Here is a 72089-nt window from a genome sequence, read left to right as displayed (position 1 = left end):
GGAGAGCTGGCTGTTGGGACTCAGGCAAGCAGGGGTAGGGGAAGCAGGCAGGACACCAATTTCCCCAAAGACGTTGGGCTGGGATAAAACAACTGGTGGTGAGTTGAGGAGGCAGCCAATGAGTAGATTTTTAGGGTGATTTAATTGTTTGTTTGTTTGTTTTTAAATAAAGAAAGTATTCCACAGCATGCCATCTTCTTCAAAGTAGCACTCTGAGGGGCTCATGCAGTTGTCCAGGTCATTCCTGACACTCCACTTTGGGGATCCTCAGTAGATACTGTAGTACAGCTCTGAACAGCCTCACTAAAGACCAATTTTTATCCTTTAGGGTGGATCTAATTTTTTGAAAAGATTTTATTCATTGATTTGAGAAAGAGAGAGAGAGCTAAAGGTGGGGGTGGGGTGGGGAGGAGCAGGAAGTATCAACTTACAGTTGCCTCTCCTTTGTGGCTTGATGGGGCAAGCCCAGGGCCTTGAACCAGAGACCTCAGAGCTCCAGGTCGACACCTTATCCACTGCACCACCATAGGTCAGGCAGGGTGGATCTAATTTTTGAGAACAGTCAAGTTTTCTCCTGGACAATAAGGTGAGGGCCCAGTCAGGAAGCAGTACTTCTAGTTAAGAGTAAGGTGAATACAGTGGAGGGTGTGCCCTCCCAAAGTGGCTCTGAAAGGCCGTTTTGAAGGGGAAACTTGCAGGATGTGACTGACAGAAGGAGACTTTCCTAGTGGCTGTTTGAGGCCCAGTTTCGTTTTTCCATCTGTTTGTTAAAACTAGGTAGTAGTGCTCCCAGGAGCATCACAGCCTGGTGCTGGAAGGGTGAGAAATTTTACAGAAATAACTCTATCAAGTGGGCCTGCCCTTGGGGAGTTTAGTCCCTCTCTCTGCCAATGTAATATGCAAAGTAACCTGGTGACACTCACCACAGCACAGATCAACAAGTGCAAATTCAGAATCAGAGCCAGTTAGTTCACCAGGGAAGGCTGGCTGGAGGAAGGGAGTTATGAGTGGGCTGTGGAAGTAGAAACCCCACAGGGCATAGAATGGAGAAGAGGAAGAGTACCTTCTTTGATGGTTCTGAGGCAGGATAAGCAAACCACAATTGAGGCAAAGGATAGTTTTGCTGGACTGGAATAAAGAGTTGGACTGGGGACCGTAATAAAGAGTAATGGAGAGGGGCAAATTTTGAAGGCCAGTCTGGGTAATCTGAACTTGCTACCACTGGAATTGGGGCCCACACTTGTCTGGATAAGTGTGTACCCAAGTTTGCATGTCTGTGTGTGTGTAGGGACATGTACATCCACATGGCATTGCGCCATGTGGCTTTGTGCCCCAGGCTCTTGTCCTTCCATCTGTGTGATTGGCATGTCTCTATAAGCGCATTTGCTCATTTGTGTGTTTCTATGTGGTCATGTGTGAATGTTATCTTGATTGCTTTTTGTTTATTTTATTTGTCTACATGTGGTGGAGGGCAGCGTGTGTGTATGTGTGTGTGTGTGTGTGTGTGTGCACGCCTATGTCTGCAGAAGTGGGGCCAGCGGGGATCCCTGGCTGCCCAAGCATCACCGTCTGTCTCTCTCCCTCCACTGGCTCCATCTGCCCTCATTGAGGACCTGACAAGGAGGCAAACAGCAAACCGACAAATTGCTACGCCCAGAGAGACTGAAAACATTGTAAGCCAAGCTCAGACTCCCCCTGCGGGAGAGAAACTGGCATGAAACATCTCAGGGGCTCACCAACAGACAGTCTTGTGCACACAGGCCACTCTTGGGACGCGCTTCCTGGAGCAGGTGCACTCACATGCACATACACTCTCAGGCACACACAGGCCTACCACGCACAGAAGGACACACACCATCGCTCAGGAACTCCCTCTCCTCACCCTTCCTCCGAGCCCTGCGGCCCTGCACTCCCTCACCTCCAAAGGCTTGTGAGAGTTTGGGGCTATGGGGCTGGGAGCGATCACTTGGTTCTCGATGCCAATCACCGGATGTCTAATTTGCTTCTAGGGCGGTGAAAGAGGTGGTGGTTGTGGTTGTGCCCCCCATCCTTCACTCCGTGTGTGTGCCCCCCTTTCCTTTACATCTTCGCTCGCGCGCGCGCGCGCGCGCGCGCATACCCCTTCCCTCACTCCTTCCTCACTCTTGCCACCTCCCACCCCCCTTCCGGCCCGCAGCTTCCGAAATCGCCCGGCGGCCAAGAATTCATTAGCGGGGGGCGGATGTAAACGCAGCGCGGTGGAACGTTTTAATTAGGCCTGAACAATAAACAAGCTAAACGAGGCGCGCAGGGCTCCCTGGCGGGCCGTCAGCCTCCTCCGCGCAACGCGGACTCATTACGGCTGCAGCCAATTTCATGCCAGCGCCCGGAGCGGGCCGGACTGGGGAGGGTGGGGGGCGCTCGGGGCTGCGGGGCGCCGGTGGGGGCGTCCCGGGCGAGGGCAGCGCCCCGGGCGCGGCACGGTTGGGCTGGTGCCCGGGGTCGCCGCTCCCCCGTTTTCTACTATCCATCTGCCTTTCTCAGAGTCCTTGAGATGAAGGCCCCTCCCCACACACCAGACAACCAGTGTGAGTGTCTGGCTTTCTTCTTCGGCTCTCTCTCACTTGAGCTCCCTCCTCCCCTCCCTCCCGCTCTCCCTGCGGCGGATTCCAGCTCCCTCTCTCCGTCTCTGTCTCTAACCCTTGCTTTTTCTTTGCCGCAGTCTCCATATCTCTTGCAGCGGGTTTCGCTGCCGCTTTTCACACTTTCGCCTGGACTACAATTTCCTCCCTGGGCCGCCGCCATCATAGACTCCTCCACGTGGTTGCCCTTCAGCTCTGACCTTCCTCTCCCCCTTCTCCCCAGCTATCCCGCGTTCTGCCCGCACATGCCGCAGCCCCCCAGTCTCCGTCCATCTGTGTTTCTGTCTGAATTCTTTCTCTGACTGGCCCTTCTACCGCTAGGTTTCAGGTGTGGTCGCTGGGTTTTGCCCCCGCACCCTACCACACGGGCCTCTCCTGACCCCATTTTTGTGAAGCTGAAGGCATTGCTTTCTTCTCCCAGCCTCTGCTAGGACTTCCCTGGTTGTGGGTGATAGTGATTAAGCAGTGGGTTGTGGGCTGAGTTTGAGTCCCAGCCCTGTCCTCACCATGCAGCCTCTTAACCTAGGCTTGCTCACCTGTAAAATGTGGGAAATAATTTTAGGTGTTTCTGGAGACTTGTGAGAATTAGCAATGTGATTACCAATCTAACGTAATTGGCACATGGTATGCAGTCAATATATATTAGCTCATGTTGTTATTATTATTCGCCCTTCCTCACTCTGCTCCCCTGTCTCTTTAGCCTGGAATTTAAAAAAGAAATGTTTTGAGGAGAGAAGAACCAAAGCTATAGACTTTATAGGGCAAAACCAATTGAAGGTCAAGAGTTTCATATGTAACAAATGCTTTAAGCTCTGAGCACCTGAGATGCCCCTGAATATGGACAAGAAGGATGAGGATTGGATTGAACCACAGAACACAAAACCATGTGGACTAGTGCACTGGACTGAGCAAATGCAAACCAGAGAGTGTGGAGGCATGTCAAAAGTCCAACCTGTGGCCCTGGCCAGTTGGCTCAGCAGTAGAGAGTTGGCCCGGTGTATGGAAGTCCCAGGTTTAATTCACAGCCAGGGCACACAGGAGAAGCGCCCATCTGCTTCTCCACCCTTCCCCCTCTCCTTCCTCTCTGTCTCTCTCTTCCCTTCCCGCAGCCAAGGCTCCATTGGAGCAAAGTTGACCCGGATGCTGAGGATGATTCAATAGCGTCAGTATCACTCTCTGGTGGGCATGCAGGGTGGATCCCTGTCCTGCACATGCGGGAGTCTGTTTGCCTCTCTGCTTCTAACTTAGGGGGTGTGTGGAAAGAAGTCCAACCTGCGGTAGTCCTGTTGCAGCAACAACCTCTAGCATGTGTCTGCTTGGAGGCTGCAGTGAGTCTGGGAGTTTAGCTCCCCCAGAAATCACATCCCCAGACAGGAACTGGACTAGAGCCTCTCAACATGTTTCTCACCCTGCCCCTTCCCATGAAAAGAGGCCCTGGATTCCTAAAGGAAAGCAGTACCAAACTGGAGATAGTTCCCTCCAGCTGCCTGTCTCCTTGACACTAAATCTTACAAGGCAAAGTGCGGGCTCAGAATTCTATTCCTCCTTGGGTTTCTTTCTCAGTTTCCTCTCTCCTCAAGAGCAGAATCAGCCCTGGCCGGTTGGCTCAGCGGTAGAGCGTCGGCCTAGCATGCAGAGGACCCGGGTTCGATTCCCGGCCAGGGCACACAGGAGAAGCGCCCATTTGCTTCTCCACCCCCCCCTTCCTCTCTGTCTCTCTCTTCCCCTCCCGCAGCCAAGGCTCCATTGGAGCAAAGATGGCCCGGGCGCTGGGGATGGCTCTGTGGCCTCTGCCTCAGGCGCTAGAGTGGCTCTGGTCACAACATGGCGACGCCCAGGATGGGCAGAGCATCGCCCCCTGGTGGGCAGAGCATCGCCCCTGGTGGGCGTGCCGGGTGGATCCCGGTGGGGCGCATGCGGGAGTCTGTCTGACTGTCTCTCCCTGTTTCCAGCTTCAGAAAAATGAAAAAAAAAAGAAAAAAAAAAAAAAGAAAAAAAAAGAGCAGAATTAGTGAGTTACACACTCTACCCTAGTAGAGTAAAGGGAGATCCAGAGGAAGGAACACAGGCACTGCCCAGCCTTGTCCTGCTCTGCCCTAGACCGATGGTAAGATGAGGCAGATAGCCAAGACCCAGAGGTACAGTGCTGGGCACTCCTTCAGCAAATGCTTGTGAGTTGAGTTGGTCAAGGCTACTGGACCAAGCCCCATGACTTTGATGATGGGAGACTAGAAACGACCAAAGGAGGGAAGATGGAGGAAGACATAGAAAATACTTCTAGACATAGAAGAAGGCTTTCTAGGAGACAAGGAAAATGGTTAGCAGGAGCAGTAAAATTGAGAGTTAGAGCTCTCAGTAAGTGCATTATCTTGGGATAAGGAATGTAAACCTTGGAGGTAGATGAGGAGAAATGTGTAGGTGTGCATGTGTATGTGCACTGGGGAATGCGTGTTGGAAAAGCAGAGAGATGGAGGAGGCAAGGTAGGGCAGGTTTACTGGAGGGAGTGGGTAGAAAGCTTGGGCTGAGATGTCCTGGTGGGCCATCCCTGGGAGGGGATGGGATATGAAAGGGTGGCAGTAGTGGTGGGGATGTGGGGCAGCAATGTAAAATGTCCCATAATGTAGTGCTGTCATAATGTAGTGCTGTCATCACTCTGGGCTGGATGGGCAGGATGCTGGGGAGCCAGGCTGACTTCCCCAGATGTATGCTCATATGGTGTGAGGATGAATGAGCCCAGATTTCATGGGCAACTGAGCTATAGCTGGGTGGAGACAGCTGCTTAGGCTGTGAAATGTGGGGAGGAGGCCTCCGGGCGTCAGTAGACAGAAAGAGAGAGGAGATAGCAATGGGGACGGGGAGGGGTAACGAGGAGACTGAAGGCTTTGAGAACTTCACCCTCTGCTATCCCCTTTATTCACCTTTTTCTTTTTCTTTTTAAATTTTATTCATTTTAGAGAGGGAGAGAGAGAGGAGAGAGAGACAGAGAGAGAAGGTGGGGAGGAGCAGGAAGCATCAACTCCCATATGTGCCTTGACCAGGCAAGCCCAGGGTTTCGAACCTGCAACCTCAGCATTTCCAGGCTGACGCTTTATCCACTGCGCCACCACAGGTCAGGCCTTTATTCACCTTTTTCATGGATTGAATTATGTATTCTAAAGGTAAAAAACATCTTTGAGTTGATGGATATAGCCTTTCATTTTCACAAGGTAAAGTATTACTTTCCCATTTCATGGATGAGATTTAGACAAGTTAACTAACTTGCCAGAGGTTTCCTGGGCAGAATATGCTGAAAAGGGTACGAGAGTCAGGTCTTTTGTCCTTTGGGGGTGCAGTCTCTCTCTCACACAACTAGGCTCCAAGCCTGGCTGATTCCCAGGGCAAAACCTTCAGGAGCTGACACCAGAATGCAGCAATTTGATTCCTTGCTCTGCCACTCACCAGCTCTGTGACCTGAAGCAAGTTACTTAACCTCTCTCTGTGTTAGTTTCATTATCTATAAAATGGCAATACCAGTACCTGCTTCTGTGGCTTGTTATTCATCATAAAATGAGGTTTATGCAAAAGAACTGTATACAGTTTTAAGATTTATAAATGTAAATGCATTAAGCATTTTAAATCATCTTTTTTATTTTTAAGAAGCACCTGGTTTTACCATTGATTTAAAAAAATTGTGTTTATTGATTTTAGAGAGAGAAGAAGGGGAACAGAGAGAGAGAGAGAGAGAGAGAGAGAGAGAGACATCGATCCATTTGTGTCTGTGCCCTGACCAGGGACTGAACTGGCAACTTTTGTGTACCAGGAGGACGCTGTAACTAACGGAGCTATACAGCCAGGGCCTCATCCTTGTCTTCCTAACTTATTTCCTCCTTACCTGCTGAGCACATCAGCCTTCTGCCTCCTAAGCCTTTTTCACTCTCAAGCCTCTAAACTTGACATTTACTTCCCTCTGATCTTGCTTTATATTCTCAATCTCTATTCCCACTCTCCTTTCCATTGGTCCCTCAGCACTTGAGGGATTGGGCTACACTCTATTAACTTAATATGCATTTTTTTTTTGCTCTGCCTAGGTTTCTTGTCTGGTATATCTCTCTTCTCACATCAGAGAATAGGCCCCTGTCTTCTCCTCCCTTTGCCTTTCCCTCCCCCCAGGACTGGGTTCACAGGGTGAGTCCAAAGAACAGACACGGAGAGGTGCAGAGAGGCTGAGATAAAACAGGAGAGGGAGGGCTGGGGGACAGGATATCAGGCGAGGCTTCTGCACGTGGGTTCTTCGGACAGACTGTGTAATCCTTCTGCAGAGTGTTTGCCATGACCTGGGGAAGGAAATAGTCACCTCCCTCCTGGAGCTAAGGTTTAGAGGGGAATTATTTTCCTAATGTTTAGAGAGACTGTATTTTGCCCTGTGATGTGGGAGATATATTTGGAGGTCAGTCCCACATGAAAAGAAATAGTAGTCACAGGAGAGCTTTCCTGTTCCTGTTTGGTGTGTGTGTGTGTGTGTGTGTGTGTGTATGCTTCTCATTTGTTCTAGCATTTACCAACTCTAACTCTAAGGAAATCTTTTCCAAAGTGTATTCCAAATTCATCTCTTTAGTGGAGGTATTTTCTAAAGTTCAGGATCTGGTTCAATGTCTTTGATAAAAGATGTGTGTATGTATGTGGGGGAGGGGGAGGTGAAGGGTAGCACATGGAGAAGAAGTGTAATTACCCAGTTCCTGGCTTTAATTACACGTAAGTCCTGAACATTCTGAATGTTATTAAACTCCTAGGTGTCCATGGGGGTGGGATGGGCCTGGTGGGTTTTTCTCCCTGATCTTCTCTGCAGGGCTTCTCTGGAGGGTTCCCCCTCCAACCTCCCTTCCCATCCCAGCCTTTGGCTACATACCATTTCTCTGAGCTACAGGTGGCGCTATAAATCAGCTCTGCCAGAAAGGATGCGATCAACTGTCCAGTTCAGGTGTCCCACTGGCTTTACTGTTCCCAAGATCCTCTGGTTTCTTCTCTCCAAACCCAAATGCTCTCTCCTAACACCACTTTTTTGGGATAACTCACTTAGCTGTTTTGGAGTGAGGGGCTCTTGTGCAAGGAGTCCCCTCTCCTCCTAAGTGGCTTACTAATTACAAACAGAGAAAGCCTGGTGTGTGAGTTTAGTCTGTCCCCATTTCCCTGGCTTGATGGAGGGAGCCAGGAGCTGGGGGATTTAAAGTGCAATTTCCTGTACCTTTTTCATTTCCTGCTGGGGGTTGTGGAGAGCAATAAGCAAGGTGGGTGGCAAGGGCCAGCAAGCCTGGGCAGGTGGGGGATGGGCTACGGGAAGCATCCCTCTATCCACTCTTCTGCCATCTCCCGTCTTTCAGGTCTCAAGGTAAGTTCGTTGGGGCTGGAGCACTTGATAAATCAGTACTTGGCACTCCTTCCAACCCCCCTCTTACCTTTTTGAGGTAAAGAAGCTGAGTAGAGAGGACTGGGAGACTGATGCAGTTCGAATTATTAGAATAAGAGTTGAAGGGCCTGACCTGTGGTGGTGCAGTGGATAAAGCTTCGACCTGGAACGGGGAGGTCACTGGTTTGAAACCCGGGCTTGCCTGGTCCAGGCACATATGGGAGTTGATGCTTCCTGCTCCTCCCCCCTTTTCTCTCTCTATCTTGCCTATCTTGCCCCTTTCTCTAAAATGAATAAATAAAATATTTTTAAAAAAGAGTTGAAGGGACAGGGAAGAATCTTAGAAGTCCTTTGGATCCCCTCAGGTTACAGATGGGGAAGGACACTGAGGCCTTGGAGAGAGCATAACTGCCGAGGTCACATGCCCAGTGGTGGCCAGTGTGGCTGGGATTTACTGACTCTTACGACTTGCTCTTCAGTGCTCTCCTCAGTCAGTGTGGGCTGTGGGTTGGTGTTGGCAAATTGTGTGTGTGTGTGTGTGTGTGTGTGTGTCTATGTGTGTGTGTTGAAGGAGGAGGTGAGGGTGGTGGTGGGATGAGATGGGAGGAGGTGGGATAAGGGACAGTGGTGAATGGGAAAGTATCTGACAGCTAGGGGTTCAGGTCCTGAAATAGTCACCCGTTGGTTGGTCTTATAGAAGAGCACAGGGAAGTCCAGCCTTGGAGAAATCTTTGTGTGTTGGTCCAAGAAATAGACTTGTGGGTAAAAAGTAGGAGAGAGGGAGGCATCGTGACTCTTGGAAATGATTAGCCCCACATCTCTTCTTGCCCTCGCCACAGTCAGAGGTAGTTGGGGTGGGGGAGGGGGCATGGTTAGAGGACAAAGGAGCCAATTATTGAGTGAGTGGATTAATTGATTAATTGTTCAGAAGCTTCCAGTGCTCCCCCAACAATGACATGCCCTCCCCTCGGACTCCAATCAGGCATGGCCTCAGTTGGCCCAGATTATTAATTAAGGCTTGAAGTCATTTAACAATGATTTCATTATCGACGTGCTGTCTGTCTGGGGCTCAGCCCCGTTGCCAAGGAGACTCTGATCGATTGCTTTCTGGTCTCCACATCTGCTGGTTCCTGCCTTTCCCCGAGCCTGGCTGTTGGTGAGCACTTCCTGGTGGCCTCCTCTGGTACTGCAGAACTTCCCAGTTCTCGTGTGTGAACCAGCCAAAAAATTAGAGCTGCCTTGGAGTATCTAGGACCCTGGGGGGATTGGGCCCTCCTTTTCCCTGGTTTATAAAGTTCCCCTGACCCTGGCCCTGATGGGCATTCACCCAGACCCCTTTGGGGTGGGTATAGGAAGATAGGGTATAGGAAGTTGTTGCCTGGCCACCTCTGAATTTAGCTCTGGGAGGCCCAAATCAACTGTGATAAGGTTCTCCTTGTTTCTAAAGAGACAACTTGGGCTCTAGTGATTACCTCTGGCCTTGGGAACCTTAAATGTGGCTGGCAGGGAAGGGGGTGGGGAGAACAATTCCCCTTTAGATTGCTTCAGTTAATATTACTAGGGTTTCCCCTGGCCCTGAGGGTTGCTGGGGGAGTTAGTCTTTGTACAGCTGAACTACTCCCTCAGTCTCAAGAAAGCCGGGGGGGTGGGGAAGGCAGGGTCCACCTTGCTGTGCTATCTTAGGTCTTTAGAAGCTTTCCTGGTTACTCGATCACTAATTCCTTAAAACCTAAACTCATACATGTACACTGGCCTCAGTTTCTCCTTTTATAGGTTTTATGTGTATATTTGTAGGGGCCTGTGTTCTTGAGTTATTAGTGGAGAGTTGCTTGAAGACATTGATCATGACTTCTCAGAAGATGACTAAATTGTTGACTTCAAAGTAATAGATAGTCACTAGTATCTTATTTTGGGTATTTTCTGCATGCTGCTTATTTAGCTCTCGAACCCAGACATCTTCCCAATCTTTATCTTTTCTCATTCTTCTCCATGCTCCTGAACCAAAATCTTTCCCCAATACTCCCTCCAGAATTTGCCTCCCTTGCTTGCCTGCCTACCTCTATTCCTCTTTCTCCTTGACCCCAATTCCTCCCTGCAAGTGTTGTGCCAGGCTGCGTCATCTCTGAAAAACTTAGGGTTGAGCCTGGCCTGTGGTGGTGCAGTGGATAAAGCGTCGACCTGGAAATGCTGAGGTCGCCGGTTCGAAACCCTGGGCTTGCCTGGTCAAGGCACATATGGGAGTTGATGCTTCCAGCTCCTCCCCTTCTCCTCTCTCTCTCTCTCTCTCTCTCTCTCTCTCTCTCTCTCTCTCTCTCTTTCTCTCCCTCTCCTCTCTAAAATGAATAAATAAATAAAATAAAAACACACACACACAAAAAACTTAGGGTTGAGCTTCACGCCTCTTTTGATTGTAGCATTTTGGGGAGCAGAGGAACAGGAGGCAGGTTAGGTTTTTATATCCATGGAAGGAGTCTCTGGGATCCCCCAGATTGGCCCCGGGAGGGAGCCTGGGAGCAGCTATGGCAGCAGCTTCTCCCTATCAGCTTTCTGGGCACATCCACCACCGCGCAGCACCTGAGAGGGGAGCAGGCTCAGCAGTGAGCTGAGTGAGATTGAAGAGGATCATAAAGAAAATATATATCCCCCTCCCCAGCCTTGCTCCCTCCTCCTGCTCTACACTTGCCTCCTTCTCTCTCTTTGTCTTGCTCCCTCCCCCCTCCTCACTGCATCCCTGTTTTCTTTGTCCTTTTTTTTTGCCTTGTTCACCTTCATCTTTGTCAGGCAGATATCTGTCTGTCAGTCTATCTATCTATCTCTCTGACTCCAGATATTTTTTGGTCTGAGTTTTTCTAGAACTGTATCTGCTGTCCGTTACTTTCTCTCCCTCCTTTCTTCCCTTCCTCAGCCTCTGAGGGTCTCATACCGTCACATCTTGGTGAGTTTCATCTTGTGTGCCTTTTAGTCTCTCCACACCAATCTCCTCGTGTCCATCTCCTTTGCTGCCTTCCCGGCACTGTTCCCACAGCTTGCCTTCCTTTCCATCTCTCTTTATTTTATTTTTTCTAAGAAAGGCAGACTGCCACATGCAGTGCCTCATTTGGATGTATCTGGAGTCTTGGAAGCTTGACTACCCTACATTCTCCTACAAATGGAGCTTGAGACTTGTTTGGAGGTTCTAGCAGGGGAGCGCAGCTACTCATATACCCTTGACCAAAGAATGGTCCTCTCCTCTAGTGGGGAAGGTCGTCCTCTTCAACCGAGCGCGCAGCTTCGGGACGGACGCACATGGAGCGGTGAGGGAGGAAGGGGACACCCGCCTAGCCAGCCAGATCAGCTGAATCAACCCTGGCGATCAATGGGGTGACAGATGTCACAGCCAGATCGCCCTCACATCCTTTTTTGCCTCTCTTATCTCTGTCTCTTTCAGCCTCTTCCCCTGTGTCTGGCTCACACCCCTGCCAGCCTCTCTTCATCCCTCCTCCCACCCCTCAAGGTTCAGATACTTCATATGAAATCACCTGGATGGGCTCCAGCTGTCAGGCCCCCCCATTTTGTACCCCCTCCTCCGAGAGAGATTTATGGCACCAACACTGCATCCTCTGCATCGCTCCACCCCCTGCCCTAGACCAGTTCTTTTCATTACCTGGTGATTATCTGGGGGCCCTGGCATGTCTCCGGAGAAAGGGGAAGGGGTTGCTCTTGGGACCAGATGCAAGGACATGGAGACCTTCCCCCTACACCTGCCCTTCTTTCCTTCAAGCAGATGCACATCTGGGAAAATCCCAGCTTGAGGCAGGGGAAGACAGCCTAGGACTGAACATAAATCAAACACCCAGATGTGCCTCCCCTGCTGTTCTGTCATTACAGCCATCATTTCAATTCCTGCCTGTCTCCTTTGCCTCTAGGAATTTTGGCTCTGTAGTCTTGGCTGGGGCTGCTCATCTACTACCCAGCACAGTGCCTGGGAAAAAGAAGGTGTTCAATTAATGCCCCATATGTAATGGAGATGCATTAGGTCAGGGTCAGTGTAATTTTTAGGTTTTCCTCAGTTACTGATTCTTTCAGCTCTAATTTCAATGCTCTGTCTTATATAGTCTATATAGACTTTATCTCTTCGGGGTCCTGTCCCTACCCTTTTCTTTCCCACTCCCTCAGTCCTGTCTGCACCTAACTTAGAGTTTATTTTTATTTTATTTTATTTTATTTTATTTTTTTTGTATTTTTCTGAAGCTGGAAATGGGGAGAGACAGTCAGACAGACTCCCGCATGCGCCCGACCGGGATCCACCCGGCATGCCCACCAGGGGCGATGCTCTGCCCACCAGGGGGCGATGCTCTGCCCTCCGGGGCGTAGCTCTGCCGCGACCAGAGCCACTCTAGTGCCTGGGGCAGAGGCCAAGGAGCCATCCCCAGCGCCCGGGCCATCCTTGCTCCAATGGAGCCTTGGCTGCGGGAGGGGAAGAGAGAGACAGAGAGGAAGGAGGAGGGGGGTGGAGAAGCAAATGGGCGCTTCTCCTATGTGCCCTGGCCGGGAATCGAACCCGGGTCCCCTGCACGCCAGGCCGATGCTCCACCGCTGAGCCAACCGGCCAGGGCCCTAACTTAGAGTTTAGAGGAACAGTGACGTTATCAAGTAAAGGCGGCGGTGCCCCCTTTCCTTGAGACCAGAGGCTTTTTGGGCTGATCATTCTTCCATTCAGCACTCCGTCTCTAAGTAGGCCCCATCTTCCCTGTAGCTGACAATCCACAGCCTTTCTTCTGAAGATGAACATTCTGAATGGAGGCACCTTCTTTTAGTCACTTTTTCAGGGTCTTGGAAGGTCTACTTTTTGAATGTCTAGAACAGAAAGCTCTCTAGGTAGGGACTATATCTTTTTCATCTTTATTTTCTTCAGCACAGTGCATATTCCGTTAGAATATGATATGAATGCTGAATAAATGTCTCAGGAAATCCTTTGTGGTGAAGTTTAAACTAGTTCCCTTTTAGTTTTATCTTTAGAGTGATGGAAACATGGGTGAGGGGTCCAGGATGGGTAGAGGAATCTAGTAGGAGTATTTTGGGAGAGGCTGAGAGGTGCTTCTATCTTTATTTAAAGGACTTCTAAGTGGAGAGCTTTTTTTTTTTTTTTTTTTTTTTTAATTGATTTGAGAAAGAGAGAAAGAGAGAAACATTCATTTGTTGTTCTAGTTAGTTGTGCATTCACTGGTTGCTTCCTGTATGTGACTGGGGATCAAACTCACAACCTTATCATTTAGGGCGACACTTTAACCCACTGAGCTAACCTGCCAGGGCTGAAATGGAGATTGTTTAGCTGGATCTGGAGTTGATTCCCAAATCACCACAGGCAGGGCTTCACCCCACCCCAGACTCTCCTCAGCCAGTTGAGACTCTGGAAAGCGAGTTTACTTCTAAATCCACACCCTAAAGCCAGTCTTCAACCCAGCTGCATTTAAATGCCTCTTTACTCAGACAGGACCCTTACTCTGCTTCCATTGCCCACATCCAGCTGTTCACCTGGATTCAGTCTAAGTCATCTAGTTCACACCTTTCTATTCTTTCCCAGAGTCCTGCCTCCCAGGAGTTCCACCTCCCCTTGGTTCTCCCTCCCCTTAGTTCTCCCTCCCCAGGTTCCGCCTCCCAGGAGTCCTGCCTCCTCAGGCCACCTCACTGGGACCCTGCCCCAATTGCTTGGCCAAGTCCCCTACCTGTCCCTGGGTTTGGCTTGCACTTTTCTCCTCAGGTCTTTCTCATGCGTAAGTTATATACTTGGTAAGAAAACAGAACCAGAGAGGAAGACTGGGCCAGAGTGCTCCTGGCACAGGAGTCCTGTGGGGATTGAAGGGTGCAGGCCAGAGTGATTTGGAGGCCTGCACTCCATTCTCCTACAAACCAGAGAAGTCCTCAGCAGAGCAGATCTAGGAAGTATGAGTTAAGGGTGGTCATTCGTAGGCCCCTTGCCTCCAGCGCCTCCTTCCTGGCCTTTCCTTTCTGGCCTGGTGCAGAGCTTGCTTTGTTAATTGTTTTTCCCACAGTGCCTACTGCATTGTATGCTTAGACATGTACTTTGAATATATGAAGATTCTTCCACCTGAGCCTGCCGCCTCCTTTATGTTTGCCTCTCTTCCTCACTTATGATTCCGAAACTATCTGTATCTTATCTTCTTTGGGAGAGCCTATATACTCAAGAGACTAGATTTGCATTTTTACAGTTGGTGAAAGGTAGTCTTCCTGCCTTTTTTACCAAGTTTTATTAAATAGCTGTGGTGGGGATAATACCCAGGTCAGGCGATTGGAGGAAAGATGACAAACTTCCATTGGGTGTGTGGCTGCCTAGAGGTCTTTAAAATACTGTATGGAGGCTTGTCTGAGGGCCCAAGTATGTTGTGTATGAGCCAGTGCTAAATCTTGAAACTGGATGGCTCAGTCCTTTCTTGGAATCTATCAATTTTATATACATGATAGGCATATTTATCGATTAATAAAGGCTTGGAGAAGAAACCTGAAATAGGACTGGCTTCCTGGGTCTCCAAGAGGCAATTTGCTGCTATCACAAAACATTTTTGCAACTATTTAATTTCTAAAGCCTGTGGAGTCTTAAACTGCTCCCCCTCCCCCACTTTGGAAGCTTAGACAACACTTATCCATGCATGACACCTGTTTCATTGATCATATGTGACAAGTGTTCAGTTCTGGGTGGTCTTTCTCTTGCTCTCCAGTAGCTCTTGGGCAACTTCTCTCTGTCATCAATTAACATGTGATGTGTGTCTTCAGAGGAAGATTCCTTTTAACCTTAGTTTAGGCAAAAATAATTTTCTTTAAAAAGTATATTCCAAATTACTAATAAAATATTTTTTTGGATTATATTCTTTGGTTTATCCTTGTCCCTTTCTTTTCTTTTACTATTGAAGAAATCAGGAGGCAGATTGGGGATTAGAAAGAACTAGTAATTAACAATAATAAGAGTGTCCCTTAAAAATCATGGTGCCAGGCCCTGGCTGGTTGGCTCAGTGATAGAGCATCGGACTGGTGTGCAGGAGTTGCAGGTTCGATTCCCGGCCAGGGCACACAGGAGAAGCGCCCATCTGCTTCTCCACCCCTCCCCCTCTCCTTCCTCTCTCGCAGCCAAGGCTCCACTGGAGCAAAGTTTGCCCGGGTGCTGAGGATGGCTCTGTGGCCTCTGCCTCAGGTGCTAGAATGGTTCTGATTGCGGCAGAGCGACACCCCCTGGTGGGCATGCCGGGTGGATCCCGGTCAGGCGCATGCGGGAGTCTGTCTGACTGCCTACCCGTTTCCAGCTTCGGAAAAATACAAAAAGAAAAAAAAATCATGGTGCCAGAGGCTCTTCAGTGTAGATTATGATACATGAGCTAGGGCTGAGACAAGTGGTCTTGGTGGTGAAGTAATACTGATCTATTTTTGGATAAGGACTCAGGACATTGAGGCATGATACAACTTTTATATGATGCAGATAATCTGGTGTCTTTTCTAAGACAAAACAAAACAAGAACTAATTTTTTAAGGGAGATGGTGGGGGTGTGGAGCAGCTACCTAGGTCTATGAGAGGAACCAAGCAAAGTCTGGTGAGAGAGAACAGAGAGAAAGAGATAGCCAACTACTTACATGGGAGGACAGAAAGACACAATTAAGGATATAAAGAGAGATATCCAGAGAGATAATTGGCATTTCCTAAGCCACCTTGTGCACAGTGCATTATTGGGGGTGTTGGAGGCGGTACATGGAAGAAGGGGCCACAAGGCTCTGACCACTCACAGCTGCTAGTCTAAAAGTAGAGATAAGATATAACGACAGAAGAGACCACTAGTGGATTTCTAGATTCTATATTTACAAAGAAAGGAAGGATTTGGAAGTTATAAAACAACCAAAGCCATTTAGCAAGACTTCTTGGAAAAAAGAAAGAAGAAGCACTCATTGTAGACTAAAGCTATCCTATGGTACAATTATAGTTTAAAAAATAAAGTGGACAAAATAAGTGGACAGGCAAATGGATTTCTTCTACTGTTTTCTCCTGAGGTATTTTATTAGTTCTGGGTTGATAGGATGTGGGGTTGAGAAAAGTGGAATAGAAGATCAAAGGGGAGAGAAAGAGAGAAGAAATGAACTTTCACTGTTGACATCAATGTATTACATCACTTTCTAATCCCTTAATTTTATACCTTTCCTGGATTTTCCCAGCTCTCTTTCCAATTCCTGATTGGAAAATCTATTTTTGGGTTTTCCTGGTAGCCTATCTAGTTTCTGAAGAGCTCTAGAAGCAGAGCTCTTTCTGATTTGTCAAGTTGATAATCTTATTTTGGTGTGATAGAAATGTTAAGAATTTCCAAAGCTGAATTCTGACTGAAATTAACCCATGAATGTGTCAATTTAGCTCTACTGTCTTCTCAGAAGTTATCCTTGAGGGATTAAGAAAAGCTGCTTTGTACACAACCATCCCAGAATGATGCTTGATATAATATGGACTATATGTAACCTCTAGAGATGCTCTGGCTATCTGATTGTTTACCCAAATAAGGGTGTAATGATACTAAGTGTAGTGTCTGGAGTCCATAAATATTGAGAGAATGAAGCAAAAAATGTTCTGGTTCACACCTATATGGATTTTAGTCTACTTTTGGGTGGGTGGATTTTATCTACATCATTTTGGTACATTGGTCTGGAGTGTTTTAGTCTACATGGGTCGGGTTTTCACTGATTTGGAAATTGAGCCTCTGCCAGACTGGGTTGGGATTTGAGAGGTGTAACACTGGGGGTGGCAGGGCAGGTAGATGAGTTGGAGGACATGGCTGTTTCTTTTTGGTCTAATGAGTAGACAGTTTAGGGGCTACCGTAGCTTTCAAGTTGAATTCTTGGCTGCAGTTAGTAACATTTACTTGCAGAATTATGGTTTCTAGCTTCAGTGAGAGACTACAAAGCAGCTTCTACCCTAAGGAGTTTTTCTTTTAGAAAAGGAGACAAAGTGTCCTCTTAAGTAACATTTGCACTACAAAGTAAGAGCATAAGTGGAGGAGGATGCCCGTTAGCAATCAGTTTGGTGAGGTCTTCTAGGAGGAGTCCTGGGAGATAGCTTTAGTATTTATTTTCTTTGGTATGAGCTGAATTCGGTGACTTCAGCTTTTTCCCAACCTTTCAGGGAAGCTATCCGAGCTTCAATTCTCTTTCCCCAGGGGAGAAGTAACACACTTATCTACTGAAATAGTTTCTCTCTGATTCTTTTTCTTTTCTGCACAGACCCAAGACAAAATTATTTTTTTTTATATTTTAGTACCTAGATCTGTATTTGTATTGGTATAAATATTTACTTGGATCTGTATATTTGGGCAAACTGGATTTATGGGTTTAGAGTGTGGTAGAGTTTGTTTTGTTTTGTGTTTTGGTGGGGGACATAGAAGGGAGGTCTAAATGAGGCTCTGTTTATTGGAACATAATCTAACCTTCACACCATCATGAAGATGTGGTTTAAACTGGTGTCTCCCTGGGAGACACTTAGACAAAATGCCAAGATAAGATAATTCCTCCTTCTTCCCTGCGGTCTTCTCAGACTGAGCCAAGGTGCACAGAATACACTTTTTATTTATTTATTTTTGTATTTTTCCAAAGTTGGAAACGGGGAGGCAGTCAGACAGACTCCCGCATGCGCCCGACCGGGATCCACCCGGCATGCCCACCAGGGGCGATGCTCTGCCCATCTTGGGGTATTACTCTGCCGCAATCAGAGCCATTCTAGCACCTGAGACAGAGGCCACAGAGCCATCCTCAGTGCCCCGGCAAACTTTGCTCCAGTGGAGCCTTGGCTACGGGAGGGGAAGAGAGAGACAGAGAGGAGGGGGAGGGGTGGAGAAGCAGATTGGCGCCTCTCCTGTGTGCCCTGGCTGGGAATCGAACCCGGGACTCCTGCACGCCAGGCCGACACTCTACCACTGAGCCAACCGACCAGGGCCCAGAATACACTTTTTAATCTTGCCAACATTGTAAAATGAAGTCCTTACTACTCTTACCTTCCATCAACTATGAAGTTATTTGGGATCTTTTTTTAAAAAACATTTATTTTATTTTACTTTTTATTGATTAGAGAGAGAGGAGAACATTGATTTGTTGTTCCACTTAATCATGCATTCATTGTTTGATTCTTATATGTGCCTTGACAGGGAATCAAACCTGCAACCTTGCTGTATAGTGACGATGCTCTAACCAGTTAAGTTAACCTTCTAGGGCCTCATCTGGGATCTTGACATGCTTTTGCCTCTGATGTAAATACCATATCATTAATTTCTGATTTAGGAATTCCCTTTCCAGTCTATGGTTTATATATGCTTTACTTATTTGGGAGTGGGGAAGAATTTACAAAGTGCCCTTAATTGTAAGTTTCTTGAAAGAGGAGTTCTGCATTTGCCACTATTGTCTTGCACTGTGTAAATGAGTCTGTGGTGATGGTGGTGGTATTAATAATTTGGGAGGAGGAAACGTTGCTTCTGTTTGAATTCTTTTACACAAAGAATCATTTTGGTGCCTGGATAGTCTAATTTTGAATTTACATTTGTATGGCAAGATTAGGGAGTGTCTTCTATGCGGCTTGGATCAGTCTGAAAAAACTGTAGGGAAGAGGGAGGAATTATTCCATTTTGGCATTTTGTCTAAGTGTCTCCCAGAGAGACATTAGTTTAAGCTACATCGTCACGATGGTGTGAAAGTTAGATTATGACCCAATAAATAAAGTCTTATTTAGACCTCCCTTCTATGTCCCCCACCAAAACACAAAAGAAAACAAAAGATTAGTCCTGTTCAAGCAGAAGGCCACAGAAAAGGTTAATATGTAGTAGGAGTAAGTGGTAGAAGAGCAGTGAAAAGAAATCCCTGGAAGTATAATCTTAGAAGTTTGGATTTAACAGAGAGCAGGAAACTGCAGGTCTACTTGGGAAAGAGGGGTGTGTGTGTGTGTGTGTGTGTGTGTGTGTGTGTGTATGTGTGTGTGTGTGTCTTTTTAAGGCTTTGAGGAAAGTGTCATTTTCTAGAAGAAGGGTAGAGGGCACTCATACTTCAGTTATCTGCTGCAATCAATGCCGCTTTCGGGTGAATGTGATTTAGATCTGTAGCCTGCTTCAAGAAAGCACAGCCCTCTCGGATGGCTGCTAGGTGAATCTGAGTGGGATCTGAGAGGATCTCATTGTTTAGAGCTGCCTCTTTAATGGACCAGGAGGGTTGACGAAGGAGTTTGGCAGGAGGCTGGCTCCAAATACACAGTATTTGCAAATTATAGTAACCTATTTAGATAGAGGTCTAGTGGGGACAAGATGCTAAATGACTTCCTGTTAGCTGAATTGAATTGAGGTCTAGGGTAGTGATCCCCAAATACCTTAAACCAATGATTTCAGTTGGAGTTCCTTAGATTTAATCCAAAAATTTATGCAGTTTCCCTGAATAAAATTAGAATTCTTAGAGGCAGCTTTGTCAATTCTCTAGTCTTTGGGCATATCTGGACCTTCTTTTCTTTTTAAACTAAAATGGAAAAGTAATTCTTTATCTTCTCTGTTGATCATCATCTACTGACAGCATGTTCAGAATACCCATTATTCCTTATCTCAAGTTTATATTTCTTAATAACTCCTGTTTTAATAATGAGGGCATCAAAAACTAGAAAGACTAAGAGGTCTGTGCTGATGCCTGATGTCCATTGGTCTTTGTTTCCATGGATGATTAATAAATACTAAGAATGCTCTAGATGTTATGAGCTCAAACTTGGTCACAGACATGGGCCACAATGGGGAACACTAATGCTCATTTTGATATTCTACTAAGTCAAGTCTCTGGTCATCAATAATGACCAAACCAGAATGATCAACCTGATGCAGCTTCAGTCCTTTTCCCCAGCATCACCATGGATGTTAGCTGTGGAATGGAATGAATTATGTTTTAGAAGACTGAGAAGCTGACATTTTTCTGGTACTGGGTTCTTCTGAATTAAAGGTAAGGCGTAAGTTGCTATTCTCTGGCAAACATTTCCAGTTTGCCTGATTGGCAGCCATGTCTAGGGATCAAATGGCTACATGAATTAGGAAGCTTAAAAAATGTTTTGTTAAACCATCCTCATTAAATGGGCACCGTCTGTCTTCCTATTCTCCTTTGTTCCATTTGAGGCTGTCCCCTGTGACAGATGTTTTCTAATGATGTGTGCTGGCAGCATCTGGATGTCTTGGGTGATGGCTAAAGAATTGGGAAGGCCAAATCTGGAGATATTTAGGTTGTCAGGGAAATTGCAACCATTGTCCTGCCTTTGTGCTCTCATCTTTAAAAATGTCTGCTTCTCGCACTTGCTGACTAGCTCAGTTGGTTAGAGTGTTGCCCAAAACACCAAAGTTGTGGGTTGGATCCTCGTCAGGGTGCATATGGGAAGCAACCAATGAATGCATAACTAAGGGGAAAAACAAATGAATGCTTCTTTCTCTTTCTCTCTTCCTCTCTCTTTTTCCTTAAAATCAGTTAAAAAAAAAGTCTGCTCCCTTCACCATACTTTGGCAAACAAGAATCAAGTTTTCATTTCCTTCTCTGACACTTCCAACTTGCAATTAAGATGGCTTTTTTAGCTTGATCAGTGGTGGTGCAGTGGATAGAGCAACCCAGAATGCTGAAGTCCCTGATTTGAAACCCTGAGCTCGCTGGCTTGAGCCTGAGCTCTGGCTTGAATGGGGGGCTTGATTGAGTGCTGGATCATTGACATGATCCCAAGGTTGCTGGCTTGAGTCCAAAGGTCACTGGCTTGAAGCCAAGGTCACTTGAGCCCAAGGTCGCTGGCTTGAGCAAGGGGTCACTGGTTTGGCTTGAGCCCTCCTTCAAACAATCAATGAACAACTAAAGTGAAATAACTACTAGTGGATGATTGTCACTTTCTCTCCCCCTTCTGGTCTATCTCTCTCTAAGAAATTTTTTTGGCTTTCTTCTTCTTCTCCCTCTTCTCCTTTTTCTCCTTCTTCTCCTCCTTCCCCTCCCCTCCCCTTCCCTCTCTCTCTTCCTCCTCTTCCTCCTCTTCCTCCTCTTTTTCCTCCTCCTCCTCCTCTTCCTCCTCCTCCTCCTCCTTCTTCTTCCTCTCCTTCCTTCTTCTCAAGAATGAGTTATTTAGCCCTGGTTGGTTGGCTCAGTGGTAGAGCGTTGGCCTGGTGTGCAGGAGTCTGGGTTCGATTCCCAGCCAGGGCACACAGGAGAAGCGCCCATCTGCTTCTCCATCCCTACCCCTCTCCTTCCTCTCTGTCTCTCTCTTCCCCTCCCGCAGCCAAGGCTCCATTGGAGCAAAGTTGGCCTGGGCGCTGAGGATGGCTCTATGGCCTCTGCCTCAGGCACTAGAATGGCTCTGGATGCAACAGAGCAACGCCCCAGATGGGCAGAGCATCGCCCCCTGGTGGGTGTGCCCAGTGGATCCCAGTCGGGTGCATGCAGAAGTCTGTCTGACTGCCTCCCTGTTTCCAACTTCAGAAAAATACCAAAAAAAAAAGAAAAAAAAAGAAAAAAAGAATGAGTTATTGAAAAGATTTGGAATACAATAATAATAGCATAATGAAAAAAAATCTATTATCCTATATTTACACTAAAAACCAAGCAAAAGGAGATGGGTGAAAGTTGTGCGAGTAGGAATTATAATTAGATGTAAAATCATAACTGGGAACTATTGGAATAACTATTGGAATAGCTTGAGGTCTCCTTTCTTGAATCTAAAAGGATAGTCTAGAGACATTTTAGTCCTAGATTAGATTAGGATTTTAGCAAGACATGGGTAAGATGGAGCTTTCAGATTTAATGATCCCACTACTTCCAACCCTGGCCCATCAGTATCTGGGAGGAAAAGGAAGAGATTGGCAAAGGATGGCCTAGGCACAAGGTAGGAACTGGCTTAAATTCTCCTTTAATAACCATATCCTAGAATCTTTACTCTTTGTGGAATCATGGTGCTATAGTAGAAAGAACAGGGGCTTTGAAGTCATGAAGAACCAAGTTTAAGTTTCAACCTTTTTTTTTTTTTTTGGGCAGAGACAGAGAGAGTCAGAGAGAGGAACAGATAGGGACAGACAGACAGGAAGGGAGAGATGAGAAACATCAATTCTTCGTTGTGGCTCCTTAGTTGTTCATTGATTGATTTCTTATATGTGCCTTGACTAGGGGGCTACAGCAGACTGAGTGACCCCTTGCTCGAGCCAGTGACCTTGGGCTCAAGCTGGTGAGCCGTGCTCAAACCAGATGAGTTCGCACTCAAGCTGGTGACCTCGGGATCTCGAACCTGAGTCCTCTACATCCCAGTCTGATGCTCTATCCACTGTGCCACTGCCTGGTCAGGCTCAACCCTTCTTTTTATTGGCTAGTTATTTAATTTCTCAATCTGTAAAGTGGAATTATCATACTTATTTCATTGGGTTGTTATGGAGGTTAAATGAAATAAGTGCATGACTTGCAGCTCAACAAATTCTGGTTCTATTTCCCCCCTCTTTTAAGGTATTTCTAATTCTTGTACATATTCCTGGTACCCTATTTGTCAGGAACTGTTTTTCTCCTTTTGAAACGTTCTCATGTCTTTCCTAATGCCTCTTAGAGTTCCAGTCTAGGGCCCTGATTTTTTAATTTGTGTTAATTCCACAAAATGACAATAACAGTGTGTATTTTTTTTTTTTTAATAACCAGACTAACATGAGCCAAAGTTTGGTTTCTTTCCAGGCATTTTCTTGCTGACAATTTTGGTTGTAAATCAGTGACAAAGGAGTTCTGTCCTCCCACCCACCCCTCTGATCTAAAGTTCCTGATTTGAAGATAGATAATTCTGGATGGGATTTTGTTTTAACTAAAAGTGATGGCAAACTTGTTTATGAAAGTCATTCAGGGTAGGAAAATCTATAACCTTTACCATTGAGACATTCTTGTTTTCTTCCCAACTTCTTTTTTTTTTCATCCTTCTCTTTCAAGTGAGAGAAGGGGAGATAGAGAGACAGACTCCCACATGTGACCCAACTGGTATCCACCTGGCAACCCCCGTTTGGGGCCGATGTTCTGCCCACCTGGGCCCATGCTCACAAACGAGCTATTTTTAGCACCTGAGGTGGAGGCTCCACAGAGCTATCCTCAGCACCCAGGGCCAATAGGCTCAAACCAATAGAGCCATGGCTGTGGGAAGGGAAGAGAGAGAGAGAGAGAAAGAGAGAGAGAGAAGGCAGAGGGGTAGAGAAACAGATAGTTACTTCTCCTGTGTGTCCTGACCAGGAGTTGAATCTGGGATATCCATATTCTGGGCTGATGCTCTACCATTGAGCCAACCAGCCAGGGCCTCTTTCCAACTTTTTAGTCTGAAAAATATCAAATCTACAGAAAAGTTGTAAGAATAGTACAATTAACACCAATATATTTTTCATTAGGATTCACAAATTGTTAATATTTTGTCATACTTGTATTTATGTTATATATATATAAAGCTATATATATATATTCCATTTTCAAATTTTGCTAGTTTTCCAGCATTTTTTTTTTACAGGGACAGAGAGAGAGAGTCAGAGAGAGGGATAGATAGGGACAGTCAGGAACAGAGAGAGATGAGAAGCATCAATCATCAGTTTTTTGTTGCGACACCTTAGTTGTTCATTGATTGCTTTCTCATATGTACCTTGACCGTGGGCCTTCAGCAGAGCGAGTAACCCCTTGCTCGAGCCAGCAACCTTGCGTCCAAGCTGGTGAGCTTTTTGCTCAAGCCAGATGAACCCACTCTCAACCTGGTGACCTTGGGGTCTTGAACCTGGGTCCTTCACATCCCAGTCTGATGCTCTATCCACTGCGCCACTGCCTGGTCAGGCCCAGTAATATTTTTTATAGTAAAATATTTCTCCCTGATTTGGGTCCAATCCATGGTTACGCATTGCATTTCATTGTCACATCTCTTTATTCTCCTTTAATCTAGATCAGGGGTAGTCAACTTTTTTATACCTACCGCCCACTTTTGTATCTCTGTTAGTAGTAAAAATTTCTAACTACCCACCGGTTCCACAGTAATGGTGATTTATAAAGCAGGGAAGTAACTTTACTTTATAAAGTTTATAAAGCAGAGTTACAGCAAGTTAAAGCATATAATAATAATTACTTACCAAGTACTTTATGTTGGATTTTCGCTAAGTTTGGCAGAATAAATCTTTATAAAACAACTTACTATAGTTAAATCTATTTTTTTATTTATACTTTGGTTGCTCTGCTACCGCCCACCGTGAAAGCTGGAGTGCCCACTAGTGGGTGGTAGGGACTAGGTTGACTACCACTGATCTAGATAGTTCCTCAGTCTGTCATTCCTGACATTGACAGTTTTGGTGAGTACAAGTCCGTTGTTTTGTAGAAAGTCAACTTTCTATAGAGAGTTGTCTTGTAGATTGATTGTTTTTATCAATCTTTTCAGAAATATTATATAAGAACATTCTTAGAGAGAGTGAGTGTCGTGGAGGCAGGGAATATGTCTTTTTCTTCCCTGTTGGCAGCACCAAGCACAATGACTGGCATTTAATGTGCTTCGTATTTATTGAATGACTCAATTAACGACTTAAAATGTTCAGGGCCACCTAGTCTATTATTTTTCTACTTGAGGAGAGAAGGAAGAGCAGCCTTCTCCTGTACCCCAGTCCCATTTTTATTATAAATATTTAGAGGCTTAAAAAAGGTAACCTAAGACCTCTGTAATGAGACCACAGAGAAGAGAAATGAGACTGAGATTGTGATATGAGAGGTAAATTGTAGAGTCTGTTTACCGTGGGTAAGGTGGTGGTGATCATACCATGCTGAGATTGGAGGACAAATAAGGTGATCCTCAAACGGAAAGAAAACAGCACACTGAGACTAAGAGTACATGGCCTGTTTTCTTGCTGAGAGAAATTAGTTATTTAGGTTTCCAGATTTTTCCTTCTCGAACCCTCGTTTGAATCCTAAGAATGCTATAGTGAAAACTGATTTCTGTTCCTTCCCCTTTCCCAGAGGAGACAACCCCATAATTCTCTCCTTCTCTACCCCCCACCCCCACTCACACACAAGTGTATATTTTCTAACATTTATAAACAGTGGCTGGGCGGCCATTCTCTGTTGATTATTTATTGTTGAGAAAATCTATAACTCCTTGGACTTCTCATTTTGATGTAGAAGCTTTCATCCCTGTTGCCTGGGGGAAGTGAGGTTATGAGAGGTACTCTTTGCCTTTCAAAAATGTGTTTTTAGGCTTCCCTATGGGGCCTTTTCTTTCCCCAGCTCTGATCATCTCAGACATTTCTGACAATCCTTTCTAAGGCATATGGGGCTTGGGACTGAATTCATCTATTTAATTCTACAAGGTTTGAGTGGCTGGTTCACATTGTTTCTGCCCCTTTTCTAAGAAGAGTCTGTCTATCCCTGTCTTTGCAGTCCTTAATTTCAACAGTTTCTGGCAAAAATGCCCTTTATCTTCATGTCAGCTTTTGATTATTCACAATAATGGAGGGGATAAACTAAAATTGTGAATGATACCGTGATTACTTGTGTTTGATTTTTAAGTGATTGAATTCTGGCTAAAGATAATCCATAAGTGAGCAACTTCTATGAAAGCAATCCATCATGTTCATCTCCCATGGGTGGGTGTATGGTGTCTGTTCTTTGGTGTCTAGAGAAGGAGGCAGATGGAAGAATGAATGCCTCAGCTTGTTCAGCCCTCATTTTGTTGTCAGAAGTACCAGACATCTATTGAGAGCTCTACAGAACTTGTCTCCATGCTTTATTTTCAGACTCTGGAGGAGCCTATTCCTTAGTTTGTGAACCAACTACTTAGGTAAAAGAACATGAAAAATCAGTAGATCAGTAGCCATCATATAAAACTATCACTTTATCTAGGATTTCTATCACACCCAGAATAAAAGCCAAAGCTCTCACAGTGACCCTGTGTGAATGATCTGGCCTCCTGTTTTCTCTCTGATTTCTGCTTCTCCCTCACTCAGACTGTATTACTCCACAGCATTCCTTGTTATTCCTCAAAAATGGTCAGGTACCCATTAGAATGGCTGTTATTAAAAACCAGAAAATAACATGTGTTGTTTGACGGTGTGCAGAAATAGGAACCCTTGTGCACTGCTGGTGGGAGTGTAAAATGCTACATACAGCCAATGTGGAAAATGGTATAGTGATTTCTCAAAAAATTAAGTATACAACTACCATATGATCCAGCAATCCCAGTTCTGGGAATATATCCAAAAGAATTGAAAGCAGGGTCTTAAAATAATATTTGTACACCAGTGTTCAGAGGAGCATTAGTCACAACAGCCAAAAGGTGAAACAACCCATATGTCAATCAATAGATGAATGGAAAAACACAATGGGGTCTATATCTACAATAGAATTCAGCCTTAAAAAAGATGGACATTCTGATACATGCTACAACATGGATAAACCTAAAAGACATTATGCTAAGTGAAAAGAGTCAGTCATAAAAGATGATATTGCTGGTTTAGATCCCAGTTGGGGCACATATAAGAACAGACTGATGTTGCTATCTTTCTCTCCCTTCCTCTCTTGCTAAAATTAATAATAATAATAATAATAATAATAATAATAAAAGATGGCATTGTATGAGTCTACTTATGTGCTGGACTACACTACCTATAGTAGTCAAATTCATAGAGACAGAAAGTAGAATGGTAGTTACTAGAGGCTGAGGTGGGGGGAGGAAATGAGAGTTACTGTCTAATAGGTACAAAGTTTCAGTTGAGGAAGATGAAAAGTTCTAGAGCTGGACGGTGGTGATGGTTGCATAACAATGTGAATGTACTTAATGCCGCAGAACTGTAGACTTAAAAATGGCTTAAATGGCCTGACCAGGCGGTGGCGCAGTGGATAGAGTGTCAGACTGGGATGTGGAGGACCCAGGTTCGAGACCCCGAGGTCGCCAGCTTGAGCGTGGGCTCATCTGGTTTGAGCAAAAGCTCACCAGCTTGAGCTCAAGGTCGCTGGTTTGAGCAAGGGGTCACTCGGTTTGCTGAAGGCCCACGGTCAAGGCACATATGAGAAAGCAATCAATGAACAACTAAGGTGTTGCAACGCACAACAAAAAACTAATGATTGATGCTTCTCATCACTCCATTCCTGTCTGTCTGTCTGTCCCTGTCTATCCCTCCGACTCTCTCTTTCTGTCTCTGTTAAAAAAAAAAAAAAAGAAAAAAGAAAAAAAGAAAAAAAATGGCTTAAATGGTAAGTTTTATGTTATGCATATTTTACTACAATAAAAAAATTAATTGGCCCTGGCCGGTTGGCTCAAGTGGTAGAGCGTCGGCCTGGCGTGCAGAAGTCCCGGGTTCGATTCCCGGCCAGGGCACACAGGAGAAGCACCCATCTGCTTCTCCACCCCTCCCCCTCTCCTTCCTCTCTGTCTCTCTCTTCCCTTCCCGCAGCCGAGGCTCCATTGGAGCAAAGATGGCCTGGGCGCTGGGGATGGCTCCTTGGCTTCTGCCCCAGGTGCTAGAGTGGCTCTGGTCGCAACAGCGACGCCCCGGAGGGGCAGAGCATCGCCCCCTGGTAGGCAGAATGTCGCCCCCTGGTGGGTGTGCCGGGTGGATCCCGGTTGGGCACATGCGGGAGTCTGTCTGACTGTCTCTCCTCGTTTCCAGCTTCAGAAAAATACAAAAAAAACAAAACAAAACCAAAATTAATTAAAAAACTGGCTAGAGTCTTTGTACTTGCTTTTCTCAGAGATTTGTATCATAGTTTGTTCTCTCCCATGCTTTTGATTGTTGGTGAAATGCTAGCTTGTCAATGAGTCCTCTTGGACTACCCATTTTAAAATGGCAACTTCTAGCCCAGACCATCTTAACCTTCTCTTGTCTTATTATTCTCCACAGTACTGATCACAATCCAACACGATATATATATATATAAAATCTATCTATCTATCTATCTATCTATCTATCTATCTATCTATCTATCTATCTATCTATTTTTTCCAAAGTGAGAAGCAGGGGGAGGCAGACAGGCAGACTCTCACATGCGCCCTACTGGGATCTACCTGGCATGCTCACTAGGGGGCGATGCTCTGCCCATCTGGGGTGTCGCTCTGCTGCAACCAGAGCCATATCTAGCACCTGAGGCAGAGGCCATGGAGCCATCCTCAGCGCCCGGGCCAACTTTGCTCCAATGGAGCCTTGGCTGCAGGAGGGGAAGAGAGAAATAGAGAGAAAGGAGAACGGGAAGGGTGGAGAAGTAGATGGGTGCTTCTCCTGTGTGCCCTGGCTGGAAATTGAACCAGGGACTTCCACACACTGGGATGATGCTCTACCACTGAGCCAACTGGCCAGGGCCACGATATATATTCTTATTATTTATTTATCATCTTCTTCCTCCTGTAGAAATGTAAACAACTTGAGTGGAGGGATTTTTGTGTTTCTTCTTTGCTGTGTTGAACAATTGTGTTGAACCTGTGGTTTTGAATAGTTGGGGACCAGTAAGTATTTGTTGAATGAATGACCATGACTGGACACAGACAGATTCTAGAGAAGGCACTCACAAAAAAAGAAAATGAGAAAATTCCATTTTTCATTTGGCTTTGGTAACTACTTTCTTCTAGACCTTGTATATATGACTCAGACCCAGTTTTTATGGTGGCTTTTGCTCTATTTACTTTTTCTTATGTATTTTGAACTGCTTCCAATTTGGAAATGTTGATGTACTACATACCCACACTTATTATTTAAAGTTCTCACCCTGAACTCAACTCTGCTCCCTACCAGAGTTGCAAGGGTGCTTGAGTTAGAAGTTTCAGAAATTTGGGGAAGCTCAGAGCCAGAAAACTTTATATTTGTTTGTTTAGGAGACATTGGTTTGATTGGCTCCTGAATTTTCATTTTCTGGAAAGTTTAAGGATAAGAGAATTTACATAATTTGGGATTAGAAAAAGAGTAGTACTTTCATGCGAAGGGATTGGTATAATCTCTGGAGATGTTGCATTTAAAGTCCACTTCTCTGTAAATTTGAGACCTGAAAATAATTATTTAACAGCCTCATTGGCCTTCCTCTCTCAAGTCTTTATCAAACTTTTAGCAAAGCAACTCTTATCCAAACTGTATTAGAAGATACTCAGCAGAAGGCACGAGACCAAGTTTCCTGACTGGCAGGATTGGTAACACCAGACCAAGGGAACCAGTGGAATTTATTTTCTTGGAAAAATGTTTTGAAAAGGAAAGGTCCTGAGTGAGGGCAGTACTCTTCTTAGAGACAGAGGAGTGAACACAATGACCTTTAGGATGAAGGAAGTAGGGTTGTCTGGGAAAGCAAGACTGCTTGTAATTTAGTGGGCGGATTGTTGGGTTTGACAGGAGTTCTTCTTGGCTACTTGGGATGGAACTTTTGTTGTGGAGTTTGGAATGAGCTTAGAGATGAAGAGAAAAACGGGGGATGGGGTGGGGTGGGGAAGAAGGGAGAGAAGGAGGGAGCCAGGGGTATTATGAAATTCACAGAAGCTGGAAAGTTCCCTGGTCTCTCTCTGCATTTCTTTAAGCACCTCCCCTGTGCCAAGCACCTCCTTTGGGAGAGACTGTTTCCTAATTAAACTGAGATTCACAGACCTAGGGCCCTCATTGGGAAATGTCCTTATGAAATGTTCTTGAAGTAGGTGGTTGTGCGTGTTCTAGTCTCCTGTTTCTCCCTCTGTCTGACTCTTTCTCTCTTTCCATAAAATAATATTTTCCCCTACTTCTAGGAATGTTAAGATACAGAAGTAATCAATACATCTACATATTCATTTTCTCTGTCTAAATGCCTCTTTTGATTGCTTGGTACAATGATGAGCATATTCTTGCCGTGGGTAATGAGGGTTAGAGGAGGGAATGTGGAATTCAGAAGGAGGAAATACATAGATTCTGGCCTTGCTTTTAGAGGAATTTAAGGGATGCACCCAGGAAGCCACCAGGCAGAGAGAGAAAATTAGTGCTATATGTGTTCTTGGGATGGGGGAAAGCTTGGAGATGGAGGAATCAGCCAGGATGGTTTAAGAAAGCCTTCCTAGCAGTGGGGGAGAGATTGTACAATAGGGTTAGGAAGAGCTAGAGGGCCAAGACCAGACAGAAAGGAGCAAAGGGGTACCCTGGCAGGGCAAGTAACTTACACAGCCAAAGACACATCTCTTGAAGGGTAAGTCAGTGTGTGAGGAGCTGAGTTAGGAGTGAGGTGATGGGCATGAGGGTGAGGGGGTAGAATTAGGTTGGGGCTCTAACAGCTCGGTTGAAGAGTCTGGAATGAATATAAACGATTGGAATAATTGCAGGTTGTTGAATAACAAAATGGTGTTTCTGCATATTGCATTTAAGGAAGATGTTCTTTATTGTTATAGGTTGGATTGCAGGAAGGCTTTCTCAGGATTCCTAATCATGTATTTGCTTTTTCTTCTGTAGATTTGGTTGTTTATTTGTTTGTTCTGCCTGCTTTTGTTTGAATCATAAAATAAGATTATTTTATTCCCTATGTTTTGTTCTTTGAGTTCATTCCCTTATATCTTCATACTTTGTCTGTATGTCTACTTTCACTCATCTTCAGTAAAAGTGGGAAGGGCCCAGGGACCACCCTGTGTGAAAAGTTGAGGGAAAATGAAATTATATCAGGGCTCTGGCTGGTTGGCTTGGTGGAAGAACATCAGCCTGGTGTGTGGAAGTCCTGGGTTTGATTCCTGGTCAGGACACACAGGAATCAAAGCAACCATTTGCTTCTTCACCCCTGTTCCTCTTCCTTCTCTCTCTTTCTGTCTCTTCCCCTCCTGCAGCCATGGTTCAGTTAGAGCAAGTTGGCCCCAGGTGCTGAGGATGACTCCATGGCCTCCACCTCAGGTGCTAAAATAGCTTGGTTGCTGAGTAATGAAGCAATGGCCCCAGATGGGCAGAGCATCGCCCGGTAGGGAGCTTGCCAGGTGGATCCTGGTTGGGGTGCATGCAGGAGTCTGTTTCTGCCTCCCAGCTTTTCACTTAAGGAAAAAAAAAAGAAATTATATCAAAAGCATTACCCATCTCCCACGCTGCCATTCAGACTGTCCTCATTTGGGATTGTTGCTCAGGGTCCATGGATGGACTTCAGAGGAGTGAGTGACATTTTTTTTTGAGGTGAGCACCCTCAAAGGAATCTGATTCAAAAGATGTTAAGAAATTACTGCTCTTTGTTGAGAGGTAGGTAGCTGAGGACAGTTTTTTCAGAGAGAGAAACGGGATATAAAGCATACTTAATGCCAACTATAGGAGTATCCAAAGACAGTTGAAGAATATGAAGATGAAAGAGGAATTGAGAAAGGAGAAATAGGTTCTGAGGGAACAGGTAAGAGAGGGTACCCCATCTTCCCTTGTTATTTTCCTCTTTTCTGGCTGGTTATTTTTTCTTTGTATACTCGATATCCTGACAATTACAAGATTCCAATTCCTCTTCAGTTTAGGTCTACTGAGTGCCTGCCATTCTCCAGGCTGTGTATCAGATACTCTCACAACATTATTTCATCCAGTTCCTTTGTTGAACCTCAAGTGCACAGAATTGAGTCAGTCACCTCTCTCAGTTCATGGTGTGTCAGCTTCTTGTAAGGCCCTTTTCAATTCATTTTATTTTCCCCTTTCATCCATCATCTCTATTCTCATTTCTCCTCTTTTCTGGAGGCACCTGATTTAAGTATATAATAAATGCTCTTCCAGTCCATGCTCTATTTGCTTATTTAGATATATTTATCCATTCAACAGATATTCAGTGCTGTCTATATATCAGGCACAATGGTAGGTGCTGGGAATACAGCTGGAACAAAATAATAAAAAATGCCTACATTCGTGGGGCTTACATTCTAGTGCGGCGAGACAAATCAAGAACAAATAAGTAAGTAAAACACATAGTACTTAAAGTAGTGATAAGTGCTATTAAAAAAAAGAAGCAGGGCAGGGGATAAGGTGTGTTGTGGGTTGTTAGGAGGAAGTGCATTTCTATCTGGGGGGATTAAGGCAGACCTTATTTAAAAAGTGTTATTTCACCAAATGCAGTTAAGGGAGCAATCCTATGAATACCTGGGGTAGGAGTATCCAGCTATTGGGGATAGTGAGTACAAAGGCTCTGAGGTAGGATTTTGCTTGGTATGTTAGAGGCTAGAGGAAAATGAATGAGAAGAGAGAGAAACAGAGGCTGGGAGCTACCTGGGTCAGTGGCAAGTACTGCAAAACTTTGCAGGCCATTGAAATACAGACTTTGGCTTATACTCTGCATGAAAAGAGAAACCAGAGGAAGGTTCTGAGTAGACGAATGCCTTGACATTTTTAATAGATATATGTGTATCTTTGACAAATATTGAGTGTTTTTGGCTGTTTTTTAAAATGTACATCAATGGCACTGTACTATACACCCCATCCTGCTTTTATTTTTGACCACTGAATGTTGTTTCTGTGAACTACCTATGCTGCTCTGTGTAAATCTACTCATCATTTCTGACTGTTGTGTGCATATAGCACATTTTACTTACATATTCCTCTGGTAACAGATGCTTGAGTAGCCTCCAATTTCTTACTACCACAAACAGTACTATGATGAATGACTTCATATAGGCCTCTTTATGGACTCAGGAGAGAGTTTCATTGGGATATATATATATATATATATATATACACACACACACACACACACACACACACCCAGCAGTGGGATTGCTGGGGTAGAGGCTCTATAAATAATTAATTCCATTAAGACTGTGCTTCAGGATGATGATCCCAGGACACTCTCACCAGCAGTGTGTGATAGTTTATATCTTCTCATTTAATTGTCACATTGATCCAGTAAGGTAAATATTATTATTCCCATTTTATAGATAAGTAAACTGAGGTTTAGAGAGATTAAGCAAATTATCTAAGTTTATAGAGTCAAATGGAAGAGCAAGGGCTCAAATCCAGAATTTTTGGCATAATGTTCTTTGCTCTTACCACTTAGCACTTTATTGCTCAGCACTGCCACTTCCAGAAATAAGATTAGGCATCCAAAGGCAAGGATACTATTATTATTATTATTATTATTATTATTATTATTATTGCTGCTGCTGCTGTTGTTATTTATACTATCTTCGTCTTCTAATTATTTCTTCCCTTCAGGAATGATTAGACAGAAGATACAATCCTGAGACTCAAGGAGCCACTAAAGGAGAACTGTGGCTTCCTCTTGATCTCCACTCATTTTAGGAATTGGGATATTGAAAAGCAGTGCATAATCCTAGCGCAGCCATAGGGAGGATCTAGCAGTTCACCGTGAGTTTTGGTCCATTTCTTGGCTCCATCACTTACTATTTCAGTGATTTACACAGATTTCCTAATATGTAAAATGGAGACAACAAGTCTTGTCTCTTAAGATTATTATGAGGACATATAGGTAAAATACTTGAGGTAGTGCACATAGTAAGTGTTCGATGAATGTCAGCTTCCTTCCTCCCTCCCTTCCTTCCTTCCTTCCATTTAGGTGAGAGGAGGGGAGATAGTGAGGCAGACTCCCACATGTGCCCTGACCAGGATCCACTGGGCAACCCCATCTGGGGCTGATGCTCGAGTAATGAGTTATTTTTAGCACCTGAGGCTGATTTACTCCAGTGGAGTTATCCTTATCACCTGAGGCCATGCTTGAACCAATTAAGCCACTGGCTGTGGGAGAGGAAGAGGGAGATAAGGGGGAATGGGAGAGGGGGAGAAGCAGATGGTCACTTCTTCTGTGTGCCCTAACTGGGAATAGAACCTGGGATGTCCATATGCTGGGCTGATACTCTATCCACTGAGCCACTGTCCAGGGCCTTAGCTATTATTTCATATTATTATTATTATTATTATTATATTTGAGCCTTACATTTTTCAATGCCTGATGTAACTCAGTAAGCCTAGTGTTTAGCACTGACATGTATGAGAATGTCCAATTAGAGCTCTTAGTGCTTTGAGGCAAGTTATATAGAATAAAACTGTTTTCATTTTCTCATGAGGGCTAGCTAACAGGCTTGAGTTTTAGTAGATGATTTTGTGGCTAAACCTTTATAAAGACTAATTAATTTCAAAATTTGGATCAGATTTTAATATTAAATATTAGGCAGATCACATTACCATATTTCCCCGCGTATAAGACGTACCGTTTTCTGAAAAATTTGGGGTCTAAAAACGGTGCATTTTATACAGAGGTTGTAGATTTTTTTTTTTACTTGCATTACCTGCTTTTTCCTGCTTGTTGAGAAGAGTTGTATGAATTTTATGATAAATAAAACTTGAGTTCAATAACTTTATGTAATACATTTTTTTTCCAAATTTTGGGCCCCAAAATTAAGGTGCATCTTATAAATGGGAGCATCTTATACGTGGGGAAATACTATGAATACATATTATTTGCTAGGTATTTTACAAGCATTATTTCACTTAATTCTTACAACAACCCTATTTACTTTTATTCCCATCTGACAGTTGTGGAGACTAAAGCATAAGAGGTTAACCAGTTTGCCCAGAGTCACTCATTCAGCTTTGAGGTTGAGTTGAGATTTGAACCCAAGCAGTCTACCTGCAGAGTCTTTACTCTTTACTAAATTATGCTGCCCTTCCTTTTTTTTTTCTGCTTAAAGAACTTTATTTGTGAGTAAAATGTGTAGAATCTCTTTCCTTTTAAATTTAGCACAATTCCTTGTCAGTTGGGATGCTTTATAGCAGTAACGGGAAGGAAGAGACTAGCTGGAAAGAATCTCTAGAGAGTGAAGGTATGTTGTAGAGAGCCACTGCGCCTGAATGCATTCGGCCTACGTGCAGCTGAGAGCGGAGAAAGGGCCCTGCAGCTCGGCCTTGAGTGACCTGGCAGGGCAAGGCCACTCACTGAAACAACTTGAAGGCTGTTTGTGTCATTGACGTCAAAAGCAGGGCCAGCGGTGACACAATGGATAGGGTGTCGGACTGGGATAACAAAGGACTCAGGTTTGAAGTCTCGAGATCACCAGCCTGAAAACAGGCTTGGGGTCATTGTGTCTCCATCAGAGCACAGTGTCCCACCTGGCCCAAACTTGATCTATGTGTTTTCCTTCATCCTCCATCACCTCCACTCAGGTCTTCACTTCCCTGCACAGGTCGCGGCAGTATGTAGTTTGCCAGGTGTCTTTATTATGCCTCCCTCTGTCCCCCCAAGTGAGAACCTCTGGTTTAGAGGATGTCCTACCTAGATTATAGGGCTGAGCATGATATCTTCAAAAGAGTAGGGATTATTTAACTGGGTGTGAGTGGTTGGTTGCCTTGTCACCTGAGGCAGCCTGATATTCTAAAACAAGTATCCTTAAAGGCAAACAGTTCTTTATCCCCCTGTATGTGGCTTATACACATAATGAATTATCTGTGGTCAAAGTTTTATCACAGTTGCTTTTCCTTTCACGCTTTTCACTTTGATTGCCTTCTACAAGGAATGTAATACCATTTATATATTTACCTGAGTCAAATTTATAAAGGTTGACTGGCTACAAAGTAGGTATCTCAAAGTCAAGTAGCTAAGAATGCTGGATTATGTGCTCTTTCAGGTTTTTCTTTTCCGTTTGTATATTTGTTCCACAAATATAAATATTTATTTAGCACCAAATTTACAGTCTAGTGGAGACAGACAGCTGAACTAGAAATTTGATACATTATAATCAATGGCAAATGGGATGAGCACAGGTGTTATGAGAATGCATAGGAGGGGCAGCATGAGAGTCAGGAAAGGCTTCCTGAGGAAGCAGTGTCTGAGCTGGGAATTGAAAGATAAGTAGGAGTTAGCTAAGTGGAAGGGGTCAACAGGGCATTGAAGGCAAGGGAACAGGGTGAGTCTACAATTGAGTGGCTGGAACATGAACTGGGAAAGGGATGAGGCTAGAGGAAAAAGCATTTGTTAGATTATGAAGAGAGGATGTCCAGTGCTAAGAAGTTTAGGTTTTATCCCGAGGGCAGTGGGGAACCACTGGAAGATTTTAAGCCTGTTGGGAGAGGGGGATAACTCCATCATATTTACAGTGTAGAAAGATTCCAGGAGTTAAGAAGAATCGACTTTGTTTATCTGTCTCACTTGCTTGTGAGTAAATCATAACATTGGAACTGACGATTGGCAAATAAGGGAGTGTATGGCCAGCAGCTGTGGCCGTTGTGGCCATGCAGGTTCAGGTTCTCAATGTATTCGGGCAGATGGTAAAGAAACAGTGGAGCCAAAAGAATGGTGGGCCATTACTTTATTTAAGTCTCTCACTGGCAGATGAGCAAACACACAGGGCTCCCAAAGCCACTGACACATTCTCCGGTTCTACAACCAGGAGAATCTTCTCTGGTTTCTCCTAGAATAAAAGGCCCCACCAGTCTCAGCAGAGCTTGCAAAGCCCCTCTCCTCTGGTTCCCCATCTGCACTCCTTCTTTCCCTGCCAACATGGCTTCTTTCTTAGCACTCTACATGGGGACAATGGCCTTTCCTAAGCAGGAAGGTAATTTGCAATTTCACAGACCACATATACCTGGTGCTGCCCAGCCCTCAATGCAAACTATAAGCAAGCAAACATAAAAATCATATTTTACAAACTTATTTGACCAACAGGGAGTCTAGATGGATTAGTGGAGGGAAGGCCTGACCTCATAACCTGAGGGTTCCTTTGGATAACCTTTTCAATTTTGACTTGATCTTTCTGTCTTTAAAAACCTATGAAAACATTTCTTGAAATTCTCTCCAAACTAAAGCCTGAGTAGGGAGGAGAGTGTGGGCTGCATGACTTTGTTTTTTGTGTTCTCCACCACTCATTTCCGGGGTATTGCTGTGAATTGTTCATTGAAGGTTGCTCCCCGGTGAGGAGGGGACATTTGAATAGCAGCAGGGGAGTAGGGGAAAGGAGGAACCACACTGAATAGCAGCAGGGGAGCAGGGAAAGGAGGAACCACACTGAATAGCAGCAGGGGAGCAGGGGAAAGGAGGAACCACACTGAATAGCAGCAGGGGAGCAGGGGAAAGGAGGAACCACACTGAATAGCAGCAGGGGAGCAGGGGAAAGGAGGAACCACACTGAATAGCAGCAGGGGAGCAGGGAAAGGAGGAACCACACTGAATAGCATCAGGGGAGCAGGGGAAAGGAGGAACCACACTGAATAGCATCAGGGGAGCAGGGAAAGGAGGAATCACACTGAATAGCAGCAGGGGAGCAGGGAAAGGAGGAACCACACTGAATAGCAGCAGGGGAGCAGGGAAAAGAGGAGCCACACTGAATAGCAGCAGGGGAGCAGGGAAAGGAGGAACCACATGCAGGGCTCATTCATTAAGAAAATATATTTGGCATATTCAGACTATGTTTTGAGTGAGTTAAAAATAACTCCTCGTGAAAAATTAATAGGGAGTTATAAGTGAGTGTTTTAATACAAGCTCACAGAGCAGGGCAGATTTTCCAGGAGGCTGGCAGCTGACATCACCGATGGTGCAGGATATTTAGAGAGCACGGTGTGGCCAGCAAGCAGAGTCTGCAGAAATGAGCTCACCTTCTCTCCCAGAACCCTGGGGAGACAGAAGACAGAGGGAATTGTTTTTGGTTGTGAGCTACTGAGCCAGGTGACTTATTTCTTCTCTCCCTATGCATCACATTCTCTTAACTCTAGACATAAAAAATTGTAGTGAATTTTGTCTGGTTGCTTTGGGTGAGGTTTATTAAATGTCAAAATTTATAAAATATTCTTTCTGGCTTTTCTCCCTTCGTAGGACAGTAATGGACCCTTATTTGGCTGCTGCAGCCATTTCTCCAGTGTTTCCTTATCCTATAGCCAGTTTATCTCTTGTTCTTGCAGGTAGTTATGAAGTTCCTGCCCCTTTTTTCCTCTTCCTGTCTTCACAGAGCCCTGGTGGATTAAGGTGAGTGAAGTGAAGTGTTGGACTGTCTGTTCTTTGCGATCAGTACATCTAAATGGATAAATGCAGAATGAGAAGAATGAGGGTCAAAGTGATATCTGACCATGGCTAGCTGCATTTTGGGGCTAAGAGTTTTAAGATGGAGGGCTGATATTTGTATTTTAAACCCAGATGATATTTAAGAAATGGTTCTGTAATTGCAATGAGGCCCTCTAGGCTGTGAATTAATAATGTGTCATAACTCACGCCCAAGCACTGCACAAACATCCCACGTGTGAATTATTGCACAATAAATTCATGCCCTGTTGTGTCTTACAGCTTAATTAGTACATGAAGCTACATGAGTTAGATGAACCCAATGGGATTATGTCATGTGGTGCATGAAAAAGCAGAATGCTGGGTGGTATTTGCTGCTTATCCTGGGGGGGGCAGGGTTAATTTTTCTATGATGTTCTTTGGTGACAATGTCTGTGATATTTGAGCTGCAACAGATGACATCTGACTTCTTCTTTTTCTTTTTTTTAAGTGAGAGGAAGGGAGACAGAGGGACAAACTCGCGCATGTGCCTGACCAGGATCCACCCTGCAAGCCCTCTCCTTGGAGATGCTCTGCTTATCTGGGGCCAGTTGCTGGTTCTCAGCAACCTGGCTATTTTTTAGCGCCCAAGGCCAGAGGCTCCACTGAGGCATCCTCAGTACCAGGGGCCAACTTGCTGGAACCAATCGAGCCATGGCTGTGCGAGGGGAAGAGAGAGAGCAAAAAAGAGAAAAAAGAGGGATGGGGGGGGGGGAGAAGCAGATGGTCGCTTCTCCTCTGTGTCTTGACCAGATGTTGAACTCGGGACATCCACATACTGGGCCCATGTTCTACCACTGAGCCAACTGGCCAGGGCTGATATGTAACTTATGAGCTTTGTTTGGTTGGTTGAATAATGGGCTCAGTAAGTATTTATTGTGCACCACATCTTAGGCATTGTGGAAGGATAGCCCATAGAAGATGAATATGGCCTCTGTCCTTAAGGAGCTTATATTCTAACACAAAGCATACAGCAAAGCTGCAACACAAGGTAGAAAGTGATTAGTGCCATAAGTAATATACAAATAAAGTGTCTTGGAAATTCAGAGTGGAGGGTCACTTTTGGCTAGCATGGTTGTGAGGGTTAATTAGTGAAATCAGAGAAGAGTGTGTAGAGAAATGGCATTTGAGTTGGCTCTCTTCAAGGACAGATAGGATTTCAGCACATGTAGGGGGTTGAGGAGAGATTCTAGGCAGAAAGAATAACACTAGGAAGAACACAGGAAAATGAGGCAGTGCTCAGAACATCCTGAGCAGGTTTAGCTCAAGCTTTTGCTGTGTGAAGGGACAATATGTATAGGTAGATTGAAGCCAGAATTTTCCTGAGTACAAAGCATTTGGCTTTGAACCCGTGCTTGGATTTTTACCCATTCTAAAAACCCCTGGTGTTGGTTTTTCTATTGGAAATATCTGTATTATTGGATTTTCAAGTTTCTCTACTTAGAAATTGCATATCTGAGAGCATCTGAGTGTCCTGGGTCTAGTCTTGTTTCCGCTGCTAACAAGCAAGGTGACCTTGTGCAAGCTGTTCAGTTCTTTAAATGCTTTGTTTTTTTATCTGTAACATGAGAGCGAGAACAGATTGTTTTTAAAGTTCCATTTAGTTAAAAATAAAAACTCTCGGATTTTCTCTTGTTTCTCGGATTTTTTCTTATTCTCTCAACTAGGTTTCCCTACTGCAGACAGTCTGAACCTCATCCTGCCCACTTTTCACAATAACCTATTGTTGGAGTTCTGGGGTACAAGAAACCACATCCCATTTACCCTCTCCTAGGTTTGAAATCAATTGATAATCAAGACATAGTAGAGACAGACAGATGATTAAACCATCAGCTTTGGATCTGCAGCCTAATGCCTTTGCTAGTATCTAGTATCGTATCACTAAATTACTCCTCATCACAGGTAGTGCTGAACACCTGTCCACCTCCAAGCACAGGATAAAGCCTTCTTTCAGTAGGTATGCACATGTTGGAATGCATGTGTCCCATTGGCAGGCTGGTTGGGGGGTGGTGGTGGTGGAAGAAAACCAACAAAAAACCACAAGGGGCTGAGCTGGACATGCTCAGTGATATCTCTTCTATTCACTAATCAAAAGAAGTCACAGTAAGGGAAAGGGTGCTAGACAGAAGTTTAGGAATATTAATCTGCTCAGTGGTCCTTAAACTGCACCGTGTAGCAGTGTCATTGGAAGTCTTGTTCAAACAGATTGCTGGGCCCAGCATTTGAAATTCAGTAGGTCTAGGTGGGGTCCAATTTGTATTTCTAACAAGTTCTCAGGTGATGCTGATCCAGGGAGCACACTTTGAAAACCAAAGCCACAGCTGAAACCCCTGCACATGCAAAGATGAAGTGAGGGAACAAAGACTCCCTTCTAACACTTTACTTCCTTTAAGAAAACATCCATACTAAGATACCATAGTTAATTGTTTCACAATGGGGAAATCACAGGGAATCCTTTCACAATGTATGCGTATGTCAAATCATCATGATGTACACTTTAAATATATTAAATTTTATATGTAAATTATACCTCAATAAAGCTGAAATAAAAAAATAAAATACCGCCTGACTGGGCGGTGGCGCAGTGGATAGAGCGTCAGACTGGGATGCGGAAGACCCAGGTTCGAGACACCAAGGTCACCAGCTTGAGCGAGGGCTCATCTGGTTTGAGCAAAAGCTCACCAGCTTGAGCCCAAGGTCGCTGGCTCCAGCAAGGGGTTACTCAGTCTGCTGAAGGCCTGCGGTCAAGGCACATATGAGAAGGCAATCAATGAACAACTAAGGTGTTGCAATGGGCAACAAAAAACTAATGATTGATGCTTCTCATCTCTCTGTTCCTGTCTGTCTGTCCCTGTCTATCCCTCTCTCTCTGTCTCTGTAAAAAAAAAAATACCATAGTTATCTCTGTGTCTTTATTTTCTTAATATTGTTCCCTAGATTGTAGACCATAGGCAGAGAGTGTATCTGTTCACTCTCCCACAGCGTCCAGCTTGGTGCCAGGCACATAATAATCATTTGATAAATACCTGTTTCATTGACTTGAACCTTACACGTTTTTTAAAATTAATTTTAATGGGGTGACATTGATAAATCAGGGTACATATGTTCAGAGAAAACATCTCTAGGTTATTTTGTCATTTGATTATGCTGCATTCCCATCACCCAAAGTCCAATTATCTTCTGTCACCTTCTAACTGGTTTTCTTTGTGCCCCTCCCCTCCCCCAAACCCCTCCCTCTCCTCCCACCCCACGCCGTAACCCCCACACTCTTGTCCATGTCTCTGAGTCTCATTTTTATTGTCCTACGTATGTATGGAATCATACAGTTCTTAGTTTTTTCTGATTTACTTATTTCGCTCAGTATAATGTTATCAAGGTCCATCCATGTTGTTGTAATGATCCAATGTCATTATTTCTTATGGCTGAGTAGTATTCCATAGTATATATGTCCCAAAGCTTTTTAGTCCACTTGTCCACTGATGGACACTTGGGCTGTTTCCAGATCTTCACTATTGTGAACAATGCTGCCATAAACATGGGGGTGCATTTCTTCTTTTCAAAGAGTGCTATGGTGTTCTTGGGGTATATTCCTAAAAGTGGTATAGCTGGGTCAAAAGGCAGTTCGATTTTTATTTTTTGAGGAATCTCCATACTGTTTTCCACAGTGGCTGCACCAGTCTGCATTCCCACCAGCAGTGCAGGAAGGTTCCCTTTTCTCCACATCCTCACCAGCACTTATTCTGTGTTGTTTTGTTGATGAGCGCCATTCTGACTGGTGTGGGGTGATATCTCATTGTGGTTTCAATTTGCATTTCTCTAATGATTAGTGATGTTGAGCATTTTTTCATATGCCTATTGGCCATTTGTATGTCCTCCTTGGAGAAGTGTCTATTCATTTCTTTCGTCCATTTTTTATTGGATTGTTTGTCTTCCTGGTATTGAGCTTTACAAGTTCTTTATAAATTTTGGTTATTAACTTCTTATCAGATGTATTGTCAACTATATTCTCCCATTGTGTAGTTTGTCTTTTTATTCTGTTCTTATTGTCTTTAGTTGTGCAGAAGCTTTTTAGTTTGATAAAGTCCCATTTGTTTATCCTATCTTTTATTTCACTTGCCCGTGGAGATAAATTGGCAAACATATTGCTGTAAGAGATGTCAGAGAGCTTACTGCCTATGTTTTCTTCTAAGATGCTTATGATTTTATGGCTTACATTTAAGTCTTTTATCCATTTTGAGTTTATTTTTGTGAATGGTGTAAGTTGGTGATCTAGTTTCATTTTTTTGCAGGTAGCTGTCCAATATTCCCAACACCATTTGTTGAAGAGGCTGTCTTTACTCCAATGTACGCTCTTACTTCCTTTGTCAAATATCAGTTGTCCATAAAAGTGTGGGTTTATTTCTGGGTTCTCCATTCTGTTCCATTGATCTATATGCCTGTTCTTATGCCAGTACTAGGCTGTTTTGACTACAATGGCCTTGTAGTATAACTTGATATCTGGAAGTGTGATACCTCCCACTTTATTCTTCCTTTTCAAGATTGCTGAGGCTATTCGTGTTCTCTTTTGGTTCCATATAAATTTTTGGAATATGTGTTCTATATCTTTGAAGTATGTCATTGGTATTTTAATTGGTATTGCATTGAATTTATAAATTGCTTTGGGTAATATAGACATTTTAATGATGTTTATTCTTCCTAACCATGAGCACAGTCTATGCTTCCACTTGTTTGTATCTTCCCTGATTTCTTTTATCAATGTTTTATAATTTTCCGAGTATAAATCTTTAATTTCCCTGGTTAAATTTATTCCTAGGTACTTAATTTTTTTGGTTGCAATGGTGAAGGGGATTGCTTCCTTAATTTCTCTTTCTGACAGTTCATTGTTAGTGTATAAAAATGCCTCTGATTTCTGAGTATTAATTTTATATCCTGCCACCGTGCTGAATTCATTTATCAGGTCTAGTAGTTTTTTTACTGCAACTTTAGGGTTTTCTATATACAATATCATATCATCTGCAAATAATGATAGCTTTACTTCTTCTTTTCCAATTTGGATGCCTTTTATTTCTTTTTCTTGTCTGATTGCTGTGGCTAGGACTTCCAGAACTATGTTGAATAAGAGTGGTGAAAGGGGGCACCCATGCTTTGTTCCTGATCTTAAGGGGATTGCTTTTAATTTTTGCCCATTGAGTATGATGTTGGCTGTGGGTTTGTCATAGATGGCCTTTATCATGTTGAGGTATGTTCCCTGTATTCCCACTTTGCTGAGAGTTTTGATCGTGAATGGGTGCTGGATTTTATCAAATGCTTTTTCTGCATCTATTGAAATTATCATGTGGTTTTTCTCCTTCCTTTTGTTTATGTGATGAATCACATTGATTGATTTGCAAATATTGTACCAGCCTTGCCTCCCAAGAATAAATCTCATTTGATCATGGTGTATGATTTTTTTCATATATTGCTGGATCTGGTTTGCTAATATTTTGTTGAGGATTTTAGCATCTAAATCCATCAGGGATATTAGCCTATAATTTTTTTTCTTTGTGTTATCTTTGCCTGGTTTTGGAATCAGAATTATGCTTGCCTCATAAAAGGAGCTTGGAAGTCTTCCTTTCTTTTGAATTTTTTGAAATAGCTTGAGAAGTATAGGAGTTAGTTCTTCTTTGAATATTTGGTAGAATTCACTTGTGAAGCCATCAGGCCCAGAACTTTTCTGTGTTGGGAGTTTTTTGATAACTGTTTCAATCTCATTTGTTGTAATTGATCTGTTTAGGTTTTCTGATTCTTCCAGATTAATTTTGGAAGATTATATGTTTCAAGGAATTTGTCCATTTCATCTAGATTGTCTAGTTTTTTGGCGTACAGTTCTTCACAGTATTTTCTTACAATATTTTGAATTTCTGTTGTATCAGTTGTTATTTCTCCACTCTCATTTCTAATTTTATTTATTTGAGTCCTCTCTTTTTTTTCTTGGTGAGTCTGGTTAAAGGCTCATCGATCTTGTTTACATTTTCAAAGAACCAGCTCCTGGTTTCATTGATCCTCTGTATTGTTTCTTTAGCCTCTATGTTATTTATTTCTGCTATGATCTTTATTATTTCTTTTCTTCTACTACCTCTAGGCTTTACTTGCTGTTCTTTTTTTAGTTCTTTTAGATGAAGGGTCAAGTTGTTTATTTGAGCTTTTTCTAGCTTCTTGAGGTATGCCTGTAATGCTATGAACTTCCCTCTTAGTACTGCTTTTGCTGTGTCCCACAAATTTTGAGTTGATGTATGCTCGTTATGGTTTGTTTCTAGGAATTTTTTTATATCTTCTTTGATCTTATTGTTAACCCATTCATTATTTAATAACCTGCTATTTAGTTTCCAAGTGTTTGAGTATTTTTCAGTTTTTCTTTTGTGGTTGATTACTAGTTTCATGCCATTGTGATCAGAGAAAGTGCTCGATATGATTTCAATCTTTTTAAATTTGTTGAGACTGCTTTTGTGCCCTAACATGTGTTCTATCCTAGAGAATGTACCATGAGCACTTGAAAAGAATGTATATTCTGCTGCTTTAGGGTGAAAGGTTCTGAAGATATCTATTAAATCGAGTTGATCTAGTATGTCCTTTAAGTCTGCTTTTTCTTTGTTAATTTTCTTTCTTGAGGATCTATCTAGTGATGTTAGTGGAATATTGAAATCCCCTACTATTATAGTATTGCTGTTGATCTTGCCCTTTAAATCCATCAAAGTCAGCTTTATATATTTAGGTGCTCTTATATTAGGTGCCTAGATATTTATAACGGTTATATCTTCCTGTTAGATTTCTCCCTTTATCATTATGTAGTGACCTTCTTTATCTCTTACTATAGCCTTTGTTTTAAAGTCAATTTTGTCTGATATAAGTATTGCTCCCCAGCTTTTTTTTCATTTCCATTTGCATGAAATATTTTTTCCATCCTTTTATCTTCAGTCTATGTGCAACTTTTGTTTTAAGGTGTGTCTCTTGTAGACAGCATATGTATGGGTCCTGTTTTCTTATCCATGCAGCTACCCTATGTCTTTTGATCAGATCATTTAATCCATTTACATTTAAGCTTATTTTTGATATGTAGTTGTTTATTGCCATTTTATTCTTTAAAACTGTATTCCTCTTTTGCTATATTCTTTTTCTCCTTTGATCTGTTTACAACAGGCCCCTTAGCATTTCTTGCAGCCTTGGTTTGGTTGTAGTGTATTCCTTGAGTTTTTTTTGTCTGGGAAGCTTTTTATTTCTCCTTCAATTTCAAACGATAGCCTTGCTGAACAAAGTAATCTTGGCTGTAGGCTCTTGTTCTGCATTACTTTGAATATTTCTTGCCATTCCCTTCTGGCCTCAAGTGTTTCTGTTGAGAAGTCAGAAGTCATCCTTATGGGGGTTCCTTTGTAGGTGATAGTCTTTTTATCTCTAGTGGCTTTTAAAATTTTCTCTTTATCACTTAGCTTTGGTATTTTAATTATGATGTGTCGTGGTGTAGATTTCTTTGGGTTTCTCTTTAATGGAGTTCTCTGTGCTTCTTGAACTTGTGAGACATTTTCCTGCCTTAATTGAGGGAAATTTTCAGCTACGATATGTTTGAACAAAGTCTCTGTCCCTTGTTCTTTCTATTCTTCTTTAGAAACCCCTATGATGCGGATGTTATTTTTTTTCATGTTGTTACAGAGCTCTCTTCGAGTTTACTCAGACTTTTGGAGTCTCTTTTCTTTTTTCTGCTCTGCTTCCATGCCTTCATTTATCTTGTCCTCTAACTTGCTGATTCAATTCTCAGCTTTATCTATCCTGCTTTTAATTTCTTCCATTGTGTTCTTCATTTCCGATATTGTATTTGTCATTTCTGACTGATTCTTTTTTATTATTTCATTGTCATTTTTTATATTTGCTATCTCTTTATTTAGGTGTTTGTAATGACCAGCTATTGTTGTTCTAATATCTTTGAGCATTCTAACAATCGTTATTTTAAACTCTGCATCTGGTAATTTGGTTATATCTGACTCATTCAGGTCCTTTTTTGGGGATTTCTCTTGATTCATTTGTGTTGCATTTCTCTGCCTTCTCATTTTGTCTGTGTAAAAGAAGGTTTTGGCCACTGGAGTCCACTGGGTGTGGCCTCTGTGTTCCCTAGGTGTGGTCTGTCTGCAGGCCCGCCACCCCTTCTACTGTTGCTGCCTAGGGCGTTCTGGTATGGGTGTTGCTGGTGCCTGCCCACTGGGGCTGTTGCTGTGGTTTTTGCCTCTCTTTCATAGGAGTGGTTGTGATCACGTGCTTGAGTGTACAAGCCTCGGTGGCCTTGGCCTTCACCTTGCCCCCACGGGTGGCGTTATGCTTGACCCTGAGGGTAGGGGTGAGCACCTTTGCTCAACTGCAGGTCTCTGCCTGATTCCGGGCTTTCACCCCGCCCTTGCAGGAGGAGCCCGCTGGTGGGATGGCTACAAGCCTTGGCTCCACAGGCCGAGCGGGACTGCATGCCCACACTCAGTAGTGGAACACCATCTATTCTGGGCTTTTGGCACCACCCTCGCAGGAGGAGCCGGCTCCCAAGTCAGGCCACAAGCCTTGATTCTGCGGGTGGGGCAAGGCTGTACTTCTGCGCCCTTGCTCAAGGGTGGGTCTCCACCCCTTCTGGGGCTCCTGCCCTTCCCCTGCCAGCTGGATTACAGAGGGCCCGCAGCTGGGTTTGACCACTTTTGCATGTCCCCTTCTCCCCAGCTGGGCAAGACTGAGCTCACACCTCGGCCTCAGTGGTGGCCAGCCGGCTTCCGCCCTTGTGATGGAACCGTGCTTCTGCGTCCCGCCACCGCCCACCTTCAGGCGAGCCCTCAGCCATGTGGGTTGGGGGTGCTGCAGCTCAGACCCTAAGACTCACTAATGTAGTCCTTCTAAGCAACTCTTCTCTGAGGATCACGTGAGAGCTTGTTTGGCTGGTGTCCTGCTTTCCTTTGCTGGTACTGCTGTTTCAAGGGGAAATATTCACTTCAGATTTGGGGAGTGACTCATCCCAGGGGTTAAGGTGGCTGTCTTCCCAAATGTTTCTCCCTGTTCCTCCCAGATTACACTCTCTTCCTGCTACTTTGGTCCTCTCTTCTCTCCTTATCCCCTGGAGCCCTGGGTGAGTGGTTGTGAGAGAGGTTTTCTGTGTGGTTTTCTTTCTTTAAGAAGAGTCTTGGGCCCTGGCCGGTTGGCTCAGTGGTAGAGTGTTGGCCTGGCGTGCAGAAGTCCCGGGTTTGATTCCCGGCCAGGGCACACAGGAGAAGCACCCATCTGCTTCTCCACCCCTCCCCCTCTCCTTCCTCTCTGTCTCTCTTCCCCTCCCGCAGCGAGGCTCCATTGGAGCAAAGATGGCCCGGGTGCTGGGGATGGCTCCTTGGCCTCTTCCCCAGGCGCTAGAGTGGCTCTGGTCGCAACAGAGCGATGCCCCGGAGGGGCAGAGCATCGCCCCCTGGTGGGCATGCCGGGTGGATCCCGGTCGGGTGCATGCGGGAGTCTGTCTGACTGTCTCTCCCCATTTCCAGCTTCAGAAAAATACAAAAAAAAAAAAAAAAAGAAGAGTCTTGGGTCTGTGAAATCAGTCTTTTTCTCACAAACAGTATCCTGTCTTGTTTCCAGCTAAATACTGTCCATAGGCCTCTTCTAGGCTCTGGGGCTGCAGGCTAGGGCTTTGTTCCTAGGACTCAGGATCCTCCCCTCTCTGCTAAACTCACTTCCCTCCACGCAAGTTTCTCCCAGCTGCCGTTCACTCCAAGGAGCTGGGCAGCCCTCTTGTGTTTCCGCTTTTCCTACCAGACTCAGTGTGGCTTCTACAGTGTTCCTTGGTTGAAGAGTCCTCTTAGTTTAGTCCAAAGTTGGGTTTTCCAGATGATGGTTCTTAAAAGTAGTTTGTAATCCACTTTGGTTCTGGGAGGTGTAAGTTGGTACCTCTGCCTACTCCATTGCCATCTTGTCTTCAATTACATGTTGTTGTTGTTTTTATTGTTGTTACAGAAGGTTCTCTTTATTTTTAGCCTAGCTCTGCCCTACGCCCTACTCCTTTAAAACTATTTTCGATAAGACTTCTCTGACAAACAGCATTTCTCCCCATCTTTTCAGTATCTAGAATTCTCAGTTGCTTCTAATTTTGCCTTTGTTTGGCTATGCCTAAGTCCTGGTGACAATCCTGTCTATTCCATCATAGTGTAATCTTGTTCAAAGTAAGGACTAGTTTTGCTCCTATCTCTAGATCCAACCATGAGAATATAATAGTGTTGTTCATTCAAAGAACAACAAGGGATAATACAACCCTGGGGCAGGAGAATGCCTGAACTGACCTCCCTTGGTCCCTCACCATCTATTCCTATGGAATTCAGGAAGGGCAGGAAGTAGTGAAATTGATATAAGGCCCAACCCACTCTACCTGACTCCAGGGAATACCTGAAGACTGGACTGGCTCCAGCGTGGGTACAACAGGCATCTTTCTCGAAGCAATCAGAGTTTTATGCTTTGGCACAGAAGGACCAGTGTTTTTCTACTGTATCTTTGTATGGGACCTGCCCTGGGAGGGAGGAATGGGGAGCTACTCTCTTACTTAAGGGCTTTCTGATGTTCCCAACAAGGAGAAGGCAACCCCAGGGAAGCCTGCTAAAGGCAGGATCACTCATGCACTTGCCAATTTATTAGAATTTTTTTGAGAGAGTGGTGCAAAAACCTTGTGAGGATATCTCAGCATCTGTGGGGAGAGATAATTCACAGCCTAAATGGGGAGGAAGACTGGAACTGAAATAGGAGGAATCAGTAACTAGTCAGGGATTGAGACATCATTCTTTGGAAGTGAAAGGTATGAGCAGAAATTGAGAAAGATATGTTGGTCAAGAGGCACTTCCTGAAGGAGGATGCCTATGGAGCAATTTGGGAAATAAAAGAGGAATAGGCTAATTGGAAAAGAAATGGGACAGTAAAAAATAAAAGAGAGAGAGAGAGAGAGAGAGAGAGAGAGAGAGAGAAAGAATAGAAATGGGGCAGTAATTCCAAGCTGTATGGACCTTGAGAGTCAGGAAAGAATGAGACTCTTGTGAGGGATGTGTTTTTTCACATTGGAAGTATAGCCAGGTTTATATTGTGTATTATACCATAAAGAGAGATTTTTGAGTCAGAAAAATAGAGTTATGATTCTTATTGCCATCTGAAGAACAGGTAGACAGATGAGATGGGTAGATGGACTCTTCCTGGGAGACTCTTTTAGAAACCTGTTACAGTCACCTGTATCCTTGCTCTTCAAAGTATGGTCCATGGACCAGTAACGTGTGTCACCTGGGAGCTTGTTAGAAATGCAAAATCATAGGCCCCAATGCAGACCTATTGAATCAGAGACTACATTTTTAACAAACTCCCAACTGATTTACATGCTTTTTCAAGTTTGAGAAGTGTTCGCCTTAGGTGATGGATGATAGTGTCTGACCTCGGATGAGCACTAGGAAAGGGCCTGAGAACTTTGGAATTGGGAGCACAATTCCAAAGGAGGGGCCTAGGCTGGGGAAACTGAATTTGAGAAGAGGGAGAAGTGTGGGCCAGGCTCACTTCCTTGTCTGCAAGCCTCCCACACTAGTCACTATGCTAGAGTTTGGCACTCTGCCCATTTTGGGAAAAATGTCTGCTGTGCCCACGCTGGAGTCAGTCTCATCCTAAGGGTATTCCCTGGGGCAAGCATTGCATAGGTTGGGACTGGTGCCAATTTTGCTTCTCCTACTTCATTATGGGTAGACTGAAAGGGACTGGAGAGGTCATATTTGTCACACTCCTGCCTCAGGGTTCTATCGTCCTATAATCAAATGAGTGACAATTTGATAATATTAATTGAGGAGGCTATGGAGGTTGGAGGGATTGAAATGGGAATTCTCAACCATCTGTAATAAAAATTAGGATATTTTCATCTTTCAAAGGCTTTATGGAGAGACCAGATAATTGGGTAAGGGGTTATACTCCAGCAGGAACCAAATTAATAATTTTTTTTTTTTTTTAATCTTTTTTTTTTTTTTTTTTTTTTTTTTTTTCATTTTTCTGAAGCTGGAAACAGGGAGAGACAGTCAGACTCCCGCATGCGCCCGACCAGGATCCACCCGGCACGCCCACCAGGGGCGACGCTCTGCCCACCAGGGGGCGATGCTCTGCCCATCCTGGGCGTCGCCATGTTGCGACCAGAGCCACTCTAGCGCCTGGGGCAGAGGCCACAGAGCCATCCCCAGCGCCCGGGCCATCTTTGCTCCAATGGAGCCTTGGCTGCGGGAGGGGAAGAGAGAGACAGAGAGGAAGGCGCGGCGGAGGGGTGGAGAAGCAAATGGGCGCTTCTCCTGTGTGCCCTGGCCGGGAATCGAACCCGGGTCCTCCGCACGCTAGGCCGACGCTCTACCGCTGAGCCAACCAGCCAGGGTCCAAATTAATAATTTTTAAAGGGTATGTTGATGATTTTTAATGGGCTAATGACAAAATATATGAGACTTAAAATTACAGAGATCTGGGGTGATTGGCAATGGAAAAATGTCACAAGGTGGGCATATAAGATCTTTTGTTTAAGTTTTAAGGATTTGTGTACTTCATCCCCAGTAAGAATAATTGACATAGAGAGGTCAATATTGAAGGAAAAGAGATTGGGATTAAACATAAGGAAGAATTTTCTGAAGTCAGAGGGATGATTGAGGGAGATGGGAAGAGAAATTATTTCTGGTTGTGCACATGGATGTATGAGTTTGGTTTGGAAGGCCTGAGAAGGGCCTCTGCCCTGAAACAGGAAAATGCACAAAATGAACTCAAAATGTTCTCTATTCCAAGGATTCTCCAGTTAGCTACTTAAATAAAAGGCTGTGGTGGATGTGTGCTATATGTAAGGTGGTACGGCATGGGAATAATAATAAAATAAAAAATTTTATTACGGCATTGAAATCATTGCTAAAAATTTCAAAACAGGGCTTGGATTTAGAAGAATACATTGCATTTTAGGGCTCAAAAATGAGTTTTAGATTTCTGTGTCCTTTTACTCTTCACATACTTACCTTGTCCCATTAACAAGATTTAAAAAACCCCGAAAGGAACAGAACATCTCTTTTATTTATTACTGTTAGGTCAGCTGAAGTAGGGACACACAGGCCTGATGAGTTTTATAAGAAGTTTTTATTTATTTATTTAATTTTTTATTTAGACAATTAAATTTGACAGGGTGACATTGGTCAGCTAGTGCAGTGGTCCCCAACCTTTTTGGGCCACGGACAGGTTTAATGTCAGAAAATATTTTCACAGACCGGCCTTTAGGGTGGGACGGATAACTGCACAAAATAAAATTATGCGACCGGCGTAAAAACTGTGGTATTTTAAAATATAATTGTCAAACTTACGAGACAAGTGTCAAGAGTGAGTCTTAGATGGATGTAACAGAGGGAATCTGGTCATTTTAAAAAAATAAAACATCGTTCAGACTTAAATATAAATAAAATGGAAATAATGTAAGTTATTTATTCTTTCTCTGCGGACCGGTACCAAATGGCCCATGGACTGGTACTGGTCCGCGGCCTGGGGCTTGGGGACCACTGAACTAGAGTACATAGATTTAGAGAAAACATTTCCACATCACTTGGACAGTTGATTATGTTGTATACCCATCACCCAAAGTCAAATTATCCTCCATCACCCTGTATTTGTTTCTCTTTATGTCCCTCCCCTCCTCCCATCCCCCTCCCTCTTCTCCCGTCCCCTCCCCCTGGTAACCACTGCACTCTTATCTATGTCCATGAGTCTCAATTTTGTGTCCCACCTAGGTATGGAATCATACAGTTCTTAGTTTTTTTCTGATTTACTTATTTCACTCAGCATAATGTTATCAAGATCCATCTATGTTGTCGTAAATAATACTGTCATCATTTCTTATGGCTGAGTAGTATTCCATTGTATATATATGGTACATATATACAAGATGTACCACATCTTGCCCTTCAGTAGAGGATTGGATAAAGAAGTTTATTTATACATTTGCAAAACAGATGGGCTGAGACCCTAGTGGCATCAGTGGAGAGTGGCAGGAAGGGGCTGTCTGATATAGGAACTATTGAAGGCATTTGCTGATGTAGGGGCTGGTGCACCTGGATATACTCAAATGGGCATATCTGGTTTGTTGCCTTTGATCACAGACTTTCCCAACCTTCAGGTCCCTCCCAATGGCCTTGTCCCAGGGACATTTCCCAAAACCTTCCCAGGGTGGAGAGAGTTGCTTAAGGGGAAAGGGAGGTCAGGCCAGGGAGATGCTTAATGAAGAGGTTGCCCTTCCTACTGATTAGGGTCAGCGAAGAATTTAGGGGAAGGGGAATAAATGAGAGTTGGCTGGCTGTTGATAATGATCTTCTGAGATTTGGGTTAGAGCCTGGTACTGAGTGGTGGCTTCAAGTAGCATAATCTCTCCAATGGACTGTTTTGCAAACTCCCTTAGGCGGTCCTGGAGAAAAGAAGAAAGGAGGTGTACAAGACATGGTCTGAAAATTAAAGCAAGGATGAGGAGGGTTATAGGACCTATGAAAGGGAGTAGCCATGCATACCAAATGATCTTGTTTAACCAAGCATCCATGGTGTTAGACTGATGTTCTCTTATCTTAGTGGCTCTTTTAGTTAGCTTCTGAGCTATGTCTCTAACTAGGCCTGATTGATTGACATACAAACAGCATTCCTATTCTAAGAAGAGGCAAAATCTACCTTTTGAGATCTAATTCTCACTTTTTTTGTAAGGCAGTGGCTGTGAGGGAGTTTATTTAGTCCTGTAACTGATTAAGCTTTTTGCAATATTATCTAGGCTCTCTTGCAGAGCCTCTGACAGGGTTTTGAAGTAGAGCTGTGGCTAGTCTTCCTATACCCGTTCTAACCCCCAGAGTTATGCCAAGAGTTACTAAGATAGGGATGAGCTGCACTGCCCTTCTGTGTCGGAGTTGCTGAATTACTGGGATAGGCAGGGACTGGTTGTTGGGGGTCTATATCAACATTGGGAGAGAGGTATATTAGAATATAGGTTTCTGTCCAGTTCGTAGGAAGGCAGAGGTAGGCATCCTTGCCTCAGAGGAAGAATATTCCCCACTGTGTTAAGCAGGAAGAGAAATGAATTGAGAAGAGGTGAGAAAGAGGAAAGGGAGGTGTGCTCCTTTCTTGGAGTTTTGCTGTCCAGATACTTGGGGGTATCTTTCCAGACTGATAATGTGATATCATTGTAGCCCTGATAAGGAGAGAGAGATAGGTAGTTGCATCAGGTAAGTGAAAATGAGGGGGAACATTGGAGTGGGAGGTGAGCCTAAGGGAAAAGGGAGAGGGAGGGATAAGGGCAATTAAAAGAAGAAGCTTGTAATGTGGCAAAGGAGGAGAACTGGACTGGCTGGAGAAAGCGGCTGTTTATCTCAGGAGGGACTTGGTAGTCTATTTGTTGAGACTAATGTATGGTTGGAAACTGCAGAGTGACAGTGAAGTTGCATGCTGTTTTGGCAGATGGCCAACTGAAGTGTTCCCTGAGGTCCTGGTGAAGCATAGGGGGGCTTGAAAGCAACAGAGTCTTTTATTGGGGGGGGGAGGGTTAGGAGCAAGCGTTTTTAAACTGTCATGTGACTATATGATGTTAAAGGTGTATTTGGAGTCAGTATAAATATATGTTAATTTTGCATCCCTGGGCGAGGGTGAGTGCTCTGGTGAGAGCTACTAATTCAGCTTGTTGGGATGTGGTTTCTAGGGGGAAGGATTTGGCCTTGATAGTTTGGTGGAGGGAAAGGCTTGAATTCAGGGGAGAGGGGAAGAGTTTGTGTAACTTTCTGAGATAGCAGGTTAGAAAGACTGTGGGAGGAAAGAACTGTTGTTGGTTGTCCAAAAGAGGTTTTTTTCTCTTATCTCATCTGAGGATGGGGATTGGTCAGCTGGGGAACAATGAAGACAAAGTGGGTAAAGGGGTGACTTCCTAGATAACAGAGGAAGGGGGTGATCAGTGGGTTGGAGGAAATACTGTGGACCCCAATAATTGAGATGGAGGAAAAAAACAGTAGTCCTGAAAATTTAGAGAGTACCAAATAAGTGGACCTCATATCTAACAGGAAAGAAATGGCCTTACCGGTGACCCGTAGAGCTCCCCGAGGCTGTGCCATTCAGACGGTGGAGGTGGGGGCCTGTGGTGAGGCTGAGCCCTGTCAGTCTTCTTCTTTCCCCCAGGATGTCAAAAAGTGCTGTTGCATCCAGGCTGGTGCTGGGGAGAGGCCAGGGCAAGAAGGGACATCTCTCATGCCTTGAGGGACTTATGGGAAGTCTGACTTCTAATGGCCTGGACACCATAGAGAGGGCATGGTCTGGCTGGGGCCTGGGATTAGGACAGGAGCAGTTCCAGTGTGTCTCCTATCTGCATGTAAAGCAGGCACTTGAGGAGTGGCTGGAAAATCCCTGCTGGAATTTTTTTGAGTCTTTTTGTTCTTTTATGACCTGGGAGACAACATTGGCAAACATCTGTAAGGCCTGGGTTTGGGTTAGTCTCTGTTCTTCCTCCTGATTATTGAAGACCTTAAAGGCTAGGTTTAGAATTCTCCTTCTAATGTCTCTTTTTCCTGTAATATGTATGTCCTTTTTTCACTTTTGTTTACTTTTTTGGTTCCTTCTTTTTTTGTTTTTTCCCCTTGCACAAACCGTCTACAACCTGCACAAACATTCTGTCTGTACCTTTTATAAACTTTCTTATCTATTTAGAACTTATTTCTTTTAAAAAAGTATTTCTATACATTATATCTTTTATTGCTAAAACTATATAATTTCTTTCTATAATTAATTAAAATTCTCAATTTCCAAAAACTTTGATTTTCAGTAACAACTAAGTCAGCAATTAGCAATTTTAGATTGATACTTTTATGAACATATTTTATGACCTTTAGAAACAGTTTTTTCTATTGGCAAACATACTTATATTTTAGAAGACATAACAGAGATAACAAGAACCTTTTGTAAACCCATGCAAAACAAATATATATTTTCTGTAAGAACTTTAAAAGAGCCTGACCAGGTGGTGGCACAGTAAATAGAGCATTGGACTGGGATGCGGAGGACCCAGGTTTGAAACCCTGAGGTTGTCAGCTTGAGCACAGGGTCATTGGCTTGAATGTGGGATCATAGATATGATCTCATGGTCACAAGCTTGAGCCCAAAGGTCACTGGCTTGAAGCCCAAGGTCACTGGCTTGAACCCAAGGTTGCTGGTTTGAGCAAGGGGTCACTTGCTCTGCTGTGGGCCCGCAGTCAGGGCATATATGAGAAAGTTGTCAATGAACAACTAAGATGATGCAATGAAGAATTGATGCTTCTCATCTCTCTTCCTTCCTGTCTGTCTGTCTCTATCTGTCCTTCTCTCTGTCTCTGTCACACACAAAAAAGCTTTAAAAGATATTAATTAATTTTAAACTTGTAGTAATATTAAATGCCTTTTTAGATCATCTGTTTAAAAACATTTGGAATAACTTTATATTTTATTATATATGTAAATAGTATTATTCATAATTGTAGAGAAGGCAAGATTTTTCATTTGTTCTAGGCAGTCTTCCAAGAAGCCCTAAGAGAAGGGAAGGGATGGGTTAATGAACCGCTTGAATTTTTTTTTTTTTTACAGGGACAGAGAGAATCAGAGAGAGGGATAGACAGTCAGGAATGGAAAGAGATGAGAAGCATCAATCATCAGTTTTTCGTTGGGACACCTTAGTTGTTCATTGATTGCTTTCTCATATGTGCCTTTACCGTGGGCCTTCAGCAGACCCAGTAACCCCTTGCTCGAGCCAGCGACCTTGGGTTCAAGTTGGTGAGCTTTTTGCTCAAACCAGATGAGCCTACGCTCAAGCTGGTGACCTCGGGGTCTTGAACCTGGGACCTCCACATCCCAGTCCAACGCTCTATCCACTGCGCCACCTCCTGGTCAGGCACAGCTTGGATTTTAAAAGTGCCAATATGCATTCTTTTCTTTCCTGTTTTTCTGAGTTTTACTGTATGGAAAGGGAAGTGAGATTTTTTTCTACTTTGAATTATTATTATTTTTTTGAGTAGAATTTTTAATATAAACATGAAAGCTGGTGTATATCATAATAAACAAAATATAAAATAAAGACAAAGTTCAAACAAAAGGTATTTATAAACTAAATCCTCCAGAAGGAGGGACTGAGACACTAATTTTGAAACCTTGTTTTGCACTAACTAGTACTGCAAACAACAATTACAAGGTCTAGATGACATAAAGCCTAAAGGGCAGAGACAGAGAATTCCCAGTGTGTAGAGAACATCAAAAATTTTAGACAGACAGACAGATGAGACAGATGAGAGCTCTCAACTGAAGTTGACTACATAGAAACAAGACAATTACAGTACAGAGACATAAGCATGACATGTAAATAAAACCTGATTAAACCAAATAGTAGAGTTGCAATTTGACCCTTAACACAGGAGAGAATGAATATATAGCATAATAACTAATATGGCAAGACCTTACAGAATACAGAAACAAGTTCAGGATATATAATTCCATTATATTTAAATTCAAATGAGTGTTCCTTACATATTCTAATTTTAAAGCAACAATGCCCAAAGCATCTAGATACAGGAATGAGACTATTGCAGAGTATGTACAGTTAGAACAGTATGTCTTAATGCGTTGATTTAGTTTAATTTTTGAGTCAGCATTTTCTAATTTTGCGAACAATTTGATAGGTGGAACAGGACTGACAGGGAGAGAGAGTTGAAAGTGAAAAGTAAGGAAGGCCTGGACATAGAGAATATCTGACCATTTTCCACTGTGGTGACAATGGAAAAGCTTGTAAGATTTTGAAATTGAAAGTGCCATTCTCCAGCCATTGAGAATTGAGGCCAGTCTGTGTTGCAAAAGAAAATAAGGCGTTTTGGTTTGATATCTCCCTTAAGGCTGAGATGATTTAGAGCAGTGATAGTCAACCTGGTCCCTACCGCCCATTAGTGGGTGTTCCAGCTTTCATGGTGGGCGGTAGTGGAGCAACCAAAGTATAAATAAAAAGATAGATTTAACTATAGTAAGTTGTTTTATAAAATTTATTTTGTCAAGCTTAGCAAAAATCTGACATAAAGTACTTGATAAGTAATTATTATTATATGCTTTAACTTGCTGTAATTCTGCTTTATAAACTTTATAAAGTAAAGTTACTTCCCTACTTTATAAATCACCATTACTGTGGAACCGGTGGGCAGTTAGAAAATTTTACTACTAACAGAGATACAAAAGTGGGTGGTAGGTATAAAAAGGTTGACTACCCCAATTTAGATTTTTGAGGAGACAGCCTAAGGGAGTAGATTTTCGAGGTGTGGAGTGTGTGTTGCCCATAGTGTAGAGAGAGGATGGCTATAAGGGCAAGGGTGGTGAGTGACTGATTACAATCCCAGGAGTGGGTCTCTATGGACAGGTGTCCTCATCAATAGCCAAACCACCCGGAGAGAGTGTGGGAAGTACCTTAGGTCAGGTGTCCCTGAATAAGGGGTCCCAAGTCTAGAGGCAGAGAGTCTTCTGGCCTAGCGCTAGGAATTTCAGACAGAGGCCGAAGCCGGGAGTTATGTGAGTTGGAAGACCAGGTAGGAGGAATCATAGGGTCACTCAGAGATTGATGACTGGTGTGGACTGGGAAGTCAGCAATAGATAGGAGAAATTCCCAGTGTCTAGCGTCCTCCTTGGCTGGCTCAGGAGAGTCCATGGGGAGGGCACCAGAGCAGGTCAGCCCTGCAACCCTGAGCAGGATTTGGAGGTAAGCCCAGGACAAGCTGCTGCTGCCTACCACTTTTTGTGTTGCAAGCTTGGGGTAGTTGGGGACCAGAGCGCTACCCTGTGAGACTCTCCTGAGTTTCAGCACCAAATGTTAGGTCAGCCAAAGGAGGGATGCAAAAGGCCTGATAAGTTTTATAAGAAGCTTATGCATCTGCAAAACAGACAGGCTGAGACCCTAGTGGCATCAGCAGAGAGTGGCACGGAGGGGTATCTGATATAGGGGTTGCTGCAGGCATTTGCTGGCATGAGTTGGGTGCACCTGGTCATGCTCAGATTAGCATATCTTGGTTTGTTGCTTTTGATCACAGACTGTCTCCCTTTCCCAACCCTCAAGTCCCTCCCAATGGCCTTGTCCCAAGGATATTTCCCAGAACCTTCCCAGGGTGGAGGGAGTTGCTTAAGGGGAAGGGGAGGTTGGGTGAGGGAGATGCTTAATGAAGTAGCTGCCCTAGTGGGAGGTTAGGTGAGGGGAATTTCAGTTTAAAGGGACCTTAAATTTAAAGTAGCCCTGGACCAAACATAACAATTACTTCTTTACTTCTCCAATGCTTAAAAAAATGATAATAGCTACCATTTTTTTTTTTTTGTATTTTTCTGAAGCTGGAAACGGGGAGAGACAGTCAGACAGACTCCCGCATGCGCCCGACCGGGATCCACCCAGCACGCCCACCAGGGGCGACGCTCTGCCCACCAGGGGGCGATGCTCTGCCCCTCCAGGGCGTCGCTCTGCTGCGACCAGAGCCACTCCAGCGCCTGGGGCAGAGGCCAAGGAGCCATCCCCAGCACCCGGGCCATCTTTGCTCCAATGGAGCCTTGGATGCAGGAGGGGAAGAGAGAGACAGAGAAGAAGGAGGGGGGGGGTGGAGAAGCAAATGGGCGCTTCTCCTGTGTGCCCTGGCCGGGAATCGAACCCGGGTCCCCTGCATGCCAGGCCGATGCTCTACCGCTGAGCCAACCGGCCAGGGCCAATAGCTACCATTTTTGAGTACTATGCCCTATACTTTATTCTAAGTACTTTATATAACCATCTAATTTAATACATCTCTATGAGGTGAATATTGTCACCTTCATTCCACAGAAGTTGAAACTAAGGCTCAGAGAGGTTAAATAATTTATGCAAAGTACGTTGTAAAGCTAAGGTTTGTAGCAAATTTAAGCAAATCTCGTGCTGCTAATCCCTGAGCTATATATACTCTGCATAGAGTAGTGGCTCAGTAAGGGATAGATGATCATTGAAACTTGATGGCCTGTGTAGAGGTTATTGAAAGACAGTGGATAATTCCAAATTGTGAACAATGAAAAAACAATTTCTATTTGTTTTTTGGAATGTAGTCCAGAGACACACTTAGTGACACATACTTGTTTATACTCAGACATTCCCTCATTCACCTTCACTGTGCTCCACCCTGTTGCCAGGAGCTTGGGAAGGAGGAGAGGCTGGGAATATTAGAGTCATAAAGCAACTCATTGAAAATCATGTGTATATGCATACTACATGGACATATGTGCTTGCATTTGACTGGAAATATGCACCAAAGAAGAGTGGGGAATGCTTATCTCAGTAAGTCTATAAACACAAGCATTTTGTTAGACTTTTGGGGTGTGTGTGTGTGTGTGTGTGTGTGCATGTCTGTCTGTGTGTACATAACTCCTGGAGGAGTTAAACCAGCTATAGGGAACTGGCTGCCTTCCACCCCTGGCCCTGGTTGATGTGTTTGTACCAAACCCTGATATTTATTTTTCATCACCTCTCAAGGGAACCTCAATGAGTTTTCTTTCTGGAAAGTTTATGGCTAAGATGCTGGGTTGCTTTGGGGCCCCTATAAATCTGCTATAATCAGCGAAGGTTTGCAGAGAGAGAGAGAAACAGCAGCTGCAAGGCAAACCCCTCCTGTTTTTTACTTTCTAGCCTGATACACAGTTGCCCTTGTATGGACACCACCCCTGTAACTACCTCTACTCTCCTAGACCCCCTTGATGGAAGGTGCTAAGAGAATTCATCATATTTACTTATTTGCTTTAGCCATTCTAGAAAGAGGAAAATGAAAGATTATACTAATTAAGAAATCTGGAGTTGAGATTGTGAGAAACTGGTCATCTATGAAACTAATTTCCTAAAAAACAGAATGAACTTTCACAGAAGTAAAGGTGGTGTGAGGAATTGAATGTCTTGTTTACTTCTTTAGAAAACTAAGGAAAGGTTGTCTGACATGCTCCAGGAAGCAGGATGTGAGGTGATCTGAACATTATTAGGAGGCAAACATAGCACAGGAACTCTACATCCTGTGCTGATAGTTGGAAGATTTTCCCTTTCTTTTTTTTCCTCCCTCCCTCCCTTCCTTCCTTCCTTCCTTCCTTCCTTCCTTCCTTCCTTCCTTCCTTCCTTCCTTCCTTCCTTCCTTCCTTCCTTCCTTCCCTTCATCCCTCCTTACCTCCCTCCCTCCCTCCTTTCCTCCTTTCCTCCCTTCCTTCCTTCCTTCCTTTTTTAGAGAGAGAGAGAGAGAGAAAGAAAGAGAGAGTGACAAGGTCAGACAGATGAGAAGCATCAACTCATAGTTATAGCACTTCAGTTGTTCACTGATTGCTTTCTTATACATACCTTGACTGGGGGGCTACAGTTAAGCCAGCACCTTGGGCTCAAGCCAGTGAACTTTTGGTTCAAGCCAGTGACCATGGGGTCATGTCTATGATCCCACGCTCAAGCTGGCGACTCTGCACTCAAACCTGATGAGCCCCTGCTGGAATCTGCAGCCTCGTGGTTTCGAACCTGGGTCCTCAGCATCCCAGGCCAATGCTCTATCCAGCGCATCACCAGCTGGTCAGGCAGGAGATTTTTTTTTTATGAGGGATTTTTATGACAAACTTTACATTTAATATTTAACAGCATCTCTTGTTCAGGGAGAGAGGAAATAAAAATATTTATTGACATACATATTTGTGTTGGAAAATGAAGAAAATTAACTATGGAGAAGATAGCAGGAGAGGTTTCTTTCTTTCTCTAGGTATGTAAATTACTTAATTAACATATGCTTTGCTGTGCTTTGTGCTCTTCTCAATAATGAGATTAAGAAATTGACCTGATCAGGTGTTGGAGCAGTGATCAGCCTGGGATGCTGAGGACCCAGATTCAAAACCCTGAGGTCACCGGCTTGAGTGTGGTTCTTCCAGTTTGAGTATGGGGTCACCAGTTTGAGTGTGGTTCTTCCAGTTTGAGTATGGGGTCACCCACTTGAGTATAGGATCATAGACATAATCCCAAGGTTGCTGGCTTGAGTCCAAGGTCGCTGGCTTGAGCAAGGGGCCACTGACTCTGCTGGAGCCTCCCATCAAGGCACATATGAGAAAGCAATCTGTGAACAACTAAGGTACTGCAACTATGAGTTGATGCTTCCCATCTTTCTTTCTTCCTGTCTGTCTGTATGTCCATTTGTTTCTCTCTCCTGCTTGCTAAAAAAAGAGAAAAAATTTCTTTATTTTTAATAAAAAACTCAGTGGGGGGAGAAAGGAGATGAGAGACATATAGATGGAGGCATTTTGGATACCCTGTCTCATTTGAACCTATGTTCCTTAAATAAGACCAAGAGAAGTGGAGACAAATAGAACCTCAGCTGGGATCAAGGTCCTGGTTCCTGTCTTCCCTATTCAAATCCTCCAGCTTCTGCAGTTTAATCTTAAATTTCACTGGTCCTTGTATTTCACTCTCTAATGATGACTAGAGGTTTAATATCAAAGTCAAGAAATCTTCCCAGTATGCTATGTCTTCTTTGGAATTCCCTCCTCCCAATTTCTGACTACTGAACTACACAAACATCATGATCCAGATTAAATGCTACTCCTGCCTGAGCCTTCCTGGAGAGCTCAAGCCAGAAGTAATTTTTTCCTTTAAACTCTTATACTCCTTCGACTGTGTCAGTCTCATTATATGCTGTCTTACTGGACACTGTCTTCAGCTGAAGTTATCAGGTATCTTCCTTTTCTCCCTTACTCAACTGTAAGCTTCTGGAGTGGAGAGACTATACCTATATATTTTTGTATTCTCTCCACCATGCTTAACACAGAGTTAAAAAATTGTTAAATAACTTTATTAAGTGGTGTACAATTATAGGGAAAGAGGTCAATGGTAGAGATGTAGCTAGCTATAAGGGCATTATGTATATTGATTAAGAATATGATTGCTGCCTGACCTGTGGTGGTGCAATGTATAAAACATCAACCTAAAACACTGAGTTTGCTGGTTCAAAACCCTGGGTTTGTCTGGTGAAGTCACATACAGGAAGTGACTACTATGAGTTGATGCTTCCCACTCCTCCTCCCTCATTCTCTTTCCTCTTTCTCTGTTTCTCTCCTCTTTCTAAAAATAAATAAATAAAAAATCTAAAAAAAATATGATTGCTAATAAAAGTCTAACCATGATACTTTCAGGTATAGACCATATTAGAAAATTTTTATCTTGCAAGTAGATTTAATGATTTACTCAACATTTATTCTTTTCCCCTTTCAAATATAGAGCTTTTTTTGTTTTTGCTAGTGGGAAATAAACAATAAGCAAGAAAACAAATGCTCAAATATTACAGATTGTGATAAAAACCTGAAGAAAATAAACAGGTTCTCATGATAAAGAATAACAGGGAGCTTTCTTTAGATAGGGAGGTTAGAAAGACCTTTCTGGTCACTGTAATATATCTATATCCTATGATAATTATGGGTTAATTCAATTTATAACCTAAATAACAACAATAATAAAATCAATAACAGAATAAGAATAACAGCTTTCCCACCAGGGGGCATTTTTGTCAACCCAACCTTAGGCTTAGTTCTTTCCTTGGTTCAACCTCCCAGCCTCTCTACTGCCTTGGGAAGGGAGGAAGTCAGGGCCCTCCTCTTCCCTCAGGATGGACCCTGCCCCCTCTTTTCTAGCCTAGGAGTCAGCTACAAAACAGGTGTTAAGAGCTTTGATCTTGCTAGAGACTTGGAAACAGATCAAGGTAGAGGCCTCTGAAATAATGCCTCTGGCTGTGAGAAGCTGGAGAAGAGATGGAGACAGAGGTAGACCAAGAGGAGGCAAATTGCTGTCGCAGAGACTCTGTTTTACCTCCCACCTCAGTCTCAGTGGGTTCTGAGCTCTACATTTTTGGAGGAAGTTGGTCAGGACCTTTGAGCTTTTGCAGAGGAGGAAGATGTCCCCTAGGTGACTTTAGACATCCTTTTGGTCATTCCTGGATCCCTGCTCCAAGACTGAAAACAACCCAGGCTGTGAGGAACATGCAGTCTTCCAGGGTCCCAACAGCTTCAGATAGTTCTTTCATTATCAGGTTTCCCTTTGACCACTTTCTTGCCCTCCTCTTCCTGGTCCAAGGTGGTAACATTAGTTTCTGTCTCTTGTAGAGAACTGGTCACATTTAAAAAGAATTGGGGAGAAGACAAGATGGCGCTGGAGTAGGCGGACATACCAACATCCACCTCTCAGATCTAAAGTGGATTACAAACTAATTTTAAGAACTATCATCTGGAAAACCCAACTTTGGACTAAACTAAGAGGACTCTTCAACCAAGGAACACTGAAGAAGCCACACCAAGACTGGTAGAAAAAGCAGAAATGCAGAGAGGGCTGCCCAGCTCCGTGGAGTGAATGGCAGCAGGGAGAGACTTGCGTGGTGGGAAGTGAGTTTAGCTGAATCCCAGGAACAAGGCCCCAGCCTGCAACCCCAGAGCCTAGAAGAGGTGTATGGACAGTATTTAGCTGGAAACAAGACAGGATACTGTTTGTGAGAAAGAGACTGATTTCTCAAACCAAGGATTCTTCTTCTTTTTTTTTTTTTTTTTTACAGAGGCAGAGATAGACAGGGACAGACAGACAGGAACAGAGAGAGATGAGAAGCATCAATCATCAGTTTCTTGTTGCGTGTTGCGACTTCTTAGTTGTTCATTGATTGCTTTCTCACATGTGCCTTGACCATGGGCCTTCAGCAGACCAAGTAACCCCCTGCTGGAGCCAGCAACCTTGGGTCCAAGCTGGTGAGCTCTTTGCTCAAGCCAGATGAGCCCGCGCTCAAGCTGGCGACCTCAGGGTCTCGAACCTGGGTCCTTCCGCATCCCAGTCCGACGCTCTATCCACTGCGCCAACACCTGGTCAGGCGACCAAGGATTCTTCTTAAAGGGACTGCGCAGAACCCCCCTCTCACAACCACTTACCCAGGGCTCCGGGGGATGGGGAGAGAGGAGAGTACCAGAGTAGCAGGAAGAGAGTGTAATCTAGGAGGCACAGGGAGAAACATTTTGGGAGACAGCCACCCTAACCCCTGGAATGAGTCACTCTCCAAATCTGAAGTGAATATTTCCCCTGGAAACAGCAATACCAGCAAAGGGAAGCAGGACGACAGCCAAACAAGCTCTCCCTCACTCAGAGCAGAGTCACTTAGAAGGAGGGAGCCTACAGTAATGAGTGTTAGGGTCTGAGCTGCAGTGCCTGCACCCCACATGGCTGAGGGTTTGCCGGAGGGTGGGTGGCGGCGGGATGCGGAAGCGCGGTTCTGTCGCAAGGGCGGGAGCCAGCTGGCCACCACTGAGGCCCAGGTGTGAGCTCAGTCTTGCCTGGCTGGGGAGGAGGGGGTGTGCAAAAGCAGTCAAGCCTAGCTGCGGGCAGCCTGTGGGAGAAGGGCGGGAACCCCGGAAGTGGTGGAGACCAGCCCTTGAGCAAGGGTGGAGCACAGCCTTGCCCTGCCCACAAAACCGAGGTTTGTGGCTTGACTTGGAAGCCAGCTCCTCTCACGGGGGTGGAGCCAAAAACCCAGAATAGGCAGAGTCCTGCTACTGACCATGGGCACGCAGTCCTGCCTGGTCTGTGGAGCTAAGGCTTGCAGCCATCCCACAAGCGCTCCTCCTGCAAGGGCAGGGTGAAAGCCTGGAAACAGGCAGAGACCCACAGCTGAGCAAAGGTGCTTGCCACTTTCCACAGGGCCGAGCATAACGCCACCCACGGGGGCGGGGCAAAGGCCAAGGCCACCAAGGCTTGTACACTGAGCACGTGATCACAGCCACTCCCATGAAGGAGAGGTGGAAACCACAGCAACAGCCCCAGTGGGCAGGCACTGGCAACGCCCATACCCAAACTCCCTAGGCAGCAACAGCAGAGAGGGTGGTGGGCCTGCAGACAGGCCATACCTAGGGAACAGGGGCCACACCCAGTGGACTCCAGTGGCCAAAACCTTCCTATACACAGAGAAAATGAAAGGCAGAGAAATGCAACACAAATGAATCAAGAAAAACCCCCAGAAAAGGATCTGAATGAATCAGATATAATCCAATTACCAGATGCAGAGTTTAAAATAACGATTGTTAGGATGCTCAAAGATATTAGAACAACAATAGATGGTCATTACGAACACCTAAATAAAGAGATAGCAAATATAAAAAAGGACATTGGCCTGACCTGTGGTGGCGCAGTGGATAAAGCATCGACCTGGAAATGCTGAGGTCGCCGGTTCGAAACCCCGGGCTTGCCTGGTCAAGGCACATATGGGAGTTGATGCTTCCAGCTCCTCCCCCCTTCTCTTTCTCTGTTTCTCTCTCCTCTCTCTCTCCTCTCTAAAAATGAAAAAAAAAAGGACATTGAAATAATAAAAAAGAATCACTCAGAAATGATAAATACAATATCAGAAATGAGGAACACAATGGAGGAATTAAAAGAGGATAGATGAGGCTGAGAATCGAATCATCGAGTTAGAGGACACGATAAATAAAGGCACGGAAGCAGAGCAGAAAAAAGAAAAGAGACTCAAAAAGTCTGAGGAAACTCTAAGAGAGCTCTGTGACAACATGAAGAGAAATAACATCCACATCATACGGGTTTCTGAAGAAGAAGAGAAAGAACAAGGGATAGAGACTTTGTTCAAGCATATCATAACTGAAAACTTCCCTCAATTAAGGCAGGAAAACATCTCACATGTTCAAGAAGCACAGAGAACTGAATTAAAGAGAAACCCAAAGAAATCAACATCAAGACACATCATAATTAAAATACCAAAGCTAAGTGATAAAGAGAAAATATTAAAAGCTGCTAGAGATAAAAAGACTATCACCTACAAAGGAACCCCCATAAGGATGACTTCTGACTTCTCAACAGAAACACTTGAGGCCAGAAGGGAATGGCAAGAAATATTCAAAGTAATGCAGAACAAGAGCCAACAACCAAGACTACTTTGTCCAGCAAGGCTATCGTTTGAAATTGAAGGAGAAATAAAAAGCTTTCCAGACAAAAATAAACTCAAGGAATTTACTACAACAAAACCAATGCTGCAAGAAATGCTAAGGGGCCTGTTGTAAATAGATCAAAGGAGAAAAAGAATATAGCAAAAGAGGAATACAGTTTTAAAGAATAAAATGGCAGTAAACAACTACATATCAATAATAACCTTAAATGTAAATGGATTAAATGATCCAATCAAAAGATATGGGGTAGCTGTGTGGATAAGAAAACAGGACCTATACATATGCTGTCTACAAGAGATACACCTTAAAACAAAAGATGCACATAGACTGAAGAGAAAAGGATGGAAAAAAATATTTCATGCAAATGGAAATGAAAAAAAAGCTGGGGTAGCAATACTTATATCAGACAAAATGGACTTTAAAACAAAGACTATAGTTAGAGATAAAGAAGATCCCTACATAATGATAAAGGGAGCAATCCGACAGGAAGATATAACTGTTATAAATATCTACACACCTAATATAGGAGCACCTATATATATAAAGCAGACTTTGATGGATTTAAAGGGCAAGATCAACAGCAATACTATAAAAGTAGGGGATTTCAATACCCCACTAACATCACTAGATAGATCCTCAAAAAAGAAAATTAACAAAGAAAAAGTAGACTTAAAGGACATACTAGATCAACTCGATTTAGTAGATATCTTCAGAACCTTTCACCCTAAAACAGCAGAATATACATTTTTTTTCGAGTGCTCATGGTACATTCTCTAGAATAGACCACATGTTAGGGCACAAAAGCAGTCTCAACAAATTTAAGAATATTGAAATCATATCGAGCACTTTCTCTGATCACTATGGCATGAAACTAGAAATCAACCACAACAGAAAAACTGAAAAATACTCAAACACTTGGAAACTAAATAGCATGTTATTAAATAATGAATGGGTAAACAATGAGATCAAAGAAGAAATTTAAAAATTCCTAGAAATGAATGATAATAAGCATACATCAACTCAAAATTTATGGGACACAGCAAAAGCAGTCTTGAGAGGGAAGTTCACAGCATTACAGGCATACCTCAAGAAGCTAGAAAAAGCTCAAATAAACAACTTGACCCTACATCTAAAAGAACTAGAAAAAGAACAGCAAGTAAAGCCCAGAGATAATAGAAGGAAAGAAATAATAAAGATGAGAGCAGAAATAAGTGACTAAATAGAGCAGAAATAGAGACTAAAGAAACAATACAGAGGATCAATGAAACCAGGAGCTGGTTCTTTGAAAAGGTAAACAAGATTGATGAGCCTTTAACCAGACTCACCAAGAAAAAAAGAGAGAGGACTCAAATAAAATTAGAAATGAGAGTGGAGAAATAACAACTGACACAACAGAAATTCAAAATATTGTAAGAAAATACTATGAAGAATTGTATGCCAAAAAACTAGACAACCTAGATGAAATGGACAAATTCCTTGAAACATATAATCTTCCAAAAATTAATCTGGAAGAATCAGAAAACCTAAACAGACCAATTACAACAAATGAGATTGAAACAGTTATTTAAAAACTTGCAAAAAAGAAAAGTCCTGAGCCTGACGGCTGCACAGTGAATTCTACCAAATATTCAAAGAAGAACTAACTCCTATCCTTCTCAAGCTATTTCAAAAAATTCAAGAGGAAGGAAGACTTCCAAGCTCCTTTTATGAGGCAAGCATAATTCTGATTCCAAAACCAGGCAAAGACAACACAAAGAAAAAAAACTATAGGCCAATATCCCTGATGAATTTAGATGCTGAAATCCTCAACAAAATATTAGCAAACCGGATCCAGCAATATATGAAAAAAATTATACACCATGATCAAGTGGGATTTATTCTTGGGAGGCAAGGCTGGTACAATATTTGCAAATCAATCAATGTGATTCATCACATAAACAAAAGGAAGGAGAAAAACCACATGATAATTTTAATAGATGCAGAAAAAGCATTTGATAAAATCCAGCACCCATTCATGATCAAAACTCTCAGCAAAGTGGGAATACAGGGAACATACCTCAACATGATAAAGGCCATCTATGACAAACCCACAGCCAACATCATACTCAATGGGCAAAAATTAAAAGCAATCACCTTAAGATCAGGAACAAAGCATGGGTGCCCCCTTTCACCACTCTTATTCAACATAGTTCTGGAAGTCCTAGCCACAGCAATCAGACAAGAAAAAGAAATAAAAGGCATCCAAATTGGAAAAGAAGAAGTAAAGCTATCATTATTTGCAGATGATATGATATTGTATATAGAAAACCCTAAAGTTGCAGTAAAAAAACTACTAGACCTGATAAATGAATTCAGCACGGTGGCAGAATATAAAATTAATACTCAGAAATCAGAGGCATTTTTATACACTAACAATGAACTGTCAGAAAGAGAAATTAAGGAAACAATCCCCTTTACCATTGCAACCAAAAAAATAAAATATCTAGAATAAATTTAACCAGGAAGATTAGAGACTTGTACTTGGAAAATTATAAAACATTGATAAAAGAAATCAGGGAAGATACAAACAAGTGGAAGCATAGACTGTGCTCATGGTTAGGAAGAATAAACATCATTAAAATGTCTATATTATCCAAAGCAATTTATCAATTCAATGCAATACCGATTAAAATACCAATGACATACTTCAAAGATATAGAACACATATTCCAAAAATTTATATGGAACCAAAAGAGAACACGAATAGCCTCAGCAATCTTGAAAAGGAAGAATAAAGTGGGAGGTATCACACTTCCAGATATCAAGTTATACTACAAGGCTATTGTAGTAAAAACAGCCTGGTACTGGCATAAGAACAGGCATATAGATCAATGGAACAGAACAGAGAACCCAGAAATAAACCCACACTTTTATGGACAACTGATATTTGACAAAGGAGGTAAAAGCATACATTGGAGTAAAGATAGCCTCTTCAACAAATGGTGTTGGGAAAATTGGACAGCTACCTGCAAAGAAAATGAAACCAGACCACCAACTTACACCATTCACAAAAATAAACTTAAAATGGATAAAAGACTTAAATGTAAGCCATAAAACCATAAGCATCTTAGAAGAAAACTTAGGCAGTAAGCTCTCCGACATCTCTCGCAGCAATATATTTGCCGATTTATCTCCACGGGCAAGTGAAATAAAAGACAGGATAAACAAATGGGACTTTATCAAACTAAAAAGCTTCTGCACAGCTAAAGACAATAAGAACAGAATAAAAAGACAAACTATACAATGGGAGAATATATTTGACAATGCATCTGATAAGGGGTTAATAACCAAAATTTATAAAGAACTTGTAAAACTTAATACCAGGAAGACAAACAATCCAATCCAAAAATTGGCAAAAGAAATGAATAAAAAGGATTGGGAGGCCCTGGCTGCTTGCCTCAGTGGTAGAGAGGATGGGAGATACAGGAAGAAACAGGGTCCAATTATCCTCTCTGGGTTAATTAAATTAAACGATGAGGTAGAAGGGGAGACTTCAGTCAAAATTATGGTCTCCGTGAACTGTTTTGCTTCATACTTTATCCTTTTCAACCACTTAATTTTTTTAATTGATTGATTTTATTTTATTTTTATTTTTATTTTTTTTCTGAAGCTGGAAACGGGGAGAGACAGTCAGACTCCTGCATGCGCCCGACAGGGATCCACCCGGCACGCCCCCACCAGGGGCAATGCTCTGCCCACAAGGGGGTGATGCTCTGCCGAGACCAGAGCCACTCTAGCGCCTGGGGCAGAGGCCAAGGAGCCATCCCCAGCGCCCGGGCCATCTTTGCTCCAATGGAGCCTTGGCTGCAGGAGGGGAAGAGAGAGACAGAGAGGAAGGAGGGGGCGGGGGTGGAGAAGCAAATGGGCGCTTCTCCTGTGTGCCCTGGCCGGGAATTGAACCCGGGTCCCCCGCACGCCAGGCCGACGCTCTACCGCTGAGCCAACAGGCCAGGGCTTAATTGATTGATTTTAGAGAGAGTGAGAGGAAGGGGGAAAGAGAAACATTGATTTGTCATTCCATTTATTTATGCATTCATTGGTTGATTCTTGTATGTGCCCTGACTGGGATTGAATTTGCAACCTTGTTGTATCAGGATAACACTCTAACCAATTGAGCTACCCAGCTACTTTCTAAAATAAACAAACAGACAGATAGACAAACAAACGAGTGCTAATAAATTCCCTGATGATGTAAGTTTATCTTGTCAAGCCTTCTTTGAGCAGATACTCCTATAAGCCATCTCAATCAGGGGAACATCTTGAAGTCCCAAGTCCCTTCCAGAAAGAGCTCTGCAACACCAAAGCAACATGTGTATTGAGAATTCCTTACACCTAAACTTATTTTCTTTTGAGAGAGAAACACTATCTGCCTATCTCCCCATTCCTCTCTCCTCTTCCTTTTTTCTCTCCTCACCAGGCTTATTTCTTTCTATACCACTTAGTGGAGCTGGAAAGAATGTTCTATACATTTTATTCACTCTACTCCTAGTTCTTCAGTCTTTTAATTTTCCTTTTGCCACCTTTCTCCTCCCTACCTCCTTTTCTCTGAACTCCTTTCCACCCACTGCTAGGTCAGTTCTTCTTGCCTTCTTTCTTTTTCATTTTCATTTTCATTTCTTTTTGTCCTCTAGATTTTCTTCACCTGTATTTTCTTTCAACTTTGAGGATGGAAAGATTAAGTTTTAGGAACAGCATCTGTGAGGGAGGCTTTGGGTACAGCAAGAGGTATGGTGTTCAGATATCAGGAAGAGCCTGATGAACACTGACAGGGGTGGCCTAAAGGGGAGTGTTGCCTCCTAGCCCATTTTCCCTGACAGATGGAGCTGAGGTACAGGTGACAGAGATTTAAATGAAATGTGGTTGGATTAAGAGATCAGTGCAAAGGGGAATCCTTCATCCTATAGAACATTATCCCTTTACCCCTTCTTTCTTTTTAGTTTCTAATTCAGACTTTGTTTTATGGACTTACAGTGTAATTGTTGATCCTTAAGAAGATAGTATGGACAAAGGTTATGCCCTGGATTCTAGTTTTATCCCAGCTTCACTGGAGTTTGACTTCTTTGGTTCATGTTTCTCCTTCAAACAAAAGCCTCAGCCTTATGGCTTCACTGCATTGATAATTAGCTCACATTTGGAAGCTGAGTGGCAGTAAAAACATGGGGATTTTTGGTGGGTGGTTCCTTGTTTTGAGTTGTCTATTTGCTTAATTTTGAGTAGAACAGGGATAATAATGATGATGATGATAATGGCAGTAACCATTTATTGAGCACTTATTTTTAAAAAATTTAAAGTGATTTTGAGAGAGAGAAAAAGAGAAGGAGGGAGGAGAGAGAGAGTGAGAAGCATCAACTTGTAGTTGCTTCACATTAGTAGTTCACTGATTGCTTCTTGTATGTACTTTCACTGGGAGGCTCAAGCCGAGCCAGTGATTCTGTGTGCAAGCTAGTGACCTTGGGCTCAAGTCTGCAATTTTAGGATCATGTCAATGATCCCATGCTATTGAGTACTTACGTTGAGACTATGCATACTTCAATTCTATAAGAATTCCATGGAATAGGTTGTATTCTCATTATACAGGTAAGAAATGGAAGCTTACAGAGGTGAAGTTCCTCACTCAAGGAATTATGTCTTCTGACTGTACAGACTTGCTTTTACCCACCACTGTGCTGTATTGTACAACTATCTGTTGGAGACTTTTAGATGAAAAAGCTCCTTATCCTTAGTATTGCTGTTTGGTCTTAAGCAGCATCAGTAAAACTTAAGATGTATTGATTCTCATGAATGCAACACTCTGGTTGATTCTGTGCGTGAATGTGGAATATATTTTTCTTAGTAATGACAGAAGAATAGCTGAAAGATGCTTCTGACAAACAGGGACCCTTTTGGCTATACTGAGAATGACATCTGGCATATAATAAAAACTGTGGGTCTAGTGAAAACAATGCTCTTAGTCAATTTTGGAATGTGGATACTTGTGAGAGTCCAGGGTAATATCTAATTTCCTCTAATCTAGCCTCAGAGAGGTGGTGACTCTGGGTTATCTGTGGTATAAGCAGAAGAATATTTATCTGCTTTCTAGAGTATTTGTATC

General features: G+C 43.4%; 1 long non-coding RNA gene across 1 annotated transcript; it reads left to right on the top strand.

The window, feature by feature from the left end:
* The first annotated feature begins 19927 nt into the window (after window positions 1-19927).
* On the top strand, window positions 19928-38460 carry LOC136323699 (uncharacterized). The gene is made up of 3 exons (XR_010729008.1): window positions 19928-19984; window positions 37813-37876; window positions 38400-38460. It is a non-coding gene; the product is annotated as an uncharacterized lncRNA (long non-coding RNA).
* The last annotated feature ends 33629 nt before the right edge of the window (window positions 38461-72089 follow it).

Source organism: Saccopteryx bilineata, chromosome 2 (genome assembly GCF_036850765.1).
Source record: "Saccopteryx bilineata isolate mSacBil1 chromosome 2, mSacBil1_pri_phased_curated, whole genome shotgun sequence".
In the NCBI taxonomy this organism is placed as follows: Eukaryota; Metazoa; Chordata; class Mammalia; order Chiroptera; family Emballonuridae; genus Saccopteryx; species Saccopteryx bilineata.
The sequence above is the reverse complement of the archived record's forward strand: the minus strand, read 5'-3'. Positions and strand labels throughout refer to the sequence as shown.